Raw genomic sequence first — 72,089 nt, 5'->3', positions numbered from 1 at the left:
ATAGCAGCACCCTAAAAGAAGAGGCTTCAGATGAGGCAGGTGAACCTGCAACCACACCACTTCTACTTCATTTGTCATGAGATCCTTTCTGAGCTTTATAGGAATATGGCTCTGAATACATACAGCAACACCTTCCCCGTAGACATCCTTGTATTCCTACGGCTGTATCATGTTTAAGGGTCTCAAATTTGTTCTCTTGTTTAACAGATGAGAAGAGGAATGAGTGATCTAATTATTCCTCAGAAAGAATGTCCAACTGATAGCCCCATTCCCCCTACAAGTCCCCGAACATTAAAATAGCACTCCATTTCACCACAGGCTTTCACATAATTTAAATCAATAATTAAAAAGTATATTAAAAGAAAAATACCACACACATACCAGAAAGTCAGATTTGATTTTTCAGACCTATTTTTCACTTTATTAAATGAGACCATTTCATACAGACAAACAGTTTGGTTCTCTCCCTCCTTCGCTCTCCTCCCTCATCCCAAAAACACACCAGTTCTCCTGGCCAGGATGATGCAATTGAAACAGGATTGGAATGAAAAACGACTGATCAATGTCACAGAACTGTAAAAAGTGATCTCACTTGGTTTGCTATACATACATGTTGATACACACAACATGGTACTTATAGGATAAACGCTAGTAGCCTGATACTGCTGAGACTTAGTTATGAAACCTGCAGCTAGGCAGGTACATCAACACATACGCTCACGGTAGCACACATAGAAGGGGACCCTAATTAACCCTAATTGCTCCTGTAAGTCGCTCTGGATAAGAGCGTCTGCTAAATGACTAAAATGTAAATGTAAGGGGAGGGGGTTGATAACGAGCTCGTACTGCAGTCACCGCACTTTGTCCATGGCTGCCATTTTGAAAGCAGCAGAAGTCGGTATTGTCCGTGATGGGCTTAGGCATCGTCAAGGGCGGGAGGCTGGCTGCATCAACCGACCTTGTGTCGCCATCATGGCCCTCAGGTTTAGCCTTCACATTACACTGGGTAAAAAAGGTATTATGGCTCCTCTGCATCCCAACATGGCACTTTCACACACTTGAAATCTTTTTAGGTACCCATTGTAATGAATAGGAATGGGGACAGTGCATTGGCCGAATGGTTGTCTGGTAAATTCAAAACAGCCCACACTCAAATTTCTCTGTCAAAAGGCCAGTACATATGTGAAACTGGAAATTAAATATTGATCTGTCCAACCAAACACTTTTCCCCCCCATTCAAAAAAGTAACTTGCTTTAAAATACCAATGTGTGGGTGCCAAGTACAGTACATTTGACATAATGCCCACAAAACAGTTAGGTGCCTCAACCTCTCCCTACACGAGAGAACACCAAGTGAGTAATAAATAAAGCAGCGAGATACAGTACAATCGTATGGTGATAGGGGTGCACAACCAGAAAGAGACGGAGGGAGAGATGTCAACAAAAGGGAGAAAAAAAGCGGTATTTTTTGTTGTTGTATTTACATCTTGAATCAGGACATCGAAACAAATTGTATTTACAGACTTTTGAATGGAAATGAAACCAGTCAGTCAAGGACAGCTTCAAAAGGTAAATGAAAATAAACAACACTGTAATAAACATAAAAAGTGGATGATATTTACAGATGTGCAATAAGACAAGAGAGGGGCATGGATTAGGGCGGGAAGCAAATGGAATCCAAAACGATATGCTAAATTTCAAGCAAATCAGTTGGGATTCCGGGCTAGGAAGCAGATGGCTTCAAAGAGATACAGGGAGGGAAAATGAGTTATTTAAATCAATGTCAGCACATATGAGGGTTGTTCATACAAGGGGGTGGCAGAGGTTGTACAATAGCATAACACGCTTGCACTAGAAAGCGTTCAAGTGGTCATTACTGAGAACTGATCTAAACCTACAACACTGGCTTTTTAAACGGTGCAGTTTGGATTGGAGGGTACAATTATTCACATGAACACATCACACAAAAACTCAGCTATTCCCCCACCCTTCAATTTCTCACTTATTCTCATTAACTCCCACAAGCACACAGCAAAGTACAAGCCTATAGGACTACTATGATCTCGCTATCCGCCCTTCTACACCAGTAAGAGTACACGTCTTCACACACGCCCACTGACTCCCATTTCAGAGAATCTATAGAAAGTAACTGGGATCATGGTCTGCTTCAAAGTCCAAACTGGAGTCAGCTACTCCATAGGATATATTTATGTCCATTAGGCTGAACCCATATTTGATAATCCCTTCTTCCTCTACAATCTAGATGGATGCCACACTAACAAAGATTCTTACAAGTGTGCTGCGAAAGTCCACTTTATTCACTACAAATATGAATGAATATTTTAAACACAGCATGGTGTGTATATACTTTCAGAAAGGTCCCTCTTACAAATCAGGAGTTCTGAAGAGTTCATGCTATGAATGGAAAACAAGCGCCAAATTAACAAGAACCAGACTTTTTTTTAAACAAACATGTAACCTCACCATAGAATATATTTATGGTATGCCATATATTGAAGCCAAAAGGAAGGTGACATTTGACTACCACAGCAGTCTTAATCATCCATAGGACCTTGATTCCTGTATTTGATTGCCTTCATGCGCAATAAAGGGGGGCTCAGTTTGGGACTGTCAGTGGGAGAGATGCTGCTACATAGATGTGAATCATGGATCTCTCAGTCTCCACACACAAACACCACCACCCTCACCATCTGTCAAAACTTTTCCTTTAGGTCCTCAACACACACATATTGGGAAATTGCTAGCAAGTATGGCTACCAATTATAACTTGCACTCCCCTTTCAATGTAAAAATTCACAGTGCCTTTTCCGAAGCAAATTAAAAAATACATTTACAAGTAAAAGAAAAAAGCAGCTGTCATTTCATCTCTTTTTAAATATAATTTAATAAAAAGTATAAAAAAAACACAGCCTCTTCATCCCTCCATCTTGCAACCAGCACCATTTTATCCCATTTGTCTACAATGTGACCAAATGATTCTAACTGGGAAACACCTCAATTGGCTTCTAGAGACAAACTCCTGTTTACTTTGTGTGTGGTGGTGGCAGAACTCTTCATTAAGTTTTCAGTCAAATAAATAAAACAGAATAAAAAGAAAACAAAATACCTTGATTAAAAAAAAAGTATTATTATACAGAGGACCTGCCCCACCTACTGGAGCTTTAAATGCCACCCCCAACAGCAGGAGAGAAAGACAGGGGGAGAGCTGGGCCAAAGGCGATGCAGCGAGGGAGTGGGATAACACTTAAGGTGTCAGTACATGAGAAAGTATGTATGTGTTTCCAACTCTCAGCTAGTAGTGCTGATCAAATTTCTATTTAATGTAACAAAACTACCTTGTCAGCTAATGATATCCTCTTACGCTATGAATGGTTTGTTCAATGTATGTACAGTACAAAAAGATGTGTTTGTAACCAAAGGCGAAAATAACAAGCAGCGAGGAAGAAAGAAGCAATACAGTGTGTGTGTTTGTGTTCAGGCTGGCAGACAGTGTGTGTGTGTGTGGTCGGGCTGGCAGACAAACAGAGGGTTTGCAGGGACGTTTCAGGTGCTGTTGTTTAGCGATCCGGGTATTGAGCTGTGCTGAGAGGAGCCGTCTAACCCAGAGCCATCTACTGAGGGATAGAGGAAAGAGATGAATAGAGAGAGGGAAGTGGTAGAGAAATAGTGTTAGGTATATTGAGTGGATATAATACACTGATTTTGCTTGTCAAGAATACACTGTAAACATAAGCAATTACGCAGCTAATTGTAGTAAGAGGATGTAGTAAGACCTCCACTAAAACTGATCAGAAAACTTTTTCCAGGTTTCCAGTTAGAGGACCTCCTTTAGACTACAAACGTTTACAATGCAAAAAGGTGTGGTTCTTAATGCAGAAAGGGACCAACAGGTGTGGTTCTCAGGCTGGTGCCCCTTTGGCTGGCTGCTGTCTTATACAGAAAGGTTACAATGACCAGAAACATGACATTATTCTTTCCATTTGTGAAAGCAGCCTTCATCTTACTATCCATTTGGATTTTGCCTAGAGCTCCACCTAACCTAGAATGTCTGCAAGCCAATCACTGCTTCATGACACTAGGTGCAGATATGGGAATTCATGATTGACAGCTACTCTATCCACTGAAGTGACATGTGTAGCCAATTACTATGTTTTGAGACAGGGGGGGGGGGGGGGGGGGTTGTACCAGATGAAGCAGTCTGTGTGCGGGCATGAGGAGGAATGAGGGTGGAGTTCAGTTGGGGCTGGATTGACAGCTCTGGAAGGATAAGAGAGAAAAATAAAGAGATAGGAAATAGCATTAGTTTTATAAGACTGTGTGGTAAGACCAAGGTCATAGTGTTACAAAATTGGGTCAAAGTCTTACAATTTCAAACATTCCAACACATAGCTATACTACAATACACATTGAAAACAAACAAATATATTCTAAACTTCATATTGTAGATATCCTAAAAGTAGGTGCAGAATATATGCATAGGTCACAAAACAAAGTTGGGGTCAGGTCCATTTCAATTATTGAATTGGAGTTTCAATTGATTCCCTGAATTTAAATTGATTAAACTACTTTCGGGTCACAGAAAGGTCAGGGATCAACAGAGCGGGGTCAACAAGGTGTACTGACCGGTGGTGCTGAAGTTGAAGAGCAGGGGCAGCTCTCGGCCGCTAGGCAGCCGGGCGTTGGGCTGGCGCAGCTCGTCGAAGAAGGCGTGAGCGCAGGCCTCCAGGGGCGAAAAGCGCGTGACCGGGGTGTACTCCAGCAGGCGCGAGCACAGGGCGATGGCCTCTGGAGGGGTGCGAGGCTTAAACACCTGCGAGAGGAGGTACAAGTACACACACACAACATGAAACAATTCCATAAAAAATAAAATACATTACTTGAAAGCCAAAAATATAATAAAGCTTACATTAAAAATATATAATAACCATTTACCTTTGTCCAGGGATGCGCTTTGATCTGGGGGAATTTAAACTCTGTGTAGTTGGGGTTCATTTCTCGGATCTGTTCCCGTGTCGGGGTTCCCAAAACCTGAGTAGCAGACATACAAGTATACAGTTAGTAGTGTACAACGGATATCATTTTGTTTCTCTCCACATCACTGATTATTATATCACTTTCCCCCACCACACACACACACACAATGTCCTCATAAGCCAAATGTCCTCCTAATGCTGGTATGTAATCAGAATGTCAGGTATTTTGTCCCTGTAGTGTTACCCATATACAAACACACCCTCTTCCTATTTACTTACCTTGATGATCTCCACTAGCTGGTCCACTCCGCTGTCCCCAGGGAAGATGGGCTGTCCCAGCAGCAGTTCGGCCAGCACGCAGCCCGCCGACCAGATGTCGATGTTGGCCGTGTAGTCGGTGGCGCCGAAGATGAGCTCTGGGGCGCGGTAGTACCGCGAACAGATGTACGACACGTTGGGCTCCCCACGAATCAGCTGCTTAGCACTGCAGGTAGGGGTAAACCGCAGAGGTTAAAGGGGATCCCAAATTTTTTTGGCCCACGACCCCATTTTGATATCTGAAAACACTCGCGACCCCAACAATTAATTGGGGCTATGGCAGTCAATTGCAAAACATTCTAACAGTATTTCTGACTGTATTCTCAACTCACCATCATATACTTTTATGTAGGGCTATGACAGTCAATTGCAAAACAGTATGACAATTTCTCTTATCTCACCAGCACTAATGAGATGGGTGTGCTTGATGCATATCGCGTCGGAGCTTCTCAAAGTCAGGGGGAGTGGTCGACAGTGCATACCTCATCTCGCCTGTCACATCCGACCTGGTTCGATATTTGTTTTTAATGCAGACGAGAGCACTGAATCAGCGTCACATGACAGCTCAGTCAGCTGTTCAATTTCACTTACTGGCATGTCAACTGAGCCAGGATCAGTCAAACGGATTTTGCTGATTCGGACACAGTTCGTTCTGTTTCCCAAATAGGTCTATTACATAGGCAAGGAGACACCTTTTCTTTTCATTACACAGAAAGTCAAGTCTGTTTTTACATCCATTGCGAATGACAACAGTTCCTCTCGCAATTCGAAAAAGAGTTCCAACACTCCCCCTCGATAACCACCAAGCCTTGGTGTGAAATAGAACATTGTCATGCTCTGATCCCATCTCGCCATGTAGTGTACAATCGAAGTTAGCTGCTGCATGTCTTCAGGATCTGCACTCAGCTCTTTTGCCGCCAGTTGCTCTCGGTGTATCCATTATAGCTCAGTGGGTGTATTATACAATGCGTCCATATGGCAGAGGGAGACGCATTCATAACGGCGCCGTTCCGTTATAGATGGAGCCCCATCTGTGCAAAAGCCCACCTTCGATCCCATGGAATTGGTTTTTCGTCAATATAGCCACGCAGCACACTGAACATCCTCTGTGCCGTTTCATGCTCAAACAATATGTCCTCGTGAATAGCATCCCCCTACATACAGCGAACAAATGTCAATGCATCTCAGCCCTCACAGCTAACGTCCATTTGGAGAGCATAAGGTGGGGAGTTTGAGATGTTCAGTCAGAGTTGCCTCTAGATTGCTAGCTATAGCATCAATTCTTAGTTTCACAGCGTTATCTGACAAAGGTATTGATGGGAGTTTCTGTGCCTCCCCACACATTGTTATCCCCATATCAATTGCGGCCGGTAATATGAAAGTCTCTGCAATAGTGTGGTTTCATAGCGTAGCGGGCTTAGCCATTCACCATGGGAATGATTCAAGTGTAACAACCAAGTGCTGCCTTTTCCCACGATCTAAGGGCGCTCTGGTAGAATATTTACTTTTAGATTTGAATAACTTTCATTTTTAAGGTTAACCACATTACAATAATTCAGAGACAAAGATGAGAGATATATTTTTTACCAGGATTTGGGAAATTCTCCCGCGACCCCATTTTCATATCAGGCAACCCCATTTGGGGTCGCGACCCCTAGTTTGGGAACCGCTAGGTTAGACTAATACAGTATTCTAAGCTAAATCTAGGTTAATACAGTATTCTAAACTGAGTCTAGGTTATGCTAATACAGTGTTCTTACAATACTTCCATCTCTAACTACTGCAACAGTTGTCACTGGTAAGATAAGCAGTAGATGCTCAGCAGTAGAGGCTAATACTCAGACCACACTACCCTTTCACGTTTAGTGGGAACTATGGTATACAGCGCTTGATAAACCGATGAATGAGGGGTGGGGCTCCCATGCAATAAAATGCTAATTAATTACTTAAAAATCATACAATGTGATTTTCTGGATTTTTGTTTTAGATTCCGTCTCTCACAGTTGAAGCCTATGATAAAAATTACAGACCTCTACATGCTTTGTAAGTAGGAAAACCTGCAAAATCAGCAGTGTATCAAATACTTGTTCTCCCCACTGTATACTTAAGTGAGATTAATCCTTATTGATTTACAATGAATCCTTTTTATAGAAAGCAGCCCTGCGTCTGTCTGCACAGTAACAGAAATGGATGTACTATGGGCAAAATACACAATGAAAAGGGTGTGAGTAGGAGATTGTAACTAAGGACACAACTGGATCAGTGTTACATAGCCCCATTCAAGGGAGGGCATAGATCCATTTCACATTCTGGTTGAGCCCATTTATTCAACACATTCAGTCAGGACACATATGACCCAGGTTTACTTCAATACTAGGTACCAGTCAGCCATATTGGATCAATAGTATATTAACACACTGTCTGTGTGGAGGGAAATATCTGACCAGCTTACCTCCCAAAGTCACAGAGTTTAAGGATTGCCGTTTCAGGGTCCACTAGCAGGTTCTGGGGTTTGATGTCTCGGTGGCAGACACCCTGGGAATGGATATAGGCCAAGCTGCGAAACAGCTGGTACATGTACACCTGAGATGAGACAAAATGGCCGACGTAGACCAATTAGAACCATAAACAAATCAATAAGACGGGGTCATTCTGTGACAATGCCAAGCCTTTCTGGGAGAGTAAAAAAAATAAACCCTGGATAGTTCATAATTGAATGACTTATACTAGACAATCAAAGTCCAATGAACAGATGCTGAGGCAAGCAAAAGTGGGACAACGAATGAGAGAAAGTGAAGGCGAGGGAGTTACCTTGATGTAAATTATAGGAATGATGCTTTTGGCCTTGTTGAAATGCCGGGCCACCCTGTACACAGTCTCCGGGACAAAGTCCAGCACCAGGTTGAGAAACACCTCATCCTTCTGTATAGGGCGAAGAGAACTGAAAATCACTATGACTCCACTAATCATATTTTACATTTACGTCATTTAGCAGACGCTCTTATCCAGAGCGACTTACAAATTGGTGCATTCACCATATGATAGCCAGTGGGACAACCACTTTACAATTATTATTATTTTTCTAATTTTTTTATTTGTAGAGTATATTTTTAATGTTCATTTGTTTTATATATAGTTTTTTTTATAGTTTTTTAATTTTGTAAATGTTTTATCGTTATTTTTGTTTATTATTATAACTCGATATGTCCTCTGAGATTATTCTTGTACAATGAAAAAAACTCTTTACAAATATAAAAAACTTGGTGGAAGAATGGCTCATATGAAGAGGAAACCGACAGTTCAGGTGCTCAGCATTTTCATTTCTGCGTTAAGGTGTGCCAAAAACAATGGATGGCAACCTACCTTTTCACCACTAGAGTAGAAGAAGTAGCGTAGCCTCACGATATTGCAGTGGTCCAACTTTCGCATGATCTGTAGCTCTCGGTTCTGCATAGGAAATGTATTAAACAAAGAACAGCTTTGGAATTGAACAGTGGGAAATGTCAAGGGTTTCTGATTGACCTGTAAGTGCATTGATCTTAACAATGCGCGTGATACGCGTTCGTTCAAGTGCACATTTCCGTCACCTAAAAACATAGGCCACAATACCAATTTCCTCCCACAAAGTAATTTGGAAATGTTCCTTGTAAAATTACAAAGGTGTGTCCTGTATTCAGAAAAACAAGCAGGCTACTCATAACATTAGTGGGAATTTACGAGACCAATCAAAACATGGATTTATCATCATTATTATGATAGTCTCATGATGTAAAGGATAAGACAATTTAGTGTTGTCACAATACAGTTTCATGAAACTACATTTTCTATTGCAAAAACCTCCAAAGCAAACTCAAGAGTTATGGTCCATTAAAAAACTGCTTTATATAAATTATGTGCTATACAGTGGCTTGTGAAAGTATTCACCACCCTTGGCATTTTTCCTATTTTGTTGCCTTACAACTTGGAATTAAAATGGATTTTTTGGGGGTTTGTATCATTTGATTTACACAACATGCTTACCACTTGAAGATGCAAGAAATAAGACAAAAACAACTGAGTGTGCATAACTATTCACCCCCTCAAAGTCAATACTTTGTAAAGCCACCTTTTGCACCATTTACAGCTGAAAGTCTCTTGGGGTATCTATAAGCATGGCACATCTAGCCACTGGGATTTATGCCCATTCTTCAAGGCAAAACTGCTCCAGCTCCTTCAAGTTGGATGGGTTCCGCTGGTGTACAGTAATCTTTAAGTCATACCACAGACTCTCAATTGGATTTAGGTCTGGGCTTTGACTAGGCCATTCCAATACATTTAAATGTTTCCCCTTAAACTACGAGTGTTTAGCAGTATGCTTAGGGTCTTTGTCCTGCTGGAAGGTGAACCTCCGTCCCAGTCTTAAATCTCTGGAAGACTGAAACAGGTTTCCCTCAAGAATTTCCCTGTATTTAGCGCCATCATTCCTTCAATTCTGACCAGTTTCCCAGTCCCCGCCAATGAAAAACATCCCCACAGCATGATGCTGCCACCACCATGCTTCACTGTGGGGATGGTGTTCTCGGGGTGATGCGGTGTTGGGTTAGCGCCTGACATAGCGTTTTCCTTGATGGCCAAAAAGCTCAATTTTTGTCTCATCTGACCAGAGTACCCTTCTTCCATATGTTTGGGGAGTCTCCCACATGCATTTTGGCGAACACCAAACGTGTTTGCTTATTTTTTTCTTTAAGCAATGGCTTTTTTCTGGCCACTCTTCCGTAAAACCCAGCTCTGTGGAGTGTACGGCTTAAAGTGGTCCTATGGACAAATACTCCAATCTCCGCTGTGGAGATTTGCAGCTCATTTTTAATAATGGATTTAAATGGTGCTCCGTGGGATGTTCAAAGTTTCTGATATTTTTTTTATAACCCAACCCTGATCTATACTTCTCCACAACTTTGTCCCTGACCTGTTTGGAGAGCTCCTTGGTCTTCATGGTGCCGCTTGCTTGGTGGTGCCCCTTGCTTAGTGGTGTTGCAGACTCTGGGGCCTTTCAGAACAGGTGTATATATACTGAGATCATGTGACAGATCATGTGACGATTGCACACAGGTGGACTTTACTTAACTAATTATGTGACTTCTGAAGGTAATTGGTTTCAACAGATCTTATTTAGGGGCTTCATAGCAAAGGGGGTGAATATATATGCACGCACCACTTTTCAGTTCTTTATTTTTTAGAATTTGTTAAAACAAATTATTTTTTTCATTTCACTTCGCCAATTTGGACTATTTTGTGTATGTCCATTACATGAAATCCAATTAAAAATCCATTTAAATTACAGGTTGTAATGCAACAAAATAGGAAAAACGCCAAGGGGGATGAATACTTTTACAAGGCACTGTAGCTTAGAAAATAAACACATTTGACTCTGGGTGACAACAAGGATGGCCTCCATACCTTGAACCTCTTATCCTGCAGCACCTTCTTGATGGCCACCATCTCCTGGCTGTCGATGAGGCGCGCCTGGTACACCACACCGAAGGAGCCATTCCCGATCACCTTGATGTCCGTGTAGGACACCTCCTGTGGGCGGTCGGGACCCTGCCCAGATGTGGCCACCACCGTAGTCACTTTCCCACTGTCCCCTGGGAAACAAGGATAAGTCGTGTCAAATAAATAGTTGTCTTTTCAGATTTGAAATGGAGAGATTATTAGCGTTGTGTTCAGTAGGTACGAAACTGAAGAAAACAGCCCAAAACGGGGAGGTAGGCCTATTATCTGAACGTTAAGAAAAGCTGTTTTACTACAGAGTGACATAATGAACATGGCCAAGGACATTGTTGCTAATATATGGTGCATTTCTACAGTTACTGTATTAGGAACCATGGTCTTTTGAATGAATGTATGCCTAATGTGGGTCACATTAATGACCTAGTCTAACATTGTGATGTAAACAACGGCTCAAGTGTATTGACGTTTTTGGCCTAGGTTGGTGTAGTGGTTAACATCACCGCCTTTATGCTCGTGACGGCACGCGTTGGAATGCAGGAGCCACCGCTACTTTATCACATACCCTCACTCACTTCCCTACTTCTACTTAGGGCATTAACAGCATTTAGGTCAAATGATAATAGGCCTTTACATAGCCAAAACAGGCAGCAGGCAGAGCAAACAATTGCTCAGCATAGAAAATAGCCCTACAGGGTCATGTTAAGTAAGGAGAAAACATTTTAAAACCAGTGAAAAAAGATCTAGACTTGTCCAATAAGAGTTTTGTTTGTCGTTGCAAAATGTGTTGCTCCTGAAAACAATCCAGTTGCTCCTGAACACAATCCAGGGCTCGTGTTATTAACTACATTGGTTGTGTAACCACTACAGTAGCCGCCTGCCTTGTCGGAAGACGAGCCAAATACATGCTTTACTGTAAGATCCAATATCATTATTCCAGGGCTATTTTGTGCTCCTTTGAACATCATTTGACCTAAAGAACACAACTTGCGATCATCCAATAGGCCCATCATCGATCTCATCTATTACACTTGAAGTCAAACAAGTGTTTGGTGGCCTGGGTCAGAGAGTTCTCTGAGGCAGGCCTACTTCATATGAGGTTCATTCCCTGTATGAGGACAGAACAGGGCCAGATGGCTGGAACTGAACTGGAGAAAACTGGCAAAATAAATGTACACATACATGTCACTCAATCATTTAATCTAAACTGCTTGCGAGCGTCTGTGTAGCCAGGCGCTAAAATAGAACGCTTGACGAGCTGCAAGTTCCGCCTCTCCCATCTCCTCATTGGTTTTTAGGAGCATTTACCCACATGGGTGATTGAAAGATTAACTGAGGTCCACACTCCAGTCCAGTTGGTGGTGGTAATCCACCTTAAAGTTGGTTGCCAACCGACATATAAAGTCCACAGAAGGAGGACTACTACTGAAGGAGGAGAGATTACTAGAAACTATTAGTTTCCCCTTTTATCTGTGGATTAAATGTCGGAGTAGAGAATACACGATTTTGTGTGACTCATAATGGGTCAAAATTCTACAAAGATCCAGAAAGAAAAGGACCTTGTGCATTTCAGGTAAAATAACAACCCAATGTTTATATCCCAGGACAATTTAGCTAGCAACAGCAAGCTAGCTAGCTAAATGGCCATGAATGTTTCATGCGTTTCGACCTATCCCCAAATTAACATAGTTGGTTCAGAGTTCGTTTTGATATTTCAACCTGCGTGTCTTGATCGCGTCTGGTGTTGATGGACAAAATCAACATGCAGACGCACGCACGTGCCCGGTCCAGACAGCATGCAACTCTGCTCATATCACACAGCCTCCCACAAACACACACACACACACACACACACACACACAGTGATGAAACATGATACACAGTGTGCACCTGCAGAATGACAACTGAGGGTGTGGAATTAATACACCTGGACGTGCAGAAATCGAGGGAATTGTTTTTAAATAAATAGTTGAACTTATGGACCTACGAACTTGCTCCATAGATACCAGAGATCTGAGACACAATTTGTAAAATGCAATCCATGGCTAGGCTAGTAGCCCATCTTCTTGCTAGTGTCAAATCCAAACCACAGACATTTTATAAATGACTTCACAGGTGTCAAGGTCCCACATGAAGCATTAACTACCTTGGAAAAAAAGCAGACCTGTTAACTTTTGGAATGCCACCATTTCAAAAGCATCAGCATGTCCTGCTGTCCACATCTTAGCGCAATGTTTCACAAAGATTGACTTATACCATGAGTTTTGAGCTCCAATTTTCATCAAACATAATACGGAATAGCTACAGATCCTTTTTTCCTTGGACTAAAGATCCTGAAGCTTCTGCGCATGCGTTTATTCTCTGCTCTATTTGTAGAGAACAGGCTACTCTGGCGAATGGTGGTTGTTTAATAAAGATAGATCGAAGCTGAATCAGTGTCCGCAAGATCACATAATGATAGTATTCTACATAACAGAACTTAATATAATAGCATAGTATGACCAGTGCTTTCCTTGGGCCGGAGCGCCGTACCGGCACCTCTAATTTTTGCGGAATTTTTGGGAAAACAAAGTAGCCTCTCGCCGGCCCAGGTTAACACAGAGTCAAAAAAGATTTCGAGCGGGGGCATACATTTCCTGATTCCGCTTTGTTCATGTTTATTTGCCACTAGTCTGAATCTGTGCAGTAGGCAGTTCGAGATTCCGCAAATTGAAAAAGTGCCAGCCTGAATGCGCACGATGCGCTGCTCCAAGTTGTCAAATTAGGGTTTGTAAGGTCATGAAAAGTCATGGAAGTTTTTTTCATAATTTTAATGTAATGAAATGTAATTCATGAAGGCACACTTAAATATGATCAATCACTTAAAAATCTACATAATCAGCAATCATCGGAATGACCCTTCAGTAAGTGTCTGTGTGTGCTGCCTGTGTGCCAGTGGGCTGTTGCCCGAAAAGAGTGAGCGTGACATTTCAGCAGCAGGTATAAAATAATGACAGACTAACTAGATAGCAAATTCAAAACGTAACTAGCGAGAAATGCTACAAGTTAACTATAGCTAACTAAGCATTAATGGTGTTGTTGCCTTTCCACCGGCAATAGCCTAAATACATCTGCAACGTTGGAAAGCTGGGATTCTCCTCTGTTAAACAGTAGCCATGTAATTGCAACAACGTTAAAAATATTCTAAGAATAGCGTAATTGACAAATAACTTGCTGTGCATAGATCTCACGTGAAACATTCATATTTGAGCCTTATATAAAACATGTCTAGTTAGATACCTTGCTTTGAAGTAGCCTACCTTATCCATTTGATCCCTGATTCAATGAATGTAGGAATACTTTTATAAAAACAAAAGTATTTGGTTGTAATGTTGCAATATTTTATATCAAGGGTGGGAAACATTGTAGCCTAAACAACAGCTGCTCAACAGGACCTTGATAAGCAGACTTGGGTGTTTCAGGGCCAGATCAAAAGCCAAGCCTGCATACCCAGGAGCTCTCCAGATGGAGGGTTGACCACATGTTGACAACATGTGACTAACAGTGCAGTTCTACTTTGTGGGGGTTAAGTGCCTTGATCAAGGGCACATTTATGTAGGCTACTGACCTTGTCTGATGCTTTAAGCACTGTGATTAAAAATTAAGACACAAATCACTAAAGAGGGAGCCAGAGATCAATACAGCCTAACCAGAAGAAGAAAAAAAACAGTTCCCGACACTCCTCCTCCCACTGCTGCTGCTGGACTTATCAGATTCTGCCAATCTGCAGTTACGCTCCTGAAGTTGCCGGTAATAGGCTACACCAGCGGTCTGCAACCTTTTCCATTTGGAGTGCCTAGTTATCGTACCATTTCTACTGATCTGCGTGCCAGGTATGATTTTCAAATGCACATTGTCGTGGAACATTTAATTTATAGTAAAGTCTTCATATCTCAAAATCAAATGTCATGAGGTTAATCAAAATTATACAAATCTAAAAGTAACTTCTATTGCCATTGCCAATATGTAAAAATTGCCTAAATAAAAACATTGCAGCCTGCAGGTAGAACATATCCTGATAAAAAGAAATATCATATAAATCACAATGGCTACGCATGGCCTGTCTGCAAGGAACTTGAAACATTTGATCAACTATTAACTGTGTCCGGCCCGAAGCTCGTGCTAGCAAACTTGCAACATTGTATAAAATATTCTGGGCCAGAGCATGAAATTATTTTCGGAAAGGGAGAGCGCTGGAAAGATTTTTCAAACAGGTTACATTGAGGAACTATTGTCATTCTCAATGGATGTAAAAACAGACTTAGTTTACTTGCTGTTTGAGGCAAAGAAAAAAAATACTTTGAGAAGCTCCACAGTGATGGTGAGTTAAGACAATCAGAAATAGTATCAGATCCCCAAATGGGCACATTTATAGGCCTACATTTGCACGCAGGCCAGGTAGCCTAGGCCTACTTCTATACGTAATCAGGTGCGTGTCCTTACTCAAGACTGACAGGAGCCCTCCAAACAAAAGACAATGAATAAATTGACAACTCGTAAATGGAATGAAATAAACCAAAACTGTGTAGCCTAGGTTGTGTGCTCTGCAAACAACGTGTACACTCCTACAATGACAATGGTAACTAATAATATATTGAATGCATTAAGAGAAATTCCCGTAACCAAACAAACACTGTAGATTAGAAATGATGGGAATGAATGGTAGGCTAAATGTACTACTGGTGTGCCTCCGCAATGGATTAGTCCACTGAGACAGGCGTGAATCAGACAGTCTCGTGTGCCATACATTTTGTGTATATATTTGCCACTGCTCGACTAAATCTTAGTCGACCAACAGCCTATCGACCAATCGTCTAAATGGGGACAGCCCTACCTACCACTCAAGCGATTATCAGTGTTGCGACAATGGCTTGTGGCTATGAAGCACCTGTTGCCCCCGGATTCAGGGTTTGCAGTGCCCACTTCAAAGATTCTGATTATGTGTATTAAAACAGTTAAATGCCTCTGGGATGCTAATCGAAGTCAAGACCCATAACCTGAAGCCAAATGCAGTACACTCCATCTTCGACTTCTCGGCAACAAATACGAGACGGGTGCAAATTGAGGCATGCAATTCGGGGCGTTCCTGCATGTGGGCATTCTTGCATCTGCAGGAACCCCTATTTATACTTCAATTGGTCCATTTTTAAGCTAGGACAGGTGCGAGGCGGGGCGCTCCAGTACAGTAGGTAGCGTTAATGCACTAATGTCGGATGACAGCCGCCGATAAACCCCACAGAAGGGGCGGAGGCAACAATGGTAGCTAGCTAGCCGTACACCGGTAAACAGTGTCCTTCGTCCCCGCCTGTCGGGCACTGTTTTCCCACAGTTCTGTTAACGACAGCAGGTGTTCGGCAGGCGGAAGCGAAGCACACTGTGCTAGCTTAGCCAGCTAGTCCGGTACACAGCAGGCAGGAGTGACACCATGTGTTGGGAGGGGGGGGGTGTATAAAAACAAGAGGGGGCTGGGTGTTCATGCAGGAACCAATGGGATAGAATGGTGCCGGAGGGGATGGCCGCCATTGTACGGGCTCCTGACCAATTGCGCTATTTTGTGTGTTCTTTTGCATTGTAAACTTTTTTTGGAACATAATGTTTCCGCCATCGTTTCCTATGACCGAAAATAGCTTCTGGACATCAGAACAGCGATTCCTCACCTCGAACTGGACGAGGATTTATTATTTAATGAGTCGGATGCAAAGGATATACTGCTCTTCCCGGACCAGGTCCAAATCCCGTCATTCGTATGAAGAGGAGATGCTGTCACAGAGGTCGAAGTGCCGGATGCCTGGCGAGACTGCTTCGGCAAGTGGATAATCCGCCTTTACTCTCCATTCTACTGGTGAACGTGAAATCACTGGCGAATCAACTGGATGAGCTCCGTTCGAGACTATCCTATCAACGAGACATTAAAAACGAATATCCTATGTTTCACCAAGTCGTGGCTGAACAAGGACATGGATAATATACAGTTAGCTGGGTTTTCCGTGCATCGGCAAGACAGAACCGCAGCCTCCAGTAAGATCGGGGGGTGGTGTGTGTCTGTCAACAGCTGGTGCGATCTCGAGTACCTCATGATAAGCTGTAGACCACATTATTTACCAAGAGAGTTTATCTATATTCTTCGTAGCCGCCTACTTACCACCACAAATCGATGCTGGCACTAACATCGCACTCAACGAGCTGTATAAGGCCATAAGCAAACAAGAAAATGCTCATCTAGAGGCCGCACTCCTAGAGGCTGGGGACTTTCATGCAGGAACATTTACATGTGACATACATGTGCAACTAGTGAGGGGAAAAACTAACTCTAGATCACATTCACTCATTCACATTTACATTTAGCAGACGCTCTTATCCAGAGCGACTTACAGTTAGTGAGTGTTTTTTTTTCTTCATACTGGCCCCCCGTGGGAATCGAACCCACAACCCTGGCGTTGCAAACACCTTGCTCTACCAACTGAGCTACACACACAGAGACGTGTACAAAGCTCTCCCTCCATTTGGCAAGTCTGACCATAACTCTATCCTCCTGATTCCTGCTTACAAGCAAAAACTCAAACAGGAAGTACCAGTGACGATCAATACAGAAGTGGTCTGATGAAGCGGATGCTAAGCTACAGGACTGTTTTGCTAGCACAGACTGGAATATGTTCCGGATTTCATCCGATGGCATTGAGGAGTATACCACATCAGTCACCGGCTTCATTAATAAGTGCATCGACGACGTCGTCCCCACAGTGAGCATTCGTACATATCCCAACCAGAAGCCATGGATTACAGGCAACATCCGCACTGAGCTAAAGGCTAGAGCTTATAAGAAATCCTGCTACGCCCCTCAGACGAAACATCAAATAGGCAAAGCGTCAATACAGGACTAAGATCAAATCCTACTACACCGGCTCTGACGCTTGATGGATGTGGCAGGGCTTGAAAACTATCATAGATTACAAATGGGAAACCCAGCCGCGAGCTGCCCAGTGACGCGAGCCTACCAGACGAGCTAAATTACGTCAATGCCCGCATCGAAGCAAGCAACACTGAACCATGCATGAAAGCACCAGCTGTTCTGGACGACTGTGTGATCACGTTCTCCGTAGCCGATGTGAGTAAGACCTTTAAACAGGTTAACATTTACAAGGCCGAGGGCCAGACGGATTACCAGGACGCGTACTCAGCGTATGCATTGACCAGCTGGCAAGTGTCTTGACTGACATTTTTAACCTCTCCCTGACCCAGTCTGTAATACCTACATGTTTCAAGCAGACCACCCTAGTCCCTGTGCCCAAGAAAGCCAAGGTAACCGGCCTAAAATGACTACCGCCCCGTAACATTCACATCTGTAGCCATGAAATGCTTTCAAAGGCTGGTCACGGCTCACAACACCATCATCCCAGAAACCCTGGACCCACTCCAATTCGCATACTGCACCAACAGATCCACAGATGACGCAATCTATTGCACTCCACACTGCCTTTTCCCACCAGGACAAAAAGCTATGTGAGAACGCTGTTTATTGACTACTGCTCAGCGTTCAACACCATAGTGCCCTCCAAGCTAATCACTAAGCTAAGGACCCTAGGACTGAACACCACCCTCTGCAACTGGATCCTGGACTTCCTGACGGGCTGCACCCAGGTGGTGAGGGTAGGCAACAACACATCTGCCATGCTGACCCTCAACACAGGGGCCCCTCAGGGGTGCGTACTTAGTCCCCTCCTGTACTTCCCATTTACCCACGACTGCGTGACCACGCACAACTCCAACACCATCATTAAGTTTGACGACACCACGACGATGGTAGGCCTGATCACAGACAACGATGAGACCGCCTATAGTGGGAGGTCTGAGACCTGGAAGTGTGGTGCCAGGACAACAACCCTCTCCCGCAATGTGAGCAAGACAAAGGAGCTGATCGTGGACTACAGTTAAAGGAGGGCCGAGCACACTCCCATTCACGTCGATGGGGCTGTAGTGGAGCGGGTCAAGAGCTTCAAGTTCCTTGGTGTCCACATCACTAAGGACCTATCATGGTCCAAACACACCAACACAGTCGTGAAGAGGGCACGTCAATGACTATTCCCCCCCTCAGGAGGCTGAAAAGATTTGCCATGACCTCAGATCCTCAAAAAGTTCTACAGCTGCACCAGCGAGAGCTTCCTGACTGGCTGCATCCCCGCTTGGTATGGCAACTGCTCGGCATCAGACCGCAAGGCGCTACAGAGGGTAGTGCGTACGGCCCAGAACATCACTAGGGCTGAGCTTCCTGCCATCCAGGACCTCTATACCTGGTGGTGTCAGAGGAAGGCCCTAAATATTGTCAAAGACTTCAGCCACCCAAGTCATAGACTGTTCTTTATGCTACCGCACAGCAAGCAGTACCAGTGTGGCAAGTCTGGGACCAAAAGGCTCCTTAACAGCTTCCTCCCCCAAACCATGAAACTACTGAACAGTTAATCAAATGGCTACCCAGATTATTTGCATTGACCCCCTCATTGTATTATAATTTTTTGCACTGACTCTTGCACAGGCTCACTGGACTCTAACCACACACACACTACAACGACACTCCAAAACACTAAAATGCATATTGACGCCACACACACACACACACACACTCCTTCACATACTCAGCTACTACTCTGTTTATTATCTATGCATAGTCACTTTACCCCTACCTACATGAACCCCTCGGTACTGTATATAGCCTCTATTGTTATTTTATTGTGTTACTATTTTTCCTTTAGTTTATTTAGCACATTTTTTTAAATTTTTTAAATTTTAATTTTTTAACTCTGCATTGTTGGTTAAGGGCTCATAAGTAAGCATTTCATGGTAAGGTCTACACCCGTTGTATTCGGTGCATGTGACAAATACCGTTTTATTTAATTTTTATGCTCGAGGAGGGGGGAAAATGTCCACATGCAGGATCGCCCCAAATTGCAGGCTGCAGTTGCACACCATTGGCTAATACAGCAACGAGCAACTCTGTTCGACGCGGGGAGAGAGCGTGAAGACGTGTTAGCCAGCTAGTGGAAAGAGAGGTAAGGTCCACAGCCCACCTGTAGCTAGATGTGAGAAAGAGTATAGCTAAATAACTGATGTTATTATACATGCTCACATTCGTTCCAAATCAGGTTATCAGACAGAGCTAGATTTGCTTTCTTATAGCAGCTAGCTACCGGCAGTATTATTAGATAGGTCGATGCTAGTTACTGCAATTCTATTGTCCATAAAGCACACACTATAAAAAAAAATGACTGCCACGGCGGAGGATGAATTGCACTAACATAAAGTGCCTTCTTTACACTGAAAACGCCTGCTGCAATGTCGTATGATTTCAAATAGTTAGTCAAGATCAACCAGCCCAGAATTGATTACGTCACTGAACTTTCCAAATATGCCATTTCATTTCACCAAAATGCTTTGACCTCAAGATGCATAATTATCTCACCGTGTAATTGTTTTGTTGTGTACATTAGAAGCTACTAAGCCCCAGCTAGGCTATATAGCCTACACTATAGCAGCTAACCCTACGTTTCTTATATTTTCTCTCTCAACTGCCTAAGGGGGCCCTCTACCTGACTGTATGAGGCCACCCCCTGCCACCTTGCTTGGAGCCTGTCCTTTGTCCTGCCTTTCAGCCACCTTATTTCGAATATGTTCAGAAGGTATTCTGTACAATGATCATCTTTGATTGGTTTTCTCCATTGATGTGATCATAACCCATTAGCTACCCCAAGTGGTGACCTGGGATAACCTCACCTTTGAGACCACACCTAAGCAAAAGTGCTTTATTAATTTTCCATAATAACTTACACACTGATCAAGGCTCTATGCTGAAACGTGTTTTCTGTGCTCTATACATAATAAAGACCTTTTAACTTTAAAAAAAACGGAGTGACTGGACCTTGGATTCCTCAAACCATTTCATACTCTTGTTGGCCTGTGCTTTATGTCATGTGCTTGTTTGACAAGATACAATTGACTAAACTATCACGTGATAAGATTTCAGTGATCCACAAATAAACAATGTTTTCTTAGTTGCATTTTCTCTCAGTTATATCACAGTATGCCAATCAACTAGAACAGGGGTGTCAAACGTCCGGCCCGCGGGCCGGATCAGGCCCGCAAACGGGTTTAATCCGGCCCGCGAGATGATTTAAAAAAAAAAAAAGTAAAGTATAAAAGTATAAAAACGCGCTGCAATTTTTCAATAAAATAAACTGCTGTTCCAATTGGGTCCACTGGATGGCGCAATAGCAATTGTGTTAAGCAAGCAAACGGTTTATACCGGGGCAGAGCAAGTAGGTCAAGCACGTGCAGCCAATGAGCTACTTTGTTTTGCCCGCGATATTTATTACGGCTTCTACTTTTAACATTATGTGCTTTGGCACCCTCATTGCCCCAATATGTCTCTGTCAAAAAAGAGAAAAGTGGACGCAGAGTGTTCCAAGAAAAATGGTCATCCTATTTATTCACGGAATTGAATGGGAAAGCTGTATGTTTGGTGTGTTCAGAGCATGTTGCAGTGCTGAAAGAATATAACCTTCGTCGCCACTATGTGAGTCTTCATGCCGACAAATATGACAACTTTCAAGGACAGCGGAGATGAGAGAAGGTGAATTAACTGTTGGGGGGTCTGAAGAAACAGCAGTCTGTGTTTACTCACAGCCGAGACATCAGTGACGCTGCAGTGAAAGCTAGCTACCTCATTGCTAATGAAATCGCAGTGGCTTCAAAACCATTTAGTGAGGGTGAATTTGTAAAAACATGCATGATGAAGGCAGCGGAGATTGTGTGCCCTGAAAAGCGGCAGGCTTTTGCAAATATCAGCCTGACAAGAAACACAGTTGCAGACAGGATTTCCGATCTTTTAGTGGATTTGGACAGCCAGTTGAAGCAAAAAGTAAAGTCATTTATTGCGTTTTCGGTTGCAATTGATGAAAGCACGGACATTACAGATGTTGCACAACTGGCCATTTTCATCCGCGGAGTTGATGACACATTGACCGTCACGAGGAGTTCGTGGAGTTGGTGCCGATGACAGATACAACGACAGCAGCTGATATTTTTACCGCACTCGTCGGCGCGCTGGACAGGGTCGGAGTGGACTGGTCCCGCGCCGTCAGCCTGGCTACAGATGGTGCGCCCTCAATGATCGGGAAAAAAGCAGGCGTTGTGACAAAGTTCAGAGAGAAAGTGCAATCTGCAAATGGAGGACGTGATTTTTTGACTTTTCACTGTATTTTGCACCAGGAGGCTTTGTGTTGCAAGTCATTAAAGATGGATAACGTCATGAAGGTGGTCATCCAAACTGTTAATTTCATCCGATCCAGAATCACCGTCAGTTTGACAGCCTTCTCAGAGAGAAAGACCACATCTATGGCCTGCCATACCACACTGAGGTAAGATGGTTAAGCCGAGGTGCTGTGCTGAGGCGTTTCTTTGATTTACGAGAAGAAATTGAACAGTTCATGGAAGAAAAGGGCAAACCAGTGTTAGAATTTCATTCCGCAGAATGGATGCAGGACCTTGCATTTATGGTGGATGTTACAGAGCACCTGAATAACTTGAACAAACAGCTGCAAGGGCGCAACAAAAGTTGTCACGCAGTATTATGACAGCATACGTTCTTTCAAGTTGAAGCTGTCATTGTGGGAGACGCAACTTACCGGTGGTGATGCAGCTCACTTCCCCTGTCTGAAAAATGTGTGCGCGACCCAACATGTGGCAGACATGAAGCGGTTCAAAGATAAAATAACGGGACTGTTACGGGAGTTTGAGCAACGCTTTCAGATTTATGTTTATATGTTGATGTGCTATTGTTTTTAATTGATTTTATTTTATTTGTATATTTAACCTATTCTTGACTCTGTGGTTCTTGCACTTGTTTGGGGAACAGGATTTCATTATTTTTTATCTACATTTCTGCCTGAGAAATGACACCCTGATATAGTTCTGTGATCTGTGAAACAGTTATGTTAATCACTGAGGCATTGTGTGTTTGTGTGTTCTTTTTCTTTAGAATTTTCAAATAAACTTGACGTGTTTTATGATTAATAGTGATGTTGTGCTTGTACTATTTTGGACACACTGTCCTCAGGCTCCAGCTTTATGTTGTATGTTGATCGTATTAAAACAAAGAAAACAATCTGAAGTTGTTGTTTTTAAGTTATATATATATACACACCATGATTTTTCCGGTCCGGCCCACTTGGGAATAGATTTTCCTCCATGTGGCCCCTGAGCTAAAATGAGTTTGACACCCCTGAACTAGAATAACAGGTGTAAATACTTGATTTAGTCTAAGGTAGGTTTCAACATGGATAATTACCTAATTAACACACTTCGCTGCTGACAAACGGTATTACAGACATCTAAACTTTGAGGGAAATTTGGTGTGCTGCCTAACAAATGTACAGGAGAAATACAATAAAAAATGACATTGAAAGCAACACTGTTCAATAAAGCACACAAAAGAAACCACTAATGTACAAACAAGTCAGGATGCCGATAACTTATGCCGCGTTCAAACAACTGGGAAATCTGAAAACTCAGACTTCCGAGCGTTCAAAACAACTGGGAACTCGGGGAAAAAAACTAGCTCAGACTCTGGATAAGAGCGTCTGCTAAATGATGTAAATGTAAAATGTAAATGTAACTAGGAAAAATCGTTTTGAACCATCATCCAACTCGGAATTCCAAGTCGGAAACTCTGGCATCTTTCTAGAGCTCAGACTTTCTGACCTGAAGAACACAGATCATGCCTTTACCTTGTTCCCTCCCCAGAGTTCCCAGTTGACTTCAAAGCACCATTAGTTCTTTACAATAACTATGAACTTGTCCTGGCATGCACCAGGAGCGTGAACAGAAGATGCTCGCGTGTGCACTGTGCGGGAGAGATGTCATACCTAGAATGAGAACAGCTCGAGAGGCAGCCTTTCGTATATACTCTATAGGGAACAAATTGGTGGTGGTGGAATAAATGAAATTACATTTAGCATGGAGAAATTCAAAATGTAATAGCCATTTTATTATTCATTACACAATTTACTACAGTAGGCTGCATAAAATAGAAGGATAAACAACAAAATGTAATGTAGGCTGCAAGAGCACGCCAAATTTTTCCATCATAAAAAGCATATTCAAATCCGTAGTACTAACTCAGAGGGGAACTGTGATCGGATTGCATGGACCACACAGGCAGGTATAGGCACTGTTCCTCTTCCCCAAGAGTCAAATCAAATATTATTTGTCACATGCGCCAAATACAACAGGTGTAGACCTCACAGTGAAATGCTTACTTACAAGCCCTTAACCAACAATGCAGTTTTAAGAAAGAATATCAACAAAAAAATAATAATAAATAAAAGTTACAAATAATTAAAGAGCAGCAGTAAAAATAACAATAGCGAGGCTATATACAGGGGGTACCAGTACCGAGTCAATATGCGGGGGCACCGGTTAGTCGAGGTAATATGTACATGTAGGTAGAGCTTTTAAAGTGACTATGCATAAATAATAAACAGAGTAGCAGCAGCGTCTGGGTAGCCATTTGATTAGATGTTCGGGACTCTTATGGCTTGGGGGTAGAAGCTGTTTAGAAGCCTCTTGGACCTAGACTTGGTGCTCCGGTACCGCTTGCCGTGCGGTAGCAGAGAGAACAATCTATGACTAGGATGGCTGGAGTCTTTGACAATTTTTAGGGCCTTCCTCTGACACCACCTGGTATAGAGGTCCTGGATGGCAGGAAGCTTGGCCACAATGATGAACTGGGGCGTACACACTATCCTCTGTAGTGCCTTGTGGTCGGAGGCCGAGCAGTTACCATACTAGGCGGTGATGCAACCAGTCAGGATGCTCTCGATGGTGCAGCTATAGAACCTTTTGAGGATCTGAGGACCCATGCCAAATCTTTTCAGTCTCCAATAGGTTTTGTTGTGCCCTCTTCACGACTGTCTTGGTGTGCTTGGACCATGTTCGTTTCTTGGTGATGTGGACACCAAGGAACTTGTTCTCAACCTGCCCCACTACAGCCTTGTCGATGAGAATGGGGGCGTGCTCGGTCCTCTTCTTTTTCCTGTAGTCCACAATCATCTCCTTTGTCTTGATCACGTTGAGGGAGAGGTTGCTGTCCTGGCACCACACAGCCAGGTCTCTGACCTCCTCCCAATAGGCTGTCTCGTCGTTGTCAGTGATCAGGCCTACCACTGTTGTGTCATCGGCAAACTTAATGATGGTGTTGGAGTCGTGCCTGGCCATGCAGTCATGAGTGAACAGGGAGTACAGGAGGGGACTGAGCACACACCCCTGAGGGGCCCCTGTGTTGAGGATCAGCCTGGCGGATGTGTTGTTACCTACCCTTACCAGGGTGAAGTGCCTATAGGCAGTCAATCTGTAAAGACCGAAACATGCATATTGATTATTAAGTGCCCCCTTATTGTAAGAAATTCATTAGGTCTTTACAAATGAATGCTTATGATTGTAAATCAGAAGTATGGTCATCAGACAAGAGCGAATTATTTAATTATCAGATTGTGCTTGATCTTGGAATGGATGCAAGGTAGCCTACTAATAATAGGCATTGAAAGTGGGTAACATCACGATCTGTAAAATGTAAAATGCACCTGTCATTACAGTAGCCAGCAAAAGACTGTAGTGGTTGTAAAACAACTAGCTAACTAACCATCTTGGCAACTTGTGGGGCAACACAATTAACCAGATTTCACTTAGTTATTTAGCTAGCTAGCTAGCTGGCTGGCTAGCTTTCCTAGCAAACAAACGCAATGTCTCTGATTAAGTTGTTTACATTCATTGATGTTTATGACATCTCCACTTTCACCCAATACCCATCAATACGGTCAAACAGCACAGCGCCAATACAGGCTCATCTACAATTTGCTAGCCTTACTAGCTAGCTAGCTCTTCTAAAATGTAAACAGTGCCTAGTAACGTTATGGTACCTGCTGTTTATAGGGTGCTCCAAACATTCTGCCCTTACGTCCTTCAGGGATAGCATGGCCACCTCCAAAAGGCCTTGCTCTTCACAGAGCATGGTGAAGAGCATGTGATTAACTATACACGGTAGTTGTCCTGGTCCACCACCGACACCCAGGGCTGCTTCTTTGCAACAGATCGACTCTGACCATGAGCATCGCAGTGCAGTTGCCACAATTGCACCACCTGCAATTGCCACAATTGCACCACCTGCAATTGCTCAGCCTGTGGTGTAATCTGTCTATAACTACATTATCTTGCTCAAATCGGGTACTACTAGGGGACCACGAAGGCATATGTCAGGGGATGAACAGTGACAGCGTCGATCTTCAATTTTTAAAAATATACTGCTGTGTTGATGTGCGGGCTTGAGACGCAATCTCACGCTACCATTCCGATTACGTCAGTCTTATACGTCATTCCAACATGGCGGCAACCTACATCTTACAAGTACTTATGAGGTGTTTGACAAAAGTCTAATATGTTGCTTTTCAGGCTGTTTTTTTGGGGGGGGTTTCCTTTCACTGTATATTATTAAATACATACAGTGCATTCGGAAAGTATTCAGACCCCTTTCCAAACTCCAAGCGGGCTGTCATGTGCCTTTTACTGAGTAGTGGCTTCCATCTGGCCACTACCATAAAGGCCTGAATGGTGGACTGCTGCAGAGTGTTGTCCTTCTGGAAGGTTCTCCCATTTCCACAGAGGAACTCTGGCACTCTGTCAGAGTGACCATCGGGTTCTTGGTCACCTCCCTGACCAAGGCCCTTCTCCCCCGATTGCTCAGTTTGGCCAGGCAACCAGCAATCAATTGAATTTACCACAGTTGGACGCCAATCAAGTTGTAGAAACATCTCAAGGATGATCAATAGAAACAGGACGTACCTGAGCTCAATTTCGAGTCTCATAGCAAAGGGTCTGAATACTTACGTAAATAAGGCATTTGTTATTTTAATTTTAATAAATTTGCAAACATTTCTTAAAACCTGTTTTCGCTTTGTCATTATGGGGTATTGTGTGTAGATTCATGAGGATTTTAAAAAATGTTTTAATCCATTTTAGAATAAGGCTGTAACATCAAATGTGGAAAAGGTGAAAGGGTCTGAATACTTTCCGAATGCACTGTATGAGAACATGATATCATGGTTTGTTTTAGCATTTCAGTTAATCTTTAACATCATCTGCCCTAAAATTCACTCACTGTAAATAATTCAAAACAACACTGTAGGCTACTTCAAAGCAACACTATAACTCAAGAAGATCTAAATGTATATCCCCATGAAACGGAAGTTTCGCCGGTAAAACCTGAAGAATTGTCATTCACGATTGATATTGAGAAATGTGAAGGGGACCACAAAAACGTGTTCTTAAAGTAGAGATTTTTATTTATTTTTTACATTGCAGAACGCGATCTGCACATGCGCAGAAGCTTCGGGACCTTCAGTCGGGGAAAAAGGTCCTGGAAAAGTAGGCAAACATAATATACTCTACATGACAAACATGGATCATCATTGTTGATAAAGCCATCCAATTCCAATGTGCACTACAAGGGACAAAGTGGAACCATGTTCTATGAACCAAAAACATCTGTTCTATGAAACAAAAACATTTGCAAAGGATGCATGGAAATTGTTGATGTGCTATTTGAGCAAGTATTTCATCTTGTCATCTTTCTTCTGTATATCTACTAGTCTACTTCTTTGAGCTAGCTAATAATATATTACACAGCTGGCTAGTGGTTACATGTTTCGTCACTTTATATCAAGTTATGTATCACCTGTTAACGGTGATACAGAACTCTTTCAAGGCTGGTTACTTGTCTGGGCTACTACTGGATAGATAAGATTCCACTATCGACCTAATTTGAACAATAGGTAAGGGTGCTCAGACAACATGAATATGTCGGTAAAGCAATGCTAGTTATCTGGCTAACGTTACTAACGTTAGTAGCTTAGTTGTCAACAAATAATTAGGCTACCTAGCCTTAGCGTACCAACTCTGTGACAGCCAACGTCAGCCTGTCGTTTGTAGTGCCACGTAGCTAGTTAACTCGCTAGTTAAAGATACATTGTTGTTTGAACTAGCTAACTATCACTAACTCGTTTGCTTGTCAACATGTAGAAACTGTGTGTAAATAACGTTAGCTAGCTAGCTACTGTAGCTATGCTAGCTAGCGAACTAGATTGAATCCCCTTGTAAACTAGCTAGCACCCAGCCACCTAAAACCTATATTAGATGCTAGCTAGCTATCTGTTCTAGCTACTGCTTACACGTTAGCTAGCATGTCTTAGCACCCGTAGCTAAGGTTGTTTGCGTTGCTTATGCTTTTTTTATATTTAGCTAACTAGGTAGTTACGGTACCGCGAGGTCATTAACTAGCTAGCATGCTAAGACCTAGATAGCTGCCTAGTTAAGAAAGCTAACTTTTTAGCTAACTAACGCGAATTGTCTTGGTTTTTGGCGTTGGTTAGCAAGATAACTAGCCGTTTAGCCAACGACAGCTACTCAAGGCAGTTAGCTACCTAGCTAACTAGCTTTTTCAAACTAACGTTATAACAATGACAATGTTTGCCGTGGCAATCGTGCACAACTGCCCACACTAGCATATAACATTGGACAATGGACTGCAATGCGTGTCTTTTAATCATCAAAAGCAATCTTTTTCATAAAATACATCATAATAAACTTACTGGCCAGCTTTAAATTCGAGCATCCAGACGAACTGCTCCCCGAGGCCTGCGGGACCCCGGTCTTTCCTGTACTGCTCCCCACGGCAGCGGCTGATCCAGTGGATGCTGCAGTGGCTCCGGGAACACCTTGTGGCTCAGCAAACGAGCTAGTTCTGGGCCGCCCGCTGCCGCTCATATCTCTGTGCAAGGGTAGCGGGCGGGGGGCTAGGGATTCACTATTTATAGCCAAGTGAGTTTAAATGTTGCCTGTTTTGACTGCAAATGCAATAATCATTGAACGACAGACAGAATTGAAACCGTTCCGATGAGTCCTCCCTTGCACTGCCTGTCTGAGCTCGTAGATCGTATAAAAACTGACAGATTGCATTTCCTTCTGGGAAATGAAGTTCGACGTGGCTGCTGCTTCCCTTGTCTTTGAAAATAACTATAGAACTACACTGCTAAAATAACAACGTTGAGTTTCACCAGAGGTGGCGCTCCTTCTTCTTTGATGAGGTTTAACGGCGGTTGGCATTCAATAAATGTTGCATTACCGCCACCTACTAGACTGGAGTACAACTCCCTTATACTTTGCTTTAAAAATAAAATCTAACACTAAACTCACAAAAAATAAATAATAATAAGAAGAAAATAACACCACCCTACTCCACTATTGAAATCTATTTAGTCCTACCTTAGGGCAACCTGAAAGGATGGGACACCACCACTTAACACACCCTGTAACTCTTCTGATGCCAAGTCTCGCACACCCAAATACCTTTCTGCAGCTGCCACCACAACCTCAATTGTCTGCGACTTACGTTCCATGCAGTACAGTTGATAACCATTGCTATACATGCAAAAAATCTAATCCTACTGAAACATATCTCACTTGTTGGCCTATCCCTCTGTACTGGTACAGATCTACTACTCACACCACTCCTCTCAGAATCCCTCCCCGTTGACCCATCTTCCTCTATTTTCTTCACTGCCTCAGCATACGACAACTTCTGCACTACTCTAACCCTGGAAACCTCAACCTGCCTCTCTCGCACGGGACATGTCTGATCCCCAGCCCCATGGGCACCCCTACAATTAACACATACCACTACTTTCCCCAATGCTACACATTCCTTTGTCTCATGCCCTTCTGCACACTTCTCACACCTTGGAACCTCCCTCCTACACACTGCTGCCACATGCCCATAAGCTTGACACCTATAACAACGGAATGTATTCGGCACAAAAGCTCTTACAGGATAAGTTATATATCCTAACATCACTTTGTCTGGCAAAGACTCAACATCAATACTCAAAAGAACAGACAATGACTCTTCTGTTTCACCACTCACGGCACCCTGTTTGCGTCGCACCAAACGACGAGCATTACAAACACCAGGAATCTTCCCCTTCAGTTGGTCAACTTTTACATTTACTGCTACACCAGTAATCACTCCTTTCAATGGCACCCTTTTCTTGAGTGCGAAACAATTAACATCTCGTCTCCATTCGTTTAACGCGGAGCGCCTGCTCCCTCTGACAAGCAGAAAAACAAACAATTATCACAAGACCACTTCTGGTTACCCTCACCAATTCCACAGCACCCAACTCTGTTTTCACCCACCCTGAAACCACAAATGGATCAGACAAAAGACAAGACTCATCTTTATCCTGACCCTCTGTGCAATCCTCAGGCTCCAAGAACTTCACCACACCTACCACCTCCGATACTTCACCCTCATTCACTTCCATTTCTCCTCCTGTCTTCAGCTCACTCTGCTTATACTTTCTACCATTCTTCTTTAACAAACCATCTCCCTTTTTCCGCCATTTTTTACAGACTCAATCTCACCCTTTTCCTCCCCCTCTCTCTTAGACCTCCTCTGCCTCTCTTTTTCCCTCCATTCCTCCTCCGTATTCCAAGTATACATCTCCTTATGATAATACTGCACTTCTCCTGACATACATCTTGTTCTTGCCTTCTGAAGGGACGCCATTAGAGGTGGCGCTCCATCTGGGATTTCTTGAACAGACATGAAAACTACAAATCCCATGATGTTTTATATTAGAGGAGAGAAAGAGCAAGAATTCCACATAAAAATAATGGTCAGTGCAATCTGGAATTCCTTGGGACGTCCACACCCTAAACCCTGACCCAAACCTTAACCCCTATCCTATCCTAACCTTAACCATAACCCTTACCTAACCCTAACCTTAACCATTTTAAATTTCAATGGGGTTAAGGTTAGGGTTTCAATTGGGTAGGGACATGCCAAAGGTACGGTATAACACACACCTAAAAATAATCCTTCATCTTTCTTTCAAGCCCCTTCACATGCCTCTGGTGGCCTCACAGCAGTGCCCTCCCACTTCTGACACCATTGTAGCAAATACGGGGGGGTTCCTGACCGGGCCTCGAACTCAGGTGTCTGGTTCCGAGGCATGCACACAATTCACAACAATGTTGTCAGTGGTGGCAAGTGACTCAAATGTAGTGCCTGATGTCAACTAATGGATGATGCAAAAAGTCACCAAGGTATTGATGCTCTCCTCAACAGTGTCCAAGATCTCTGAATGGTCTGGTACACCAACTGAAGTTTTGAATTAACGAGCGTGAGATTATGAGTTCATATCTCCACCTGCCTTGGCAGGAAGGATCTTGACATTGTAATTGCAGGTAATCCCACTTTAACATGACTGATGGGACAGGTATGAGATGTCTACTTATGTATGGAAAATCAATCAACAAAGGGAATCTCAATATACTGGTGATTTCACTTTGTGGAAGCAACCATAGTTGACTGTGTTGGGGAGTCACTGGTTGACGTTCACTGAATTCAGATTGTCTTCTAGTCATAATTTCAAGTATCAGTACGCGCTCACACCTTTAGGAAAAATATGGGGGCGTTTACACCCACATCGCATAAAGTAGTTATTTGTTATTACAGACCTTACAGGGGTACTTCCGTTGGAATCTTGGGTCAGTTGTACAGATGGAATCCATCATACCAGCACACTCACATTCACTAATCTGACTCAAAACAAAGACAAAGGTTATTTTGTTAGGTCTTTAATATTTTCAATATTTCATTTTTCTTTTGTTTAGAAATATTGCACATGGTCAACATGCCTGTTTATGAGCTAACACTCATCTCTCTCATTCTAAAATTCCTTCTCCAAAGTAAGGACAGTTTATTTTAAGCACAATCATACCGTGTACACGCATACATGTGTGTGTATGTATGTCTGTGTGTTTGCGTGCGCACATGCATGTTCATGGAACCATTTCAGGCCGCACCTTTGTAAGATTCAACAAATCTTTGATCAATTCTATGTGTTTGATCTTGGACTATCTCATTATTTAACAGTCAAGATGGCATATAATAGTTCTGGTGACTGTAAAAATACTGCCTCTAGAATACGTGAAGAACATATGATTGATAATGTCTTATTGTATGGTATGTGAAGGAATCCGGGTGTGGCCGATTCCATACATGCATGTGCGCAAACACACACATCATCTATATGCACATATGGAAATATATATATATATTTATTTTTTTCACACATCCAACTGTATACAGAGAAATAAAGGTATACCCATAACTACCCCAACTCTTCCCAAAACAAGTGAAGAGGCAAAAAGTGCTATTTGAATTTCTTTGACTTTAGTTAGTTAGCTATGCTCTATCTCTTCAAATATAGCAATCTCAGATAATTATTCTTATACATAGTTATTAGAATGGGTCTTCTGACTGTACTGTAAATATCTATGGCACCGACCCACATAACCCACCCATTCCAAATATCCTATTGCACCATTTAAAAAGGAAAAAATAAAGTGGCAGAGAGGGAAGAGAGAGGGCTCCAGAGAATGCCCTACATGCCTGATCTAGGATCTGCTTTCCCTGAACTAAACCCTAACCAGAGCCATCCTGAGCTACATAACAGAACTGACCCTGGACCAGTGCTTAAGAGCACTTTCTAACAACACTTGGATAGAGGGGCTGGGAGAGGAAGCAAGGGGGAAAGGGGCTCCAAATGGAAGAGGGGGGATTGATAACATGGAACAACAAGGTTATTTCTATGAAACAATCTCTAAAAACAATACTTTCCTGATTTAAGTTGCAGTCACAAGACCACACATTGTGCAAACACCTGATTTCAACGTTTAAAAACAATCTCCCTGCCCCCTCCTTTATGTGTCTACTGAGAAGTCATGGGAAAGGGGAAATGGCTCAAAGTAAAATTTAGAAGAGTGGTCACGTGGGCTGTTTCCAAACCCCTTTTATATAAGTTTATGCTGGAGAAACACCAATGAGAGCCACAAGCGAGAAAACAGGCCACAGAAAACGTGTTATTTCCACTGCAACAATACAAGATAAAACAACATATCCACTGGGTGACTCCTAGACGTTGGTTAAATATCTACTTTTGCTTGTGAACTGTCACTTGGGAGCCAAGTGAGCCATGTCACATCATCTGCTTCTGGTGTCCTTGGTGGAATCCGCAGCCTCCACTCGAGTTGACCAATGAATGGACTATCGTCTCGTTCCGCCTTTCTCTGTGCTCGGTTACAGCCAACCATTGTTGAGTTTGTTGCTTTGTCACGCATCACCCTTCAATCTTTACATATTTAATTTCTCATAATGGCGTCCACAAGGGGGGAAGCCCCAATATACAACATCCTCTCCAGCCAATAGGAACTCAGTCTGTCTGTGACAGTGATAACTGATTGGGCCAGGGATTGGTCAATGGTCCCACAGAGTCCCGCCTCCCTTTTTCGGGAGCCAATGGTATCCATGCTTGACTCACTTCCTACAATCGCTAAAACTGTGCAGGCCAATGGCTTGGTCAGGCGAGTGTTGAGTAGACTGACAGACTGTGTGTGTGCAGTGTGTGTTCATTTCAGTGCTGTCTGTGGTTGCAGCATAGAGGGGCTGTGGAATTTCAGTGGAGGTTACATTGGATACATCCCAACCACTGTGCTGAGGAGTGGAGGCAGGGAAGTCAAGTCAATGCAACAGAGGGCTGCAATCTGCATCCGCACAAATTGTTACAACGTGCAGTTGTGTATGGTCATCTTTTGTGCGACAGTGCTTGTGACTGCCACCCAAGAGTAACAGTCTGAGTTGGTGGGTTGTGTGTGTATGTGCGAGAGAGACAGAAAGAATTGTGTGTACCACAGCATTTTCTGTGTCAAACTACAAACTACAAATGTGCTGAGAGTACAGCCAGTACAGAACTGTGCCGACAAGATACTGAAGTCCTGTTACTACATGTACAAGGACATGCAGTGGGTCACAACAACACTCTCTCTCTCTTTTGTCGCTTTCTTTCCATCGTCTCCATTCTCTAGTTTTTCTCCTTCTTTCCATTCCTACAATTTGCCCAAACTCCTGGGCTCCTCGGGACTCCGCCCTCTTTCTCCGGGCTCCGTCCCTGCACCATCTCGAGCGTTAGTATTTGAGGAGCCAGTGGAGGTGGAGTCTGTTGACCCCAGGACCCCTGTTGTTGACCCGCCGGGCTCAGAGATTCCGGGGGTTCCAGGTGTGGCTGTCTGCATGATCTTCTGCCTCACTTCCCTGATCTTCAGCTGCAGACACATCTTGGTGGGAAAGGTGTCTGAGTAGAGCGCCTGGAAGGCTGCAGTGGCCTGGGCTAGGCGTGGGGACAGAGGAGAAGACTCAAAGAATTGCAGTGCAACCTTAGCCTGGTTGTATCAGAGACTAGTTGGTTGTAATCTGGTCTTTTCTCAACCACTAAACCAGTATACAAAGTGACCAATGACAGTAAACAATTCTGCTACATAAGCCAATGAGAGAAGCAGATGGTGCCGGGTGGCTACCTGAAGGGAAGAACCCGTGTTCCTGGAAGAGCTGCATGACGAGAGCCCTGCGCTGGTCCAGAGTCCTCCGGAGAGAGGAGTACGGCACTCTGTCCATCTCCCCCAAGACATCCTCAGACTCAGCACCTAGAGAAACGACAGGACAGAGGGATAAATGAGAGGAGAGAGAGATGAGAAGAGAGGGGAAGAAGTGAGGGGAAAAGATGGTGATTGAGGATGGTGATTGAGAGAAGTGAGGGATGAGACAGAGTTGAGAGGAGTGAGTAATATGAAGAGGAAGTGAGGGAAGAGACAGAGTTGAGAGGAGTGAGTAATATGAAGAGGAAGTGAGGGAAGAGACAGAGTTGAGAGGAGTGAGTAATATGAAGAGGAAGTGAGGGAAGAGAAGAATAGAGAAAAGAGGAGGTAACGAGGGGGAATCAAAAGTGATGAGTGAGAAAATAATGCAAGGAGGAAGGGAAAAGTAACAAAGGAAAAAGCTATTGGGGTCTACCCAAAAGTAGTGCACTATATAGGGAATAGGGTGCCATTTAGGACACAAGACATAACCCATGACAGACTGTCCTACACTCCACACTACGTACCAGCTCTGTCGAAGGTGAAGATGTCCCCCTCACACTTGACGTCGCTCTTGGGTGTGTTGGGCTCCGAGCTGCAGCTGGAGAGACGGCTCCGAGCTGCAGTCTTCCTCCTGGGAGAGCTGGGGTCCTCTGCAGACGAGTCCAGGTCTGAAGGGGAGGAGGAGAAGAGAAGGGGAGAGGAAGAGAAGGGGAGAGGAAGAGAAGGGGAGAGGAAGAGAAGGGGAGAGGAAGAGAAGGGGAGGAAGAAGAGAAGGGGAGGAAGAAGAGAAGGGGAGGAAGAAGAGAAGGGGAGGAAGAAGATAAGGGGAGGAAGAAGAGAAGGGAAGAGGAAGAGAAGGGGAGGAAGAAGAGAAGGGGAGGAAGAAGAGAAGTGGAGAGGAAGAGAAGGGAAGAGGAAGAGAAGGGGAGAGGAAGAGAAGGGGAGGAAGAAGAGAAGGGGAGGAAGAAGAGAAGGGGAGAGGAAGAGAAGGGGAGAGGAAGAGAAGGGGAGGAAGAAGAGAAGGGGAGGAAGAAGAGAAGGGGAGGAAGAAGAGAAGGGGAGGAAGAAGATAAGGGGAGGAAGAAGAGAAGGGAAGAGGAAGAGAAGGGGAGGAAGAAGAGAAGGGGAGGAAGAAGAGAAGGGGAGGAAGAAGAGAAGTGGAGAGGAAGAGAAGGGAAGAGGAATAGAAGGGGAGAGGAAGAGAAGGGGAGGAAGAAGAGAAGGGGAGGAAGAAGAGAAGGGGAGGAAGAAGAGAAGGGGAGGAAGAAGAGACGGGGAGAGGAAGAGAAGGGGAGGACGAAGAGAATGGAAGGAATAAGAGAAGGGGAGGAAGAAGAGAAGGGGAGGAAGAAGAGAAGGGGAGAGGAAGAAGAGAAGGGGAGAGGAAGAGAAGGGGAGGAAGAAGAGAAGGGGAGGAAGAAGAGAAGGGGAGAGGAAGAGAAGGGGAGGAAGAAGAGAAGGGGAGGAAGAAGAGACGGGGAGAGGAAGAGAAGGGGAGGACGAAGAGAATGGAAGGAATAAGAGAAGGGGAGGAAGAAGAGAAGGGGAGGAAGAAGAGAAGGGGAGAGGAAGAAGAGAAGGGGAGAGGAAGAGAAGGGGAGGAAGAAGAGAAGGGGAGGAAGAAGAGAAGGGGAGAGGAAGAGAAGGGAGGAGGAAGAAGAGAAGGGAGGAAGAAGAAGGGGAGGAGAGAAGGAAAGGGGAGGAGAGGAAGAGAAGGGGAGGAAGAAGAGAAGAGAGGGAAGAGAAGGGAGGAGAAGAAGAAAGGGGGAGGAAGAGAAGGGGAGGAGAAGAGAAGGGGAGGAAGGAAGGAGAAGGGGAGGAAGAGGAGAGAGAAGGGGAGAGGAAGAGAAGGGGAGGAGAAGAGAAGGAGAGGGAGGAGGGGGGAGAGAAGAGAAGGTGGAGTGGTGGTGGTGAGAAAGAGGGGGATTAGGATGAAGAGAAGTCGTTTTAACACAGAATTCAATAGAACGTGGAATAATATTATTATGCTTTGTTAAAGGAGGAAATAAATCAGTTCAAATTCATTTTAGTGGCTGTGCTGGATTCTTAATACATTTTCTTTTGAATATGTTCGACAAATCTCTCCCTAGTCATGCTTGTTTCAAGATATGGCTTAACCTGACAGTGCAGCTCAAAGCCCAAATCTTGAGACTGACCAAGACAGCAGGGAAGATTATTGGCATGACACTTCCCTCCTCTCTCCAGGACATTTTCCAGGAGACCATTATCAGACAGGCCAGAAAGGTCATAGCGGACCCCACACATGCACTGAACACAGAGTTCCAGCTGATGCCATCCATGAGGCGTTATATGGTGCCTATATGCAGGCTGAACAGATAAACATTCGTTTTTCCCCATCAATAAAACTGCTTAACAGCAGGGGAGACAGAGGCAGATGAGAGAGACTGCAATGACGGACTGGAGCTGGCCTGTAGGCCTTAAAGGGATACTTGATCTACTTCCCCACGGTCAGATTTATATATATATATATTTTTTTTTTCCGCGAGCCATTGCTAACTAGCGTTAGCACAATGACTGGAAGTCTATGGGTATCTGCTAGCTTTGCCAAAATCCCAAAGTATCCCTTTAATTGTGTGGAACTGCCACCTAGTCACAGCCTTGCCTGTCATTAACTTATTAACTTTTTGTGTGGGTGGGGAGGGGGGTGTATGATGGGGTGTTATTCTCAATTGATTCTATGCATTTATGTATGTATGTGGAAGCAGCAGCAGGCTCTATTGTCAAAGTCACATTTCCACTTAAGGACAATAAAGTATATCATATCGTTAATGTTAGCGATACAATTTGTTTAGCGAACAGGCTACATTTGTAATATTCTCTCTCTGCCTCTCTCTCCCTTTCCCTCTCTATCTCTCTCTCACCTGTAGAGTTCCTCCTCTTCTTGCGGTAGCTGCCCAGTATGGCTCGGGGGGAGGTGGCCAGACTCTGGAGGGTGGGAGAGGGCAGCACCTCTTCTGGCCTGAACTCTGGCAGCTCGGCAAAGCGCTCCTCGAAATAGGACCCCGACAGGACCCTGTACAGTTGAAATATAGTTAGATTTTATGAGGCCCATGTTGGAATCGAACCGTACCCGGCACCACGCGGGAGCTAAGAGTGCCTCCTCAGTTGTAGTTTTTTGTCCCTATATAAAAAAATAGCAACATAAAAAAAATAATTGTAATGGTATCTCCGCTGCGCTGTGTCATTACAATAGATAGAGCACGCCGCAGTGTGTGTAGGGGGGCTATGGAAAGCTACTGGGGCGGTTAGGTATGACTCCTTTGGGCTTCCATAAAAAGCATGAAAAATCGCTTCTCATCTCTGTGCTAGGCTAAGTGAATAACGTAACACGCCTCCGCCTGTAATATTAGATTTTGATTTATAAGGGCGGGGTCAAGTTTACCAGTCGGGCCCTGGACGCCATGTTGGAGGCTGAACTGTCTCTGCTGTTCCTATGGGGGGCGCTCTGCAGGAGTGTCTGCCCTATGATGGGGGTGTGTGAGGTTCTCATCCCGATATTGACTGACACGGAATTGATTATGACGAGCTCTCTCTGGAGCCTGGAGAGGAGAGCGTGTTCTCTGACCCATTCCCCGGGCTTGGAGAAAACATTACTGCTCTGCAAAATGTTCCTGGGTGTGGCATGGAAGTTGCATCACTGCTGGGGGCTCTGTAGACAAGTGTTCATCTACCTCGGCCCTATGCTATGAAGTTCCTTTATTTGCTCTGCCAATCTACATTCACCAAATGGACATGCCATGTTGGTCAATATGTATCATGTACCCAGTGCTGGTTTGGAATGTGCCATTCTGCCTTGCTGTCACGTGTCCATTAGTTTGGGTAGTGTGTGCGTTAGAAATACTGAACCGTAATGATTTCAGTGGAAGGGAAAATGAACACTGCTACGTCCTGACAATGTTTATGAGGTTACGGTTTATGTGTGAGGAACGTGTCTGGAGCAAAATAAAGAATGTGGAGACCAGAATAAGGGGAGGGGTGTGTGGCGAAGAGGCGCTATAGCCACGTCTCTCTCCACTATTGCACACTGACTCCCGCCAATTCTGGCGCACTATTGTTTCATTGTGTCAATTGTTTGTCAATGTTTATCAATGCCCGGTGAAATATACACTGAGTGTACCAAACATTAGGAAGACCTTCCTGATATTGAGTTGCACCCCCCCTTCAGCCCTCAGAACAGCCTCAATTCGTCGGGGTATGGACTCTACAAGGTGTCAAAAGCGTTCCACAGGGATGCTGGCCCATGTTGACTCCAATGCTTCCCATAGTTGTGTCAAGTTGGCTGGATGTCCTTTGGGTGGTGGACCATTCTTGATCCACATGGGAAACTGTTGAGCGTGAAAAACCCAGCAGTGTTGCAGATCTTGACACAAACGGGTGCACCTGGCACCTACTGCCATACCCCGTTCAAAGGCACATACATTTTTTGTCTTGCTTATTCACCCTCTGAATGGCACACATACACAATCCATGTCTCAATTGTCTCAAGGCTTAAAAATCCTTCTTTACCCTGTCTCCTCCCCTTCATCTACACTGATTGACACAGATTTAACAAGTGACATCAATAAGGGATCATAGCTTTCACCTGGATTCACCTGGTAAGTCTATGTCATGGAAAGAGCAGGTGTTCTTAATGTTTTGTACACTCAGTGTATATTCATCAGTGAAGTTACTGTTAATCTCAACATATTACCCCATTAGTTTAGAATGTTTGGTTACGGAAATGTTGATAATTCTTTTAATATAATATATATTCATACCATTCTCATTCTCCAAGTGGAAACGTTGTTTGGAGAGCTCACAAACTGCGCAACACTTGTGATAAAGAACATTTGGTTTATGTAATTGCATTTACCAGTTTACTGTCAATTTCTTCATTGTCTTTGTTTGGAGAGCATGAGTCCAGTTTCTCTGTCATGTTTAATGTTGTGTGAACGCGCACGCTTTAGCATTCGGAAAGTATTCAGACCCCTTGACTTTTTCCACATTTTGTTACGTTACAGCCTTACTCTAAAATTGATTAAATTACTTTTTTTCCTCATCAATCTACACATAATACCCCATAATGACAAAGCGAAAACAGTTTAAAAAATGTTAACAAAATTAACAGAAATACCTTATTTACATAAGTATTCAGACCCTTTGCTATGAGACTTGAAATTGAGCTCAGGTACATACTGTTTCCATTGATCACCCTTGAGACGTTTCTACAACTTGATTGGAGTCCACCTGTGGTAAATTCAATTGATTGGACATGATTTGGAAAGGCACACACGTCTATGTAAGGTCCCACAGTTGACAGTGCATGTCAGAGCAAAAACCAAGCCATGAGGTCGAAAGAATTGTCCATAGAGCTCCGAGACAGGGTTGTGTCGAGGCACAGATCTGGGGAAGGGTACCAAAATAATTCTGCAGCATTGAAGGTCCCCAAGAACACAGTGGCCTCCATCATTCTTAAATGGAAGAAGTTTGGAACCACCAAGACACTTCCTAGAGCTGGCCGCCCAGCCAAACTGAGCAATTGGGGGAGTAGGGCCTTGTTCAAGGAGGTGACCAAGAACCTGATGGTCACTCTGAAAGATCTCCAGAGTTCCTCTGTGGAGATGGGAGAAACTTCCAGAAAGACAACCATCTCTGCAGCACTCCACCAATCAGGCCTTTATGGTAGAGTGGCCAGAAGGAAGCCACTCCTCAGTAAAAGGCATATCACAGCCCGCTTGGAGTTTGCCAAAAGGCACCTAAAGGACTGACCATGAGAAACAAGATTCTCTGGTCTGTTGAAACCAAGATTGAACTCTTTGGTCTGAATGCCAAGCGTCACGTCTGGAGGAAACCTGGCACCATCCCTACGGTGAAGCATGGTGGTGGCAGCATCATGCTGTGGGGATGTTTTTCAGCGGCAGGGACTGGGAGACTAGTCAGGATCAAGGGAAAGATGAACGGAGCAAAGTACAGAGAGATCCTTGATGAAAACCTGCTCCAGAGCGCTCAGGACCTCAGACTGGGGCGAAGGTTCACCTTCCAACAGGACAACAACCCTAAGCACACAGCCAAGACAACGCAGGAGTGGCTTCGGGACAAGTCTCTGAATGTCCTTGAGTGGCCCAGCCAGAGCTCGGACTTGAACCCGATTGAACATCTCTGGAGAGACCTGAAAATAGCTGTGCAGCGACGCTCCCCATCCAACCTGACAGCTTGAGAGGATCTGCAGAGAAGAATGGGAGAAACTCCCCAAATACAGGTGTGCCAAGCTTGTAGCGTCATACCCAAAAATACTTCATGCTGTAATCACTGCCAACGGTGCTTCAACAAAGTACTGAGTAAAGGGTCTGAATACTTATGTAAATAGATATTACAGTTATTTATTTTTAATACATTTGCAAACATTTCTAAAAACCTGGTTTTGCTTTGTCATTATGGGGTACAGTGTGTAGATTGATGAGGGGGAAAAAACGATTTAACCCATTTTAGAATAAGGCTGTAACGTACATTTTTTGGGAAAAAGTCGAGGGGTCTGAATACTTTCCGAATGCACTGTAGATATACCTGGCCTGCGTGCCAAGAATAGGTGTGGCCAAATGTATTTAAGTGCCCGTTTGGGGATGTTCTAGTTAGTTCTCTTTTGGGTAACTCAAGGGTAGGTTGTATCTGAGCCTGATAGACATACCAATGCTTTATCGTTTAAGACAGGTTTTGCCTGATGAGAGGCTTTTTATTTTGAACTTTGTATATATATTTGAAATATCACCGTCATCTTTGAAACACCAGCGCTGTGTAAATAAATCCAACACTCATTTGCACCTCTACCTGCATGCCTCCTTCTGAATCTTTGTCCTTACGACTGCTAGAAAGCCCCTATTTTATGCCGATACAGCGCAGCGGAGTTGGGTACATATTTCAACCTGTCACTTCAAAAGAACTCAACGATCTCAGACTCTCTGCATTTGAACTTTATGTTTATTGTGGTATAGCGTGATGTGTGCCAATGCAAGAACCCCCAGAAATGTAGACCTCTCGCCTCTTTAGTCACTTTATCCTGGCGCCGAGTCTGGACCGAACCCTCAACGTTAGTGATGTAAGCACCAAGCTCCAACCAACTGATTCCCTGGCTACAAATTCTTCTCCACTTGGTCATAACTGTCAACTGTCAATACACGTTTACTGTCAACTATGTAATGTACTGCATAGAGAGCACAGAGAGAAGCAACGGTGATGTTTTAATTTGCTCCCATTGTCCCCTCTCCCAATCCCTGTCACTCACTTGTCAATGGAGTCTGAGGTCTTTTTGAGTGGCGGGGGGCGGAATTTGGTCTTCTTGGCTGAGGGGGGCGCGTTCCTGTCTGTCTGTGGGGGAGGTGGAAGAGTGTCCTGTCCTGTGGGAGGGTGGGGAGGTTCCCTCGGTCCAGCCTGGAGAGAGAGTGAGAAAAAGAAGCAGGGATCAGTAACCATAGCAGCAGCCTCGTCCTTGATAAGTGTTTGCGATAATTGTTTGCATCACGATAATCGTTTGCAGCGTGATTAGCAAATTATTTGCTTTGCTTTTGCAATATCTATAGAGTAATCTCTTACCTCTTTGCTGTGGCCCCCGTTGCCAATGTCCCCTTTGTTGTGGCCCTCATGGGGCCAATCATCTGTCTCCCTGGACCCCTCTGGTTCAGGTGTCCCACTCTCCTTCTTTATCCCCATCTCCCTCTCTCCATCCACGTCTGTCTGTTTCTCTTTGGCATAATCTGTGGCATTGTCCGTGTTCTCTTCTTTCACGTGGCTGGCTCGACCACCATTTTCTACACTCCCTGCAGGAAAAGACACGATAGTGGCTCATGATTTCTAGTAAAAATACACTACATGACCAAAAGCACCTGCTCGTCAAACATCTCATTCCAAAATCATGGGCATTAATATGGAGTTGGTTCCCCCTTTGCTGCTATAACAGCCGCCACTCTTCTGGGAAGGCTTTCCACTAGATGTTGGAACATTGCTATCTCCCGAGTGGCGCAGTGGTCTAAGGCACTGCATCGCAGTGCTAGCTGTGCCACTAGAGATCCTGGTTTGAATCCAGGCTCTGTCATAGCCGGCCGCGACCGGGAGACCCATGGGGCGGCGCACAATTGGCCCAGGGCAGGGGAGGGAATGGCCGGCAGGGATGTAGCTCAGTTGGTAGAGCATGGCGTTTGCAACGCCAGGGTTGTGGGTTTGATTCCCACGGGGGGCAAGTATGAAAAAAATAAAAATAATAATGTATGCACTCACTAACTGTAAGTCGCTCTGGATAAGAGCGTCTGCTAAATGACTAAAAATGTAATTGCTGTGGGGACTTGCTTCCATTCAGCCATAAGAGCATTACTGAGGTTGTTGTGCGACTAGGCCTTGCTCACAGTGTTCCAATTCATCCAAAAGGTGTTTGATGGGGTTGAGGTCAGGCCACAAAGTTGGAAGCACAGAAATGTCTAAAATGTCATTGTATGCTGTAGTGTTAAGATTTCCCTTCACTGAAACTAAGGGGCCTAGCCCGAACCATGAAAAACAGCCCCAGACCATTATTCCTCTTCCACCAAACTTTACAGTTGACACTATGCATTGGGGCAGGTAGCGTTCTCCTGGCATCCGCCAAACCCAGATTCGTCCGTCGGACTGCCAGATGGTGAAGCGTGATTCATCACTTCAGAGAACGCGTTTCCACTGCTCCAGAGTCCAATGGCGGCGAGCTTTACACCACTCCAGCCGACGCTTGGCATTGCACATGGTGATCTTAGGCTCTGCTCGGCCATGGAAACCCATTTCATGAAGCTCCCGACGAACAGTTATTGTGCTTATGTTGCTTCCAGAGGCAGTTTGGAACTCGGTAGTGAGTGCTGCAACCGAGGACAGACGATTTTTATGCACAACACGCTTCAGCACTCGGGGGTTCCGTTCTGTGAGCTTGTGTGGCCTACCATTTCGCAGCTGAGCCGAGAAATTTCCACTTCACAATAACTGCACTTACAGATGACCGGGACAGCTGACTTGTTGGAAAGGTGGCATCCTATGACAGTGCCACGTTGAAAGTCACTGAGCTCTTTAGTAAGGCCATTCTACTGCCAATGTTTGTCTATGGAGATTGCATGGCTGTGTGCTCGATTTTATACACCTGTCAGCAACGGGTGTGGCTGAAATAGCCAAATCCACTATTTTGAATGGGTGTCCACATACTTTTGTATATAGAGTGTATATAGTAGCATAACTAGTTATAAAAGAGGCAACTATAGCAGAAGAGGCCATAAGCAGAGAAGTGAGGAGAGATGGAAGGAGAAATGGAGGTGAGAGAGGAGGAGGGGAAAAGTTACAGAGTGAGAGTGTGGGGAGGCGGACTACAGTTTTGACGTACCTGTTGGTATATTACTGCTGGACGTACCCATTGAGTTAGCACCGGGTTCGCTATGTGCCTCGACATCCTCTGTCATCTTCTCTTTCTTTATGCTCCCTTTCTTTATCTGAGTCTTGGTCTTCCTTAGGGCCTGGCCCTCCACCTGTGGCTTGTGCTCCATCTCTGCAGTCAGGTGTGGCATTCCCTCTTCATGTGACCGGGTCACGTCCTTTGAACCCTGGACACCGACAGCCAAGGGTGATGATTGGCCGGACACTTCTTGAGCCAAATTGGGGGGCACGGAGGTCATGGAAACCACATCTGGCGCCAGGGTGATGCTCTGGGCCGGGTAAATGGTGGTGAGGAGTTGACGTCCGGTCCCTGGGGCTCCAGCGGAAAGGGCTGGGGCTAGCAAGGGCGGTTGGCCCGCTACGAGAGGGTGCACCAGGGCTTGGCCGGCAGGGGCGATGGCGGTGAAGCCCAGGGTCGTCAGGCACGATGGCAGGTAGGCGGGGCCTGGAGAAGGAGGGGCCTGGACTGTTGCCGTGGAGACCACTCCGGTGCCTGATTGGACATAAGTGATCCTAGAGTAAAGAAGAGACAAAAAGCTATGAACACATTGTTCTGATGAAGGTCAATTGACCAAGGCACAGCCACAATAAACTAAAAGTCTGCGGAGGTTCTCTTGTCATTAAAACATGCCATGCGAATGTAATAGTGGGACATATATACTAAACAAAAATATAAACGCAACATGCAACAATTTCAAAGATTTGACTGAGTTATAGTTCATATGAGGAAATCAGTCAATTGAAATAAATTCATTAGGCCCTAATCTATGGATTTCACATGACTGGGAATACAGATATGCATATGTTGGTCACAGATACCTTAAAAAAAAGATTGAGGCGGGATCAGAATACTAGTCAGTATTTGGTGTGACCACCATTTTCCTCATGCAGTGCGACATCTCCTTCATTTACATTACATTTACATTTACGTCATTTAGCAGACGCTCTTATCCAGAGCGACTTACAAATTGGTGCATTCACCTTATAGCCAGTGGGATAACCACTTTACAATGTTTTTTTTGTTGTTGTTTTTTTGGGGGGGGGGGTTGGGGTAAGGGGGGGGGTAGAATGATTACTTTATCCTATCCCAGGTATTCCTTAAAGAGGTGGGGTTTCAAATGTCTCCGGAAGGTGGTGAGTGACTCCGCTGTCCTGGCGTCGTGAGGGAGCTTGTTCCACCATTGGGGTGCCAGAGCAGCGAACAGTTTTGACTGGGCTGAGCGGGAACTATGCTTCTGCAGAGGTAGGGGAGCCAGCAGGCCAGAGGTGGATGAACGCAATGCCCTCGTTTGGGTGTAGGGACTGATCAGAGGCTGAAGGTACGGAGGTGCCGTTCCCCTCACAGCTCCGTAGGCAAGCACCATGGTCTTGTAGCAGATGCGAGCTTCAACTGGAAGCCAGTGGAGTGTGCGGAGGAGCGGGGTGACGTGAGAGAACTTGGGAAGGTTGAACACCAGACGGGCTGCGGCATTCTGGATGAGTTGTAGGGGTTTAATGGCACAGGCAGGGAGCCCAGCCAACAGCGAGTTGCAGTAGTCCAGACGGGAGATGACAAGTGCCTGGATTAGGACCTGTGCCGCTTCCTGTGTAAGGCAGGGTCGTACTCTCCGAATGTTGTAGAGCATGAACCTACAGGATCGGGTCACCGCCTTGATGTTAGCGGAGAACGACAGGGTGTTGTCCAGGGTCACGCCAAGGCTCTTCGCACTCTGGGAGGAGGACACAACGGAGTTGTCAACCGTGATGGCGAGATCATGGAACAGGCAGTCCTTCCCCGGGAGGAAGAGCAGCTCTGTCTTGCCGAGGTTCAGCTTGAGGTGGTGATCCGTCATCCATACTGATATGTCTGCCAGACATGCAGAGATGCGATTCGCCACCTGGTTATCAGAAGGGGGAAAGGAGAAGATTAGTTGTGTGTCGTCTGCGTAGCAATGATAGGAGAGGCCATGTGAGGATATGACAGAGCCAAGTGACTTCGCATGGAGTTGATCAGGCTGTTGATTGTGGCCTGTGGAATGTTGTCCCACTCCTCTTCAATGGCTGTGAGAAGTTGCTGGATATTAGAAGGAACTGGAACACGCTGTCGTACACGTCGATCCAGAGCATCCTCAATGGTTGACATGTCTGGTGAGTATGTAGGCCATGGAAGAACTGGGACATTTTCAGCCTTCAGGAATTTTGTACAGATCCTTGCGACATGGGGCCGTGCATTATCATGCTGAATGGCACGACAATGGGCCACGGCATCTCGTCACGGTATCTCTGTGCATTCAAATTGCCATCGATAAAATGAAATTCTGTTTGTTGTCCATAGCTTATGCCTGCCCATGCCATAACCCCACCGCCACCATGGGGCACTCTGTTCACAATGTTGACATCAGCAAACCGCTCGCCCACACGACACCATACACGTGGTCTGCGGTTGTGAGGCTGGTTCGACGTACTGCCAAATTCTCTAAAACGGCTTATGGTAGAGAAATGAACATTACATTCTCTGGCAACAGCTGGTGGAAATTCCTGCAGTCAACATGCCAATTGCACACTCCCTCAAAACTTGAGACATCTGTGGCATTGTGTTGTGTGACAAAACTGCATATTTTAGAGTGGCCTTTTGTTGTCCCCAGCACAAGGTGCACCTGTGTAATGATCATGCCATTTAATCAGCTTCTTGATATGCCACACCTGTCAGGTGGATGGATTATCTTGGCAAAGGAGAAATGCTCACTAACAGGGATGTAAACAAATTTGTGCACAAAATGTGAGATAAATAAGCTTTTTGTGCATACAGAAAATTTCGGGGATCTTTTATTTCAGTTCATGAAACATGGGACCAACACTTTACATGTTGCGTTTATATTTTTGTTTAGTGTATATACTGTATAATCAGACGTTTCTTGTAGGTTAAAGTGAGTACCTAGTTGGAGGCGAGGTCAGCAACACGGTCTGAGTGGGTGTGATGCCCGGAGTCATCACAGTGGCTGTTGCCATGGATACAGGGAAGGGACTCCCAGGATGCACTGCTCCAGCAGAGTGGACATTTGTCTGGACCATCGGCATGGGGGCAATCTGGATAATCTGTGCAGGAAAACACACACATAAACAGGTCAGCCAAGAGGCTAGTGGTCCCCATACATCAGCTGCTTGGAGCATGAGTTGTGGGTCATTATTCCCGCAGTAACAACACATTTGTGAATATAACTTTAGGTCGTGTTTCTTTAAAACCTATACTATTATCATTACAGTGTATGCCTATGTATTTGACCTATGTTCAAGCCTTTTATCGGAAAGAGATCTAGAAGTTGCTGTTATGCTGTATGTAACGCTTGTGTGTAATAATCGCTACCTTGTTTCCTGGTAGAGCACCATTTTGCATAGGAAGGGGAGGAGCCACCAGGGAGCTGGGCTGAGGAGGAGTAGAGCTGGTTCTCACTGTTGCCATGGGAACCAACATCTTGCTCTGCAAGACTGGAGACTGGGCTTGGACTGGTGTGTGTGTGAGAGAGAGAGAGAGAGAGAGAGAGAGAGAGAGAGAGAGATGTTGGTTTACGTAAGACTGTGTTGACATGAGAACTAATGACAACCATAAGGTGATTAATCTCTCACTGACAGGTAACATTAAAGTGCTAGACTAAATAGAAGGTTACACTTATTCTGGGCTTGAAGGGGCATTCAACTAATTTCCCCCCAAAAAATAACACTTACACCTATGAATTTTGGATGGTCGTAAACATATCCCCTTTTATATAACAACCCTAACCTTTTCCATAGGTCCTCCCCTTTTCCATCCCTGTCAGCCAATCACTCCTCTCTCTCACCTCTTTCTCCAGGGCTGACCCCTCCCACTGCGGCATATCTTATTCCCACTCCTGCCCCCGAATGTATTCCATTGGCCAGGGAGACATGTGTGGGCGGAGTGGAGGGCAGCGTGCGGACGCCGGTTGGCTGCTGGGTTAGCTGGGGGGAGGGGCTCTTGGGGTTGGCGCTGACAGAAGACAGGGTGGGCAGGATGTACTGCACCTGGGTGAGGCCAGGCTTGGCAGCGCCAGGGGGGGTGAGAGAGGCGGCAGGAAGGAACTGGGGCTGCAGCAGGGGGAGGGGGAGTGGCAGGGTGCTGTGGGTGGAGCTTAAGAGAGGCTGAGGCGGGGCTATGAGCTGTATAGACTGGTTGGGGAAAGCTCCTCCCAGCACTAGACTGGTGACCTGCAGCCCCCCCGGCCCCACACTCATGGGATTGGGAGAGGACGAAGACAAGTACCCACCCCCTGCTTTGAAAGGCCCGCCTCCTGCTCCCGGTCCTCCAATCAGAAGCGTGGCTTTCTTCTCCCCAGGGAGGGCACTGAGGGCCATTGGCTTGCTGGCGATGGGGATGGGCGTGCTGGTGATGGGGCATACCATGTTGGTCACCATGGTGGGGGCCATCCGGACTGCACTGAGCACCTGGGTGAGTCCATAACCCAGAGCAGGGGTCGAGGTGTTGGGCGCCGATCCAGGGATGGAATTAGAGGAAACCTGCCCCCCTCCACCCCTTCCTCTTTTGGATTCTCCACTTCCCTCTTCTCCTCCCTCCATCCCTCGTTTTCTCTTCCTCTCAGAGCTCTCTCCAGAGCTCCCCCCTGTGTTCCCCTTGGTAGAGTCGGAGTAAGAGTCGGAGTGGGAGGTGCTGGTGGAGGAGGGGAGAGAGGAACGGGCCACTGGCTGGAAGGCTCGCTGGAGGGGGAGAGATCAAAGAGAAACGTTAACTAAGGTTCCTCCTGAATTAAGTTTCTTAGTGCACCAACGTAGAATTTAAACTGGTGGGGGAATGAAACGGATCAGACTCACACCATTTTTGCATGGGCGAGAAGAAACAGTGGGAATCGAATATCTATCTTTTAGATATCTGTTAAAATTCAGTAGGACAATGCCACTTCATTTGGCAGTTCCATTACCCATGAAATCTAAATTGTACCATGTTAATAGCACCTACAGTCCAAAAGGTTAAAGAAGCTATATGGCTAAACGGGTAGGGTACCTGTCCATCCGGCTCATCCTCGTCACTGTCAGTCACTCTCTCTTTACACTTGAGGTCTATGGATCCCTCAGGGCATGAGTCATCTGGAAATAAAGAGGACGAAATAGGTACAATCAGACATGATAGGACAGTAAAGACAGTAACGAAACAATAGGGAATGTGCCATTAAAAACGGACGAATATGAGACAGACAATCAATATCACAGCTAGGGGGAAATTAGTTATCTATAAGATAATGCCTGTCGTAAAACATCTACAGACTACATGTGCAAGACATTGAGGAGCCATTGAACAGGAGCAGTATTAAGACCATAGAAACTGAATAGGGAATCTATTATATTTCTATGGATGCCACAGTGGACACACAGAGTAGCCACCATAGATATCCTATTAAATTACTAGAGGAGCTATGTCATTAACCCTCAAAGTTCCAGAATGGGATGATAATGGCAGCCATTTTGGTCAGGGAGAAATCCAAACCAGTCTAATTGGAATGAATGGCAGTAGAGGTATAGGTGATGCATTTCCTGCTTTTATTTTTTACATTCTATTTCCTAATTAGGCCACACTAAGGGTGAGTACGTTCGTAAATTCACTCTGGCTATCTACTCTGATATCAGAGCACTCTCGTCTGAGTGTGCCAGAGCGCAGAATAACTGATGAATTTACGAACGCTCAACACCCGTTGAATATGACCGGTGTCAGTAAACTTCGGCAAAAAAACGTAATTAAATTGTTGCCAGCACCAGCTTGCAAAGCCAGGGTTGTGTGTTCGATTCCCACGGGGGGCCAGTATGAAAAATGTATACACTCACTAACTGTAAGTCGCTCTGGATAAGAGCGTCTGCTAAATGACTAAACATTTTAAAATTTAAAAAAATAACCTGAAAACAGCCTAACCAGGTCTGCTAGGGCGAGTAAAATGGTCAGAGGGAGGTCTCCCCTCATTTGTGTCTGGAAGTACTTTAGCCAGTTAGCTTGGGTGCTTGACTGCCGGTCAGAACACTCATATCAACCCTACTCCTCGGACAGAGCGTCCAGTGTGCGCTCTGAGAGTAAAACGCTCTGAATTTACGAACGCCCAGAGCGCACTCTGAGTGCCCTCTGGCCCTCCAGAGTGAATTTACGAACACACCCTAAATATGACTGTGACCTCACCCATGACATCATCGTCCCCCTCTTCCTCACAGATAACCATGCGCTCCTCGTCGCTGGTCCCGTCCTCGCTGGCCCCACATTGTGCCAGGGAGAGAGTAGGGGGGCGGCTGTGGAACGAGCCTGCCCCTTCTCGACACAACTGATAGAGAAATGCAGAGCTAGAAGTTAGCTCTACGGTTCCAATGGCCGCCGTGCATCACCTGGGTGTGGGCGCTATACATTGGTAGTGAAGGTGCGTGAGTTTCCTTCGTACTATACTAAGTGCTTTGAGATATACTGTAATGCAGTCTGTTACTGTAGAACTATTACTAAACAGAGAGAGAATAAAATAAAAGGATAAGCAGTGGAAAATGGTGTACAAAACAGGTAGAACAGAAGAAAAAGGGATGCCACTAACTATATCAGTCCTGTACCTTCTCCAGATCTCTGGCCCGCTCCCTCCTCTCCAGGCTGTGCACTGCACTCTGGGAGAAGGCCCGGGGGCGAGGGAGCTGACCACTGTAGGCCCCCAAATGACGCTCAGAGCCCGCAGGCCAGCCCAGGCCTGCCGCATCCTTCACCTCCATGCCCTGAGACACTGACTCAGGCTCTATGGAGGAGGAGGGGGGAGAAAGAGTCTTAGTAAAATCACATACACATTAAACAGGGCAGGTTTCCTGGACACACATTAAACGTACTGCTGGACTAAAAAGTACTTTCAATGGAGATTCTCAATTGAGCTTGCCATTTAGTCAATTTTACATATTTAGCAGACGCTCTTATCCAGAGCGACTTACAGTTAAGTGAGTGCATACATTTTCATACTGGACCCCCGTGGGAATCGAACCCACAACCCTGGCGTTGCAAACGCCACGCTCTACCAACTGAGCTACATCCCTGCCGGCCATTCCCTCCCCTACCCTGGACGGCGCTGGCTAATTGTGCGCCGCCCCATGGGTCTCCCGGTCGCGGCCGGCTACGACAGAGTCTGGATTCGAACCAGGATCTCTAGTGGCACACCTAGCACTGCGATGCAGTGCCTTGTAAGTATCTGGGAAACAGGCCAATAGAGTACATTGCATACAAGACATATCAAAATAGTAAATGCACTCATACAAGCACACGATCATACAATTACACACAACCAAGAAGATTAAAAATAGCTTGTACAAGCACAGGGAAAAACAAACCCACCCACACACATGCACCCTCAGAGGAGTGGAGCACAGACACATACAAATAAGTACGAAACACTTTTCATTACAGTCCTCTCATTACTATGTACATTTTCTTGTAAGTAAAGTGTAAGACCTTAAGATGATAAATAAACACACACAAATGCAAACACACCTATAGTGAAAAACACACAGACACACACACACACTCTGACCTGTGCTCTCCGACATGCTCCTCTCGCGTGCCTCTTTGGCCCCTGGGGTCCCTCGGCCCTCAGAGATAGACTTCCTCCTGTCCTTGTTGCACCACTTCCAGTCTGGGTGGGCCCTGAAGTGAGCCTCCTTCACCTGGGGGAGAGGGTGGGAGGGAGGGAAGGAGGGAGAATGGATGGAGGGAGGGAGGGAGGGAGGGAGGGAGGGAGGGAGGGTGGGAGGGAGGGAGGGAGGGAGGGAGGGAGGGAGGGAGGGAGGGGAGGGAGGGAGGGAGGGAGGGAGGGAGGGAGGGAGGGAAAATGGAGTCAGTCACAAGGAGTCATAACATGAAAAGGATAGAAGGAAGGACGGAAAGAAAACAGAATATCCTATTCTCCGGTTCAGAGTCCTTGGGTGTATTGAAAGGCACAATAAACAATACAATCTATTGATATTAACATCATTATTACAGCCTGGTCCCAGATCTGTTTGTGCTGTATGGTGTATGTACCAATGATGTGTATAAACCCTGGATTGCTGATGCTATGTATTGGCCATTGAGAGGCTTTGAAGACACCGGTTGGCCATATTGGCACTCCCCAGTAGGAACAGTCCTCCATAGGAATTAATGGAAATATACAGTATTTCAATTACATGTTTAAAGAACAAAATTGCATGTATTTATGTGTTTTTGTTGTTGTAGTCGGGACAGTAACATTAGAACTCTCTTTAAAAAAATACTTTAAGGAAAATGTTTCTTTATATATTTTTTAAATTAAAATGTTTATGTTTAGCTAACATAATATAATGTAAAAGTATGCATTAGGGTGTCTGTAATATAATCAACTTGCAAAAAATGAATATAGACATTAATAAATACATTTCTATAGCTTCCAAAATCTTTTTTACACTGGAGGAGTACCAAGACGACCGCGCGGTGGCTTCAATACAGCGCCCCGTCAGTCATCCAGGGTTTATATACATAATTGGTATGTACAGTGGCTTGCAAAAGTATTCACCCCCCTCTGCATTTTTCCTATTTTGTTGCCTTACAACCTGGAATTAAAATTGATTTTTTGGGGGTTTGTATCATTTGATTTACACAACATGCCTACCACTTTGAAGATTTTTTTTATTTTTTATTGTGAGACAAACAAGAAATAAGACAAAAAAACTGAAAAATTGAGCGTGCATAACTATTCACCCTCCCAAAGTCAATACTTTGTAGAGCCACCTTTTGCAGCAATTACAGCTGCAAGTCTCTTGGGGTATGTCTCTATAAGCTTGGCACATCTAGCCACTGGGATTTTTGCCCATTCTTCAAGGCAAAACTGCTCCAGCTCCTTCAAGTTGGATGGGTTCCGCTGGTGTACAGCAATCTTTAAGTCATACCACAGATTCTCAATTGGATTTAGGTCTGGCCTTTGACTAGGCCATTCCAAGACATTTAAATGTTTCCCCTTAAACCACTTGAGTGTTGCTTTAGCAGTATGCTTAGGGTCATTGTCCTGCTGGAAGGTGAACCTCCGTCCCAGTCTCAAATCTCGGAAAGACTGAAACAGGTTTCCCTCAAGAATTTCCCTGTATTTAGCGCCATCCATAATTCCTTCAATCCTGACCAGTTTCCCAGTCCCTGCCGATGAAAAACATCCCCACAGCATGACGCTGCCACCACCATGGTTCACTGTGGGGATGGTGTTCTCGGGGGAATGAGAGGTGTTGGGTTTGCGCCAGACATAGCGTTTTCCTTAATGGCCAAAAAGCTCAATTTTAGTCTCATCTGACCAGAGTACCTTCTTCCATATGTTTGGGGAGTCTCCCACATGCCTTTTGGCGAACACCAAACGTGTTTGCTTATTTTTTTCTTTAAGCAATGGCTTTTTTCTGGCCACTCTTCCGTAAAGCCCAGCTCTGTGGAGTGTACGGCTTAAAGTGGTCCTATGGACAGATACTTCAATCTCCGCTGTTGTCACGCTCTGGCTCCGGGACTGTGTATTTTGAGCCAGGGTGTGTTCATTTGGTTGTGTTTGGTATTGGTTGTGTTGTATTTGGTTGTGTTTCCTTGTTTGGTCGTGTGACTCCCAATCAGTGGTAACGAGTGTCAGCTGTCGGCTCGTTATCTCTGATTGGGAGCCATATTTAAACTGTCAGTGTTCACCTTAGTGTTGTGGGTTTTTGTTCCGTATCAGTCATTGTAACTGAGGACTTCACGATTCGTCATTGTTTGTTGTTTTGTATTGAGTACTTTAATTAATAAAGTCATGTTCGTATCGCACGCTGCGCCTTGGTCCACTCACTTAGTAGACGGTCGTGACAGAAAAACCCACCGTACCAGGACCAAGCAGCGTGTCCAGGAGCCAAGGATCTGGACATGGGAGGAGATTTTGGATGGTAAAGGGTCTTGGACTTGGGAGGAAATCCTGGATGGGATGGATCGCCGGCCATGGAGTAAAACAGTGGAGAGGCGACTGAGAGAGGAGCAACGGCGTCAGCAGGGCCATCGTCGGAAGGACGAGAGGCAACCCCAAAAAGTTTTTTGGGGGGGGCACATGGCTTGGGCGGCTGGGCAGCAGGAGGCTGCCACAGGGAGACGTGGAGAGAAGGCTACCGGATTTGGGGAGCCATTGGCGAGTAGAGGGAGGGAAGTAGTTGAGGCACGGCGTGAGAGACTGAGGTGTGTTACCAGTCCGGTCCGGCCCGTTCCTGATCCCCGGTTAGAGCCAGTGGTGTGTGTCCCCAGTACGGTCCGGTCTATTCCTGCTCCCCGCTCCAAACCTACGGTGTGCGTCGACAGCCCAGCCCGGCCCGTTCCTGCGCTCCGCACCGAGTCTGTGGTGCGCGTCGCCAGCCCAGCCCGGCCTGTTCCTGCTCCTCGCACTAAGCCTACGGTGTGCGTCGCCAGCCCAGCCCGGCCTGTTCCTGTTCCACGCGCAAAGCCTACGGTGTGCGTCGCCAGGCCGACCCGGCCTGTTCCTGCCACTCGCACCAAACCTACGGTGCGAGTCGTCAGCCTGGTTCAGCCCGTTCCTGCTACTCGCACCAAACCAGGGATGCGAGTCGTCAGCCTGGTCCAGCCCGTTCCTGCTACTCGCACCAAGCCAAGGGTGCGAGTCGTCAGCCGGGTTCAGCTCGTCCCTGCTACTCGCACCAAGCCAAGGGTGCGAGCCGTCAGCCTGATCCAGCCCATTCCTGCTACTCGCACCAAGCCAGGGATGCGAGTCGTCAGCTTGGTGAGGCCCGTTCCGGCTCCACGCATCAAGCCTAGGGTGCGTATCGTCAGCCAGGTCCGGTCCGTTCCTGCCTCACGCGCCAAGCCAGGGGTGCGCGTCGTCAGTCCAGATCCTACCAGCTGGGTCAGATCGGACCGGGGGCGCTACGGGGGGATTGAAGAAGGGTGGTGGTCAAGCCCGGAGCCGGAGCCGCCTCCGAGGAGCAACACCCACCCAGCCCTCCCCTATTTGGGGTGTAGGCGCGGTCGGAGTCCGCGCCTTTAGGGGGGGGTACTGTCACGCTCTGGCTCCGGGACTGTGTATTTTGAGCCAGGGTGTGTTCATTTGGTTGTGTTTGGTATTGGTTGTGTTGTATTTGGTTGTGTTTCCTTGTTTGGTCGTGTGACTCCCAATCAGTGGTAACGAGTGTCAGCTGTCGGCTCGTTATCTCTGATTGGGAGCCATATTTAAACTGTCAGTGTTCACCTTAGTGTTGTGGGTTTTTGTTCCGTATCAGTCATTGTAACTGAGGACTTCACGATTCGTCATTGTTTGTTGTTTTGTATTGAGTACTTTAATTAATAAAGTCATGTTCGTATCGCACGCTGCGCCTTGGTCCACTCACTTAGTAGACGGTCGTGACAGCTGTGGAGCTTTGCAGCTCCTTCAGGGTTATCTTTGGTCTCTTTGTTGCCTCTCTTGCCTGGTCCGTGAGTTTTGGTGGGTGGCCCTCTCTTGGCAGGTTTGCTGTGGTGCCATATTCTTTCAATTTTTTAATAATGGATTTAATGGTGCTCAGTGGGATGTTCAAAGTTTCTGATATTTTTTTATAACCCAACCCTGATCTGTACTTCTCCACAACTTTGTCCCTGACCTGTTTGGAGAGCTCCTTGGTCTTCATGGTGCCGCTTGCTTGGTGGTGCCCCTTGCTTAGGGGTGTTGCAGACTCTGGGGCCTTTCAGAACAGGTGTATATATACTGAGATCATGTGACAGATCATGTGAAACTTAGATTGCACACAGGTGGACAAGTTATTTTTTTCATTTCACTTCACCAATTTGGACTATTTTGTGTATGTCCATTCCATGAAATCCAAATAAAAATCAATTTAAATTACAGGTTGTAATGCAACAAAAAAGGAATAACGCCAAGGGGGCTGAATACTTTTGCAAGGCACTGTACCTGGAAGGCGAGGTCGTGGTACTTCTGCTTCTCTTTGGGCCCCAGGGCGTACCACCACTCGCCCAGGATCTTGCTGACCGTGCGGTTGTCCTGGTTGGGGTGCCTCTGGTGCACCAGCGTCCGGTGACGCTTGCTGAAGATCATGAACGCGTTCATTGGCCGCCGAATGTGGTCCTTTTCCCTCTAAGAGAGAGAGAGAGAGAGAGAGAGAGAGAGAGAGAGAGAGAGAGAGAGAGAGAGAGAGAGAGAGAGAGAGAGAGAGAGAGAGAGAGAGAGAGAGAGAGAGAGAGAGAGAGAGAGAGAGAGAGAGAGAGAAATGGAGTAAGAGGGTGCATGGAAGGGATGAGCCACAAGGAGTAGGTTGAATTTGACCCTAACCACTGATACAGGGTCAGATATTTTTTATCCCCCTAATGGTAAAATTGAGATTGGGGGTCATGTAATCTGATCCTCCATCTGTAGATAATGCCAATTTCTAGTTTGAGCTAATGGCACACAGAGAGAGGGACACATACTGTATGTGAGTGGGAGATATTGGACTGAGAGACACAGATAAGAAAATAAAAACCAGAAACAGTCAAGCAGAGAGCTCACCTTTCTGTCTCCATCTTTTGGAAGAGCGCTGAGGGACTGAGTGCGCCTCTTGATAAGGGGGCCTGTAGACAGGGCAGGATCATTGACTACATCCGGAAAGAACCTGCCAATCAGAAACTCAATGTGAATATAGCCTGCCAATAAGAAAGTCAATGTGAATATGGCCTGCCAATCAGAAACTTAATGTGAATATGGCCTGCCAATCAGAAAAACATAATAATGTGTGAATGTGTAGGAGACCCAGCAAAAAGGGCAGATTTTCCCATCTTCTTCAATTATGTGCTAATAACTATTTCTTCAAGAGAATATGCCTTTAGTAACATACCTGGATAAAGAAATGTTGAGGGGGGCAAAAAGCTTTATCCTTCTTCATCACTTAATTTCCAAGCCCATTTTGGGGTTTAAAGTGGTAGATTCTACTGTATACAAACACAGCTATGACATTTTCTCTATGTATGTCTCTCCATCAAATTAAATTGATTCAACAATCAATGAAGCTAGGGCAATTGAAAGAGAACCGGTCCTTCCTGGTTCCTGCTGCAATGCAAGCCTTTGTGAAGGACTGTTCTAGAAATCCCTAGGGGGGCTTTCAAAGATTACAGACAACATTATTTCCTTTTACATCACACTTGTAGTGTGTCACCTGCAATACAACAGATGACACACTTTCGAACGACCATTAAACAACCTATAAAAAACGTACGGGTCATCTGCATCGCTCTCCGTCTCACTGTCGGCTCCGCCTCTTTCTGCTCTTTCAGCTGGGGGGTTGTTGTCATTGGAGGAGGGTGGTGGGCGGGATGGAGACCCACGTCCTGCGTCTGGTGGGCCCACCCGTCCGTCACTCACTAGGGCCACCCCACAACGAGGCTCTGACCAAGAGAGAGGGGAGTTAGTTGGTGGATGCTGATTGGTTTTTATTCCTCATCTATAACTGGTTGGTTTTCATCTCTCTGCTCTGTGTCGTGGCACCCACCTTCCGCGCCGTGCATTATTTCCAGACAACGCATAACCCCTTGTTGATTATCCCTTAAATTAAGTAGCTAACATGGTTTCATAGAGAAATTATGATTCTTGGACATACGTGGATAAAAGCGTCTGCTAAATGGCATATTATTATTATTATTATAATAAACTCAATGTAATCCATGTAATTCAATCTCAATGTAATTGCAAAAACAAGCAGGTTGAATGTCACCAATATAAAAGTGTTTTTTATTTGTACTGAGAGTTATTTATTTTAGTTCAGTTATTTAACAGTTATTTATTTATGAAGTAATGCAGTAAATAGTGAAAGATGCAATACTGTATACTGTACAATTTTCTCCATAAATATCTTTACAATAGAAGTAAGTACAACACATATGAATTGTGTATGAAACCTGATTAGAATAGGCCTATTTATTTCAACACATAAGTGTTGAACAAATCCTCACCTTTGCTCTGATTGACAAGCTGTTGGCCATCAGCGGGCTGGGCAGCCGCACTCGATTGGCTGGGCTCCAGGAAAGGGACCAATGAATGCCAAGGAAACACTGGCACTGACCGTGGCTCCACATTGGTCCATACTGTGGGAAGAAAAGGCAGATTCGGAAGGAAAATATTATGAATAGTTGGGGGTTAACTGCAGTGAGGGTTAACTGCAGTGGTTCCCAAATTGCCTTTGTGCCATGATGGTGTGACCATACTGAATTCCCCGCCATTTGAATTCTCTTGTGGCCCTTAAGAAAAACAAAATATTTCCTGTCTGAGCCCAGTCTTTAGTCATGACCCTCTCAGCCCCATTGGGAATTGACCCACCATTTTGGAAACCACACTGGTTCACAGTCATACAGTCAAAGGGAATACTAATATATAGTGTCTTATTGGAAAAGGAACATAGGTCTTGCTTAGTATATAATATGCTTCAGTTGATTCAGATATTTCGCCAAGTACATAATTGAGAACAAATTCTCTTTCACAATGACAACATAGTTGATCAAGAACAACATATACTGTACTTACAGTATATGGGGTTTTACACATTGCAGCGTCTTACGATTTTTGAGTCACATGGAGATTGATCCCCTGACATTTTCAAGTGACCCCTGAGTGTCCACATCACTAAGGATCTATCATGGTTCACACACACCAACACGGTCCTGAATAGGGCACGACAACGCCTCTTCCCCCTCAGGAGGCTGAAAAGATTTGGCATGGGGCCATCAGATCCTCAAAAAGTTCTACAGCTGCACCATAGAGAGCATTTTGACTGGCTGCATCACCGCTTGGTATGGCAACCGCGCTTTACGGTTGGCATCCAACCGCAAGGCCCTACAGAGGGTAGTGCGTACCTCCCAGTACATCACTGGGGCCGAGCTCCCTGCCATCAAGGACCTCTATACCAGGCGGTGTCAGAGGAAGGCCCTGAAAATTGTCAAAGACACCAGCCACCCAAGTCATTGACTGTTCTCTCTGCTACTGCATGGCAAGCGGTACCAATGCACCAAGTCTGGACCCAAGCCATAAGACTGCTAAATAGTTAGTTAAATAGTTACCCAACTAACTTTTCTGACTCATCACATATGCTGCTGCTACTGTTTATTATCTGTGACTTTATTCCTAGTTATATGTACCTCAATTACCTCGTACCCCAGCACATCAACTCAGTACTGGTACCCCGTGTATATAGCCAAGTTATCGTTACTCGTGGTGTATTTATTATTACTTTTATTATTACGTGTTTTACTTTTCTATTATTTCTCGATTTTCTTTCTCTCTGCGTTGTTGGGAAGGACCCGTAAGTAAGCATTTCACTGTTAGTCTACCCCTGTTGTTTATGAAACATGTGATGAATAAAATTAGATTTGATTTGATGTTGGTCAGGTGAGATACTGTACATGAGGAAGGGTGAATGAGTTGTGTTTACAGGAGAGAGGGGTTTCTTCTCAGAAGTGTTTGAAGTGTTAAACTTGCAAATCCTCCTCCGATAATCTCATGACATGCGGAAGGGTCATAGGGGAGCATGTTATTTCATACACACAAGTTGAGACTACTGGTCTAGATGGGCTAGCTTTGAACTCTGGGGTCTGTTCAATGAGAGAGTGTTACATTGAAAATACTACTGTTACGTAACTGGTGTCTATGGATTTTTAGATTCTAGAAGAAAGTTAGGAGTGAAAGCATAGTAGTGAATCCTAACTTCCATTGAATTTACATTTTCACATAATCTCCCTTTGACTTCAATGGGACTAAGTGAAGATTTGAAGTGGGAGTTAGGATTTGCCCCCATAGAGAATAACTGATAGAAAAGCGGAGGGAAGCACGATCCAAGAAGCAGAGAGAGCTCTAAGCTTAACTGCACTAATTCTATCGAGAGACAAAGTATCCATGACAACACTGCAATATGATTACTCCTTTTCAGTTCAGTGGGATAAAAAAAAAAAACACTGGACTTGCCCTTGGTGCTCTGCCTGAGGTTGTGTATTGTCTGCTATATTGAGCGCTGTGTGTGACTGTGTGTGTGTGTGACTGTGTGTGTGCGAGTGACTACGTGTGTGTGTGCATTTGTCAGCAGCCTTGCATGTCTAGACACGTCATTTTAAGAGTTTAACTGAAATTGAAGCACACAGACCAACACCCCGTATCACACACTCATTGACCACTCCCTACCCCACCCCACCCTACACCAAACCACATACCACACACACACACACACACACACACACACTGAGCCACACATTCTGAAAGACATACCAGACCAACTGAACCACAAACATTATATTTAGCTACCTACTACGTTATGTCTGACACAGCATTCTTGCGGCCATGTTGCAAAATTTCAAATGTACATTTCTTGTCACTGAAGTCACTCATTTTTACACACAGGTAACTGCCAAAATAAAGGAAACACTTGAGTAAATGAGGGTTCTGGCGGCTCTGTTATGGTGTGGGCGTCCATTTTCCTGGCATGGTTTAGATCCACTCAACCCCTTAGAGGACAAGGTAAACGCCAATAAACACATTCTGAGTGATCACCTTCAACCTATGGTGAATCATTTCTTTCCTGATGGGAGTGGTCTCTTCCAGAATGACAATGCCCCCATCCACAGGGCACGAGTGGTCACTGAATGGTTTGATGTGCATGAAAACGATGTAAACCATATGCCATGGCCGTCTCAGTCACCAGATCTCAACCCAATTGAACACTTATGGGAGATTCTGGAGCGGCGCCTGAGACCACCATCCACAAAACACCAAATGATGGAATGTCTCGTGGAAGAATGGTGTCGCATACCTCTAATAATAACTCTCCCCATTTCCCTTATCACTGACGTATGTTACCATGATGACTATATACCCCTAACCGCTATACACCCCTATATACTAACTCCTATATACTAACACTTTTATACTAACCCCTATACACCCCTATATACTAACCCCTATAAACCCATATATACTAACCCCTACAGTATATACTAACCCCATATACTAACCCCTATATACTAACCCCTATACACCCCTTTATACTAACCCCTATATACTATCCCCTATACACCCCTATATACTAACCCCTATTAACCCATATATACTAACCCCTACAGTATATACTAACCCCATATACTAACCCCTATATACTAAGCCCTATACACCCCTTTATACTAACCCCTATATACTAACCCTTATACACCCCTCTATACTAACCCCTATATACTAACCCCTATACACCCCTTTATACTAACCCCTATATACTAACCCTTATACACCCCTTTATACTAACCCCTATATACTAACCCTTATACACCCCTCTATACTAAGCCCTATATACTAAGCCCTATACACCCCTTTATACTAACCCCTATATACCCCTATAATGATTGATGTCTTACCTGTCCCAGGCCGTCCCATGATGATGTCCTTGCGGGGTGCAGGTTGAGGGGACTCAGCTGGTAGGATGAGGGGCAGCAGGGCAGTGGGCGAAGGGTGGCAGGCTACCGGCTGGGGCAGTGTCCCTTCAATGGTGTCCTGATGCCCGCCGGGCTTCCTCTCCCACTCCCTACCGCCTGATCCAGAGCTGGAGAGGGCGGAGCCAGTAGAGGAGATGGAGGCGGAGCCACCACTGGGGGCTGGGCTGCAGTGGACAGGGCGTCCGGCGACGGCTGGGGTCAGGGACTGGGAGGAGGTTACAAGGACCAGGGTGGAGGCGTGGTTTCGCAGGAGGACCGCTCCATTGGTGGCGGCGCCGTTGATGGGCACGGGTGCTTGGAGGCCGGTGGCAAGGTGCAGGGGCTGGCTGTGCTCTCTGGAGGAGTGGCCCCCTCCTCCCCTCCTCCCTAGGGGTCCCTCGGTAAACTTGGCCAGGGGGACGTCAGGGTTCCGCACGATGACGGGGGAGTCTCGCAGGGGCACGATGCGGCGGGGGCTGGGGTCCTGGGGCAGTGGGGAGGGAGGGGTGGCGGACACCAGCATGGGCGGGGGGGTGGAGGCGGCGGAGGACGGGGGGCGGCTGGTAGCGCTCCGGGGCCGGGGGAAGGAGAGGGAGGAGGGGGTGGTGGGCTGGCTCTGAGGGGAGAGCACCCTGAAGGCGGCTGGCCTAAGGCCTATAGTCTCCCCTAACTGCTGGCCGGGCTTGGCGTAATCCTGGGCAGAGAGGGGCAGGGGCGGAGGATGGGCATCCAGTTTCCGCTTGCTGGGGCTCATGGGCACGGTGAAGGTGAGGTTGGTCTGGAAGGTGGGCAGGATGCCCGACAGGTGGCGCTCGCGGTCCGAGCCCGGCGTGCCCATCTTAGTGCCGCTCAGGTGGCGGTGGCGGCGAGGGGTGAGAGAAGACGGGGCCGTGATGGGGCTGAAGGTGGCCGGGCGGAAGCTGAGGAGAGGGGATGGCGAGGGTGACGGCGTGGGCGAGAAGGGCGACTGGTTGGAGATGGGAGAGAAAGAGGGAGTGCCCGAGCGGGAGCTGCTCAGAGACACCAGCATGGTGGCCGCCTCGCACTCATCAAAGTCGAAGCGTGATAGGTCCTGGGGCAGGAGCGAGGGCAGGACCAGGCGGGGGCGTGAATCCCCTCCCCTACTGCTTGCTTCGCTGCTGTCTCGCGACGTGTTGTCCCAGTCGAATTCCGAACTGGTCCGGCCGCCGCCCATCCTCAGGTCTGACGGGGTTAGGGTGCCCGTACTGCTGGCACCGCCACGGTCTCTGCCCCCTCCGCTGGCCTCCATCTCTTTAGTTCTCATGGAAAGATGACGTGAGCAGTAGCCTCTTCTCTGGGACTCCTTAGAGCAGCCCTCTCTGGAGCACAGCCTCCTCCACTGCTTGCCGTTGAACTTCTTGCGGATGCCCGTGGGGGTACACACCACGTCGCCCTTCTTGTACTTCTGCTGGGCTGCCGTGAGCGGGGTGCGGGAGCGCGACGAGAACGCCGAACCCGAACCTCCACCCCCTCCAGATGCACCGTGGGAGTTGGCGTTTGACGAGGGTGGCTTATCCAGGGAGCCGCGGGAGGACGAGGAGGGCAGAGGGGGGCGCAGAGGGGTGGCGATGACGGCTCCCCCCAGAGCTCCCGACTCCAGGCCCAGTAGCACTGTGGGGGAGGGAGGGGGGTGGGGGTTGAGGGCCAGGTGGGGGCCCACCAGCGGGGTGCCTCCGAAGCCCCGACCCACGGACAGGTGGGGGCTGAGGTAGCCCGGCTTAGAGAGTATGTGCCTGTGCTGGGACACCGCCAGGGCCTTGGCTGCCCCCCCCGTTGCCCCCATGGGCACCATGCTGAAGTGGGACACCTCTATGTCCTCCTCGGGGGTCAGGGGCATGAAATGGTGGTGCTGCTTGGCCCTCTCTCGGTTATCTCTCTCTTGTTTCCTCTGGAGCTCCCTCTCTCTCTCCACCAGGTCCTTCTCTCGCTCCCATTCTCTTCCGGGCACCAGACTCAGCACCGTGGCGGGAGTGACGGGGGAGCTGACAGTGGAGGAAGACGAGGAGGCGGGGGCCGTTCCAGGGTATGAAAGCCTCCCCAACACGGACCCAGGCACAGCTGCGCTGAGCCCCATCCCCTGGCTGAGGCGACACAGCTCCTGCTCCACCTCTATTTCGTCCCTGTCCCTGTCCTCTCTCTCTCTCTCCCTCTCTCTCCCTCTCTCAGCGGCAGCATTGCCCTCCTCTCGCCCCCCTCCGGAGGGTCCCAGGTCCAGGTCCCAGGGGGGCACCAGTAGGCGGAGGCTCTGACGGGACACCCACACAGCCGTCGGAGTGCCCACCCTGCCATCCCCCTCCTCATCCCCTGGGGGCGCTCTGTCCTCTAACAACACTCTATAGGGGTAGGACACAGCTGGGTGGGAGTCCACCTGGGTGACCAGGCCCTCTCGGTACCACTGGCGCTGGGCCTCTGTGGTGCCGCCGTCCTCGTTGCCTCCGAAGGGCACGCACACAGGGGTGCCGATGGGCACGGCCTGGGAGCCGGGCGGCGGGGCGTCCATGATGATGTCCACGGGCCCCTGGGCGCCCTCACGGAATGGGTAGCAGTACAGCTCCTTCTCGCCATTCAGCTGCACCTCCAGGCTGCCGTGCTCGCCGCTCACCTGCCGCACCACGCCCGCTCTGAACACTGAGTCCATGCTCTCCCTCCCCCCTCCTCTTCCGTTCTCCTCTTCCCCCTTTCCGCTCCTCCTCCTAGCCTGCCTGGCTAGCACCCGCTGGTTCTTTAGACCTTTGGCCAGGGCGTCGGCTAGCGCGTCAGACAGGCTCTGTGGGGTCGGAGTGTGTTGGGTGCTACGTTGCACCAGGGTCAGGGTGTGTGCTTCGGTGGTGGGGTTGGTGTGGTGAAGGTTGGGGCGGCGTGGCTCGCTCACGTCCAGGTCGTGTTCGCTGGCTGTGTCTGTAGAGGAGCAGCGGACAGGGCTGGGGGAGATGTCTCTGCCTCCCTCTGGGCCTCTCCTGTCTCTGTCCCCTGTGGGAGGGGGTCCAGGTGTGCTGTCCCTGTCCTGTGATGGAGCTATAGTGGTAGTGTAGTCCTCCGCTGGTCTCCTGGTCTGACTGTTGATGTCAGTAAGCGAACCGCCTTCACTCGCTGTCGACCCGGGCCCCGAAGATAAGCCTGACGACTGACTACCGGCGTTACTGCCACAGTGAGCACTACTGCTGTTCAGTGGGGGCGTGCTGGGGTTGCCATGGTTTCCGTGGTTGCTGGCGGCAGCAGCGGCGGCAGCACAGTGCTCAGAAGTGTACTTCTTCTTGGGGACGCGGGCCTTGAATGTGGCCGTCTTGCGGTTGGACGAGGGGTTGGGGCTGTTGGCAGCACTGGCGGCGCTGCTGCTGCTGTCTGTGCTGTGGGCATTCAGCGACTTGACGCTCCCCGGGCGGGAGTCCTCTGACTTCCCAGGGAGGGTCCCTGCTGCTGCGGCCGCTGTCTCTGGGAGCCGGGGCCCCTCTCTGTGGCCCTCCCTCTCTGGCGTAACCCTCGCCGTGAGTGTCACAGACTCTTCCTGAGAAGACTCTGCGTGAGATGAGGTTTGGGGTGAGGTCTGACTTTTGGGGGATCTGTCTCTGTTCTCGTCTGAGTCTCTTTTCTCCCCACTGTCCCCCGCCCCCCGTCTCTTCCCCCCTTTGGCCCGGGTCGACGGGGGCGAGCGCCTTCCTTGCTTTTTAATCGTCTTCATCTCTGCATTGGCTTTTTCTTTACAGTGGCTTATTTTTGCAGAGTTCAGATTCTCTGTTCCTCTCTCCCGCTACTTCCCTGCTCTTCCAGCCCCTCTCTTTCTCATCACGCCCTTCCCTCTTTCTGTTTCTCCAGCTCTTTCCACCTTATTCCAGACCCTGAAACAGAGCAGAACATAACAAGGACTGGATTATTCATGTGGTAAATGCATTGTGACATTATAAAAAGCACATTCACCGGACAAGGTAGCGGTGGGGTGGAGTGGTTGTCAGACCAAAACTGGGCACATTTTTTCAAAATAATCTCAAATATAGGCCTATTCTATAAACCATGTATTTTGTGTCCTTGGTAATACATTCATTATTGAATGATATATCACCCAACACAATAAATAATGGGTATTACTATTGTATTACAAATTCAGTTCACATGAGTGTACAAAACATTAGGAAAACCTGCTCTTTCCATGACATAGACTGACCAGGTGAATCCAGGTGAAACCTATGATCCCTTATGGATGTCACTTGTTAAATAAACTTCAATCAGTGTAGATGAAGGTGAGGAGACAGGTTAAAGAAGGATTTTAAAACCTTGAGACAATTGAGACAATGATGTGTATGTGTGCCATTCAGAGGGTGAATGGGCAATACAAAATATATAAGTGCCTTTGAACGTGGTATGGTAGTAGGTGCCAGGCGCACCGATTTGAGTGTGTCAAGAACTGCAACGCTGCTGGGTTTTTCACACTCAACAGTCAACTTGATACCACTGTGGGAAGCGTTGGAGTCAACATGGAGTCAACATGCGCCAGCATCCCTGTGGAACGCTTTCGACACCTTGTAGAGTCCATGCCCCAACGAATTGAGGCTGTTCTGAGGGCAAAAGGGGTGTTCTTAATATTTTGTACACTCAGTATATAATACGTACATTACATAATGTAACCTATATTACATATAATTATACACCTAACACTGTGTGAATAAAAAATTAAACCATAATGAAGCAATCTTGTATAGCATGTAAAGTAATATAACAATATAGCATAGCAGAATAGTGGCAGGCACATTTGGAAGTGCTTGTCCAGACAAGTCTGCACCCACACACACACACGCTGGTTTCTTGGCTAGGGCAGTGGAGGTGGGGGAATTCCTTCTTGTTCACTCGCATTTCTCTCATTCTCTCTCTCTTTTACTCAGGGGTTCTTTTCCCCTCTCTCTCACTCGGTGGTGACCTTTATCTATTCGTAGCTGAACCAATCCGCCCCTACAATCCACACTTCCTGTCATGGACCATTACCTAACTTCCTGCTACTTTATTACCCTCTCTCTTTAGCCCTCTCTTTCGCCTTCGATTTCATACCAACCACTCATTTAGAGGCCTTTTTCACTGCCAGGGAAAACATCCATGTTGTTGAATGCTGACCTATGTGGATGAAAGAAACTAACTGAAAACCAACAGGTTTGGTTTGGGTTTTCCATTGAAACAGGCAGTGTCAAGTGTTGTAGGCCTATCTTGCTTACATTATGGGTTGTTTTTTCCAGTACACACTTCCCATCGGCCTCAGTGTTTCAGACAACACCACACCGTGATTCAACAAAAAGCCTATCCTAAGCATGTTTGAGACATTACAACATGTCTGGGCCAAATTATGATATTAGGTTGTTACAATGTCATGTACGTCCACTAATTTAATACATTTAGCTCTACAGAACTCCAAGGTATCTACTTGTAATGAGAAACTACAGACCTGTATTGTTGTGACCACACTACATGTAAACTGCTGTTCGAAAACACACACAGTTACAACCCAGTATTATGCAAATTATATTCAGGAGACTTGAGATTGCATTCAAAGAACTGTCATCATAAAATAATTTGTTGCCTCACTTTTTTCAAGTTGGATGTGTGCACATTGTTTACTCAATAGTGCACACCAGCAAGTATATGGATGAGTGTCATAATGATAACAATTTCGAGAGAAGGCACAACGCATTTCCATTCATCTGTATGAGCCTTATCCATTTGTCAATATTGCATCAATGTTCAATCTTGTGTTGATTCAATGTTCAATAAATGTTGCCATATCAACGCTGTATAAACCTAGCATTGCCATTTGTCACCATTGGAGAACTTGTTGTAATGTCCTATTAGAGCATAATGAAAATCAATATTAGCATAACGTCCCACTGGGCACAGACGTCAATTCAACGTCTATTCCACGTTGGTTCAACATCATTTCATTGAAATTACGAGAAAGCAACGTTAATTTAACAAGTGTGTGCCCAGTGTGATGAAATGATACATCGACAGTTTCGATGCATCAATATATAACTATAAAACTATGATAACTGGTGGAGAATATGGTCCTATTGTGCAACTACTGGCTAATGCACAAATGTCACGTACTTAAAGTAGACTATAAAACAAACTTCAACCCTAAACTGACGTATTGTAAAATGCAAACGATTGCAAGAATGTGGTCACTGTTAGTTTTGCTGAATAGTACCGTACTGTATATGTGTGAAGCACTCTTATTGGTCATAGGGCTTTGCGATTACTATCAGTTTACTACACAACAGGGCGGTGAAGTCCAGTGACGCAGGCCAAACAACACAAGGCCGCTTAGAAAAATCTTCTTCGTGCAACATTTTAAAGGCCTATTATTACGATATATGGTGCTGTGGAACAACTCATAAAAGGGAATTAAAAACAGAGAGTAAGTATGCTTACTTAAATCTAACAATATGTAATTACATCGCGCGACAGCAGCCAAAGTAATTATGTTGCAAATTCATTCGTGTGACAATTGTTGTAAAATGTTGACATTACTGGATGCAACTTAGAAACAAATTTCCCGGCGAGTGCAAACTGCAACATTGTAAATTAAGTTACATTAAAAAGTAACAATTGTGGACACTACGTAGAAACGAGGCCCACAAGCCCAGGCGAAGGACAGATGCAAATAGACATTTTGTATAACGACTAGTAAGTAGCCCATGGAGAGATAATAATGCTAAAAACTCTATGTGGATGATTCAGATGGTTTCAAGGTTTCGCCTTCAATCGCAACGGAAGAAAAACACTTCTAGGAAGTCTCACTCTTATAATGGTAGTTATGGCGTTGAATATTTTCTTGGAGAAAAGTTTTAGGCTGACAATCCCCCCGCACCGCTCCCTTTTCAATGAAGTGTGGCATCCAATCCTCTCTTTACTTCTCTCCGCAGAGTATTATAAACTAGGAAAATATTATTTCATTAGTAGTTACAAAGGGTGCTTATTATAGACAACGTCTACAACGTAGCATCTCGACAAAGCAAAACAGGCTACTGCAGTGCTGCAGAAGAAAGATTTGTAGGTTTTTACTCACCACCAAATTATTTTCAATGCAGAAATGTATCGAGTCAGTAACACAATTGATAGTAGGCCTAAAGTCGGAAATCCAGGGTTGACAATTAACGGAGTGTCATATTATCTTTCGTCTGTAAAGCAACTTAGAGGAAAAACTACTGCTCTGTACATTCTACACTACAGTCGCAAAATGGTGAATGAAGCCCAAAGCCTTGACAACTAGTCCATGTAGCCAATCAGAGGACACAATTGAGTACAGTAGCCAGTAGATTTCATGAATCCAAGGAGCTACATGGCAGTGTCTAAATTTGATTGACACCGTGTTTAGTCGAATCGTGCTGTTGGAAAACACCAAACAGCTGTTTAGGACAGGGCTGCGGCATCCAATAGCGCTTTAGGGGAGGTCTGCTGACAGGGAATAGGCGGGTGAATGGAAGAAAAATAACTCTCCTCACCAATCTGCAGACGCATACAGCGGCACTGACAGCGGTTATAATTGTCCTATAAAAATGGTAATTTGGGACTTGATGTTCTTTAACGCTCGGTTTTGCAGTTGTGGTAATGTAAGGACATTGTCTGCAAAAACTACATTTAACCTGTAGTTTACATGGCGAGTATAAAAAAGGAGGCAAATGAAGTTCAACCAGCAAGTAAATGGGGAGGGAATGGGATATAAAAAGTTTAGAGCTGTTTATTTGCGCTGATCAATGCGCTCAAGCAAGTGACATAGAAAACCTAGACATTATGAATGTGCATTTCTGTTATTTATTTCGAATCTAAGTTCTTTAATCTATTGTTTTTTTCTATTGTATCCTTTTGATATTTACTTTAGCCAGTCTAGCCAACCACTGTGCTCTATAGACTATCGTTGACGTCAGCGCGTGCTTTGTCCCGCCTTCCCATCAAACCTGATAGACTTTAAAGCTAACGTCACCAAATCAATCTACGATTGGCCAAATGATAGAGGGTCTCTAGGCCAATGACCAAGTGCTGTGATGAGGTCATCATGCTTGTTGCCATCAGCTGAGCCAAAAAGGAAGGGTCCAGAGTAAATGTCTAAATCTAGGATTACTGTTCCTAAAGGAATTACCCATATATATTCCTCTATAGGCAGTCCTCAGTTAAACATTTCATAATGTTGAGATGTATACTGTTGGTATGGATTGTTTTGTAGCAGTGCAACACACTGCATTGTTAGCCTGGATGTACAGATGGTGAGCGGACTGGTCTTGGTCAACACTATAGTTCTGCTTTCTGCGGTGTGTTTGTCACGCATGTACCATGTAGTTATAACATGCTTGGGCGTTACGGAACCTTTGCGCTTGGAAGTAAACACACACGTAAACACACAAACACACACACATGCATACACAGACATATACACACATGTATGCACACATGCATACACAGACATATACACACATGTATGCAGACACACACACATACACATACAGGGATATGCAAGCCTGTAGCCCCGTGTAGCTCATTTGGTAGAGCATGGCTTTTGCAATGCCAGGGTTGTGGGTTCGATTCCCACGGGGGGCCAGTATGAAAAATGTATGCACTCACTAACTGTAAGTCGCTCTGGATAAGAGCGTCTGCTAAACGGCTAAAATGTAAATGTTCCACACCCTGATGGGTAGAGCACTGCAGTCTCTCAGCAGTCTGTGTTCATTCACCGCGTCGACGCATCATCAGAAATGTAGGACAACAGAATATGAGAGAAGTAACTTCGAGAAATGATTTCGTAAACCAATGATATAGACATAGAAAGTTTGAGGGATGCAAACACCATACAGAATCTCTTGTTTTTGAATGGGCTTGTTGAGTAATCCGGTAACATTTTACTTAAAGCCTGCAGGTATAATGAAATACAATTTTATTGGTCACATACACATATTTAGCAGATGTTATTGCGGGTGTAGCGAAATGCTTGTGTTCCTAGCTCCAACAGTGCAGTAGTATCTAACAATTCACAACAATACACACAAATCTAAAAGTAAAAGAATGGAATTAAGAAATATATAAATACTAGGACGAGCAATGTCGGAGTGGCATTGTCTAAAATACAGTAGAATACAGTATATACATATGAAATGAGTAAAGCAGTATGTAAACATTATAAAAGTGACCAGTGATTCCATGTCTATGTACATAGGGCAACAGCCTCTAAGGTGCAGGGGTGGTAGCCGGCTAGTGATGGCTATTTAACAGTCTGAAGCCTTGCGATAGAAGCTGTTTTTCAGTCTCTCGGTCCCAGCTTTGATGCACCTGTACTGACCTCGCCTTCTGGATGATAGCGGGGTGAACAGGTCGTGGCTTGGGTGGTTGATGTCCTTGATGATCTTTCATGGCCTTCCTGTGACATAATGGTGACATAATGGTTTATAACTCTGTATAAAGACTTTATAATGTCTTACAATAAGGCTTATATTATTTCATATGTCTGTCAACATTTAAACTAATTCAAAATGGTTAGTATTTAGTCAAAATCATTATGGGATGATTATAAGACATTACAAGGCGGCTATACATGCTCATGACAAGTCTTACAATGCATTATAATGATGCATCATACCCCATTACACCTTATCCTGCAATCCTGTTCTAATCTCAGAGCCCTTTTAGGAGCATGACAAATACTACTTGTAGGATAGCAGAAATCCTATATCCACATTACATAGACGCATTGCTTTGTGGGAAAGCTTAATCCCTCGGTGACACTGACACACTGAGGATATCTGCACGGACACGGAAGAGAGATAGCATACAGTAATCATGCACTAACATGCTGCTACTGTGAGCAGAGTTTAAATGGTGAGTCTGACCAGGCTAGAAAAGTAGCTCTCCCATTCACAACACACTGGTAATGAATCCCAATTACAGGGATCTGGCTCACATGCTGTCCAGGCCAATCTCTCTCCCTAAATACACACAAACACACACACACACACACACACAAGCATATTCTCTCACAAACACACACAAACATACATAAGCACAAACACACACACACAAAGTAGCTCTTGGGCTTTGAGTTTCTGCTGAGTTCCTGTTTACAAAAGGGGCCTGATGCAGTCTGTCTTCAATTGGTTGCAAGGACCCTGGATTAAAATTACTTTCACTGGAAACTGTACATTGAACATGCTTTGTACTCCAAGAGTAGGTTTACCTTTGGTCCATGTAACCAGCCCCTTATGTTCAAAAAGTAGCTTCGAAAATAGCAGAGAACCATATGTGATTTAAACCAATGTAAACTATGTAACACATAATGCAATACCATCTGAAGCCTATAGACCTACATGAAGCAGACAATGCCCAAAGTTCTATTGATAGCACTTTATTTTACAGCACATAAAGTTGCAGATTTACTACAAAATGTTAATTACACTGTAATAACCTATGAATAACTTGTTTGTTTTACTACTTATCAATCAATACATTATGTAGTTTACATTATGTAGTCACTAATTGTGTAGAAGTTTTTGAAATAAAACTTGTTTTATAAATGTTTTGAAATAAAACTACACTGAACAAAAATATTAATGCAACTTGCAACAATTTCAAAGATTTTACTGAGTTACAGTAAAAATTGAAATCAATTCATTAGGCCCTAATCTATGGATTTCACATGACTGGGGATGCAGATATGCATCTGTTGGTCACAGTTACCTTTAAAAAAAGCTAGGGGCATTGATCAGAAAACCAGTCAGTATCTGGTGTGACCATAATTTGCCTCATGCTGCTAGACACATCTCCTTCGCATA

The 72,089-nt window shown here is 45.5% G+C and overlaps 2 protein-coding genes across 3 annotated transcripts; both read right to left on the bottom strand.

The window, feature by feature from the left end:
- Window positions 1-2,299: 2,299 nt before the first annotated feature.
- On the bottom strand, window positions 2,300-28,851 carry LOC311132971 (glycogen synthase kinase-3 beta-like). Of its 2 annotated transcripts, none has more exons than XM_084166373.1 (10): window positions 28,529-28,851; window positions 10,749-10,936; window positions 8,676-8,759; window positions 8,124-8,234; window positions 7,765-7,895; window positions 5,274-5,478; window positions 4,954-5,049; window positions 4,645-4,831; window positions 4,207-4,278; window positions 2,300-3,635 (listed from the first exon to the last, which is right to left on the bottom strand). In XM_084166373.1, the coding sequence occupies exons 1-10, from the start codon at window positions 28,701-28,703 to the stop codon at window positions 3,565-3,567; spliced, it is 1,320 nt and encodes a 439-aa protein (XP_084022499.1). In that variant the 5' UTR covers window positions 28,704-28,851; the 3' UTR covers window positions 2,300-3,564. The 2 variants fall into 2 exon arrangements, with proteins under 2 accessions (XP_084022499.1, XP_084022500.1); XM_084166374.1 differs by having other exon boundaries at window positions 3,480-3,632; window positions 28,529-28,790.
- Window positions 28,852-31,561: 2,710 nt separating this feature from the next.
- LOC311132916 (protein capicua homolog) lies at window positions 31,562-68,482 on the bottom strand. The gene is given in 22 exon segments (XM_084166300.1): window positions 31,562-34,168; window positions 34,356-34,481; window positions 34,940-35,083; window positions 37,298-37,449; window positions 41,695-41,840; window positions 42,003-42,226; window positions 43,798-44,360; window positions 46,762-46,922; window positions 47,191-47,330; window positions 47,663-48,554; window positions 48,859-48,941; window positions 50,017-50,155; window positions 50,430-50,605; window positions 51,386-51,518; window positions 55,754-55,936; window positions 56,348-56,450; window positions 57,051-57,219; window positions 57,784-57,915; window positions 61,219-61,438; window positions 61,441-61,494; window positions 61,496-65,132; window positions 68,342-68,482. Coding segments are annotated over 21 exon segments (7,701 nt in total). The 5' UTR covers window positions 64,976-65,132; window positions 68,342-68,482; the 3' UTR covers window positions 31,562-33,887.
- Window positions 68,483-72,089: the final 3,607 nt, after the last annotated feature.

Source organism: Coregonus lavaretus, assembly GCF_964263955.1.
Source record: "Coregonus lavaretus genome assembly, chromosome: 7".
Taxonomy (NCBI): Eukaryota; Metazoa; Chordata; class Actinopteri; order Salmoniformes; family Salmonidae; genus Coregonus; species Coregonus lavaretus.
The sequence above is the reverse complement of the archived record's forward strand: the minus strand, read 5'-3'. Positions and strand labels throughout refer to the sequence as shown.

What these genes read in the sequence shown, in the direction of transcription:
- LOC311132971 (XM_084166373.1), bottom strand. Translation starts at nt 28,703, where the DNA reads ATGAGCGGCAGCGGGCGGCCCAGAACTAGCTCGTTTGCTGAGCCACAA. An exon ending in TTCCTATAATTTACATCAAG is followed by an intron (nt 7,896 to 8,123) that starts GTAACTCCCTCG and finishes GTCTCATCTCAG; the next exon opens with GTGTACATGTACCAGCTGTT. An exon ending in AAGCGCATCCCTGGACAAAG is followed by an intron (nt 4,832 to 4,953) that starts GTAAATGGTTAT and finishes CTCCTCTCGCAG; the next exon opens with GTGTTTAAGCCTCGCACCCC.